We start from the raw sequence: 72,089 nt of genomic DNA on the forward strand, positions 1-72,089 counted from the left end.
AAAGTAAACCATAACACAAAATTTTTGATGACATCTGAAGACATGGTCGAAGATCCGTTGATGAGTGTACAATTTTACATAAAGAGCATGGTTTTTTTTTTCATTTCGTGTGACAGTCCATCTACTGTTTTCGTTTTTACTGCAGAAGAAGCTTAAATCTGTATTTCTACCACGCTATGAATCTTTAAAAATAAACCATGACGCAAAATATTTGATGAAATCTGAAGACACGGTTGAAGATCCGTTGTTGAGTGGTTAATTTAATACAAAGAGCAAGAGTTTTTTCAATTCGTGTTACAGTTCATCTACTGTTTTTGTTTTTATTGCAAAAGACGCTTAAATCTGTATTTCTACCACGCTATGAATCTTTAAAACTAAACCATGGCACAAATTAGTTGATAACATCTGAAGACACGGTTGAAGATCCGTTGATGGGTGTTCAATTTTTTACAAAGAGCAAGAGTTTTTTCAATTCGTGTTACAGTTCATCTACTGTTTTTGTTTTCATTGCAAAAGACGCTTAAATCTGTATTTCTACCACGCTATGAATCTTTAAAACTAAACCATGACGGAAACTATTTGATGACATCTGAAGACACGGTCGAAGATCCGTTGATGATTCTTCAGTTTTACAAAAAGAGCATGAGTTTTTTTCGTTACGTGTTACAGTCCATCTACTGTTTTCATTTTTATTGCAAAAGATGCTTACATCTTTTTTTTCTACCACGCTATGAATCTTCAAAACTAAACCATGACACAAACAATTCGATGACATCTGAAGACACGGTTGAAGATCCGTTGACGAGTGTACAATTTTATACAAAGAGCAAGGTTTTTTCATTTCGTGTAACAGTCTTTCTACTGTTTTAGTTTTTATTGCAAAAGAAGCTTAAATATGTATTTCTACCAACCTAAGACTCCTTAAAAGTAAACCATAACACAAAATTTTTGATGAAATCTGAAGACATGGTCGAAGATCCGTTGATGAGTGTACAATTTTATATAAAGAGCATGGTTATTTTTTCATTTCGTGTGACAGTCCATCTACTGTTTTCGTTTTTACTGCAGAAGAAGCTTAAATCTGTATTTCTACCACGCTATGAATCTTTAAAAGTAAACCATGACGCAAACTATTTGATGACATCTGAAGACACGGTTGAAGATCCGTTGATGAGTGGTTAATTTTACAAAAAGAGCAAGAGTTTTTTCGTTAATTGTTACAGTCTTTCTACAGTTTTCATTTTTATTGCAAAGACGCTTACATCTGTATTTCTACCACGCTATGAATCTTTAAAGCAAAACCATGACACGAACTATTTGATGACATCTGAAGACACGGTTGAAGATCCGTTGATGAGTGTACAATTTTATATAAAGATCATGGTTTTTTCATTTCGTGTGACAGTCCATCTACTGTTTTTGTTTTTATTGCAAAAGACGCTTAAATCTGTATTTCTACCACGCTAAGAATCTTTAAAAGTAAACCATGATGCAAACTATTTGATGATATCTGAAGACACGGTTGAAGATCCGTTGATGAGTGTTCAATTTTACAAAAAGAGCAAGAGTTTTTTCGTTAATTGTTACAGTCTTTCTACTGTTTTCATTTTTATTGCAAAGACGCTTACATCTGTATTTCTACCACGCTATGAATCTTTAAAACAAAACCATGACACGAACTATTTGATGACATCTGAAGACACGGTTGAAGATCCGTTGATGAGTGTACAATTTTACAAAAAGAGCAAGAGTTTTTTCGTTACGTGTTACAGCCCCTCTACTGTTTTCATACATCTGTATTTCTACCACAGTAGCAATCTTTAAAACTAAATCAAGACACAAACTATTTGATGAACTCTGAGACACGGTTGAAGATCCGTTGATGCGTATAAAATTTTATTTAAAGAGCAAGAGTTTTTTCATTTCGTGTTATAGTCCATCTACTGTTATCGTTTTTATTGCAAAAGACGCTTAAATATGTATTTGTTCAACGCTTTGAGTTTTAAAATCTAAATCATGACAGAAACCATTTGATGACATCTGAAGACACGGTTGAAGATTTGTTGATGAGTGTTCATTTTTATATAAAGAGCAAGAGTTTTCTCATTTCGTGTTACAGTCCATCTACTGTTATCTTTTTATTGCAAAAGACGCTTAAATCTGTATTTATACCACGCTATGATTCTTTGAAACTAAACCCTGACACAAACTGTTTGATGACATCTGAAGACACGGTTGAAGATCCATTGATGATTGTTCAATTTTACAAAAAGAGCAAGAGTTTTTTCGTTACGTGTTACAGCCCCTCTACTGTTTTCATACATCTGTATTTCTACCACAGTAGCAATCTTTAAAACTAAATCAAGACACAAACTATTTGATGACATCTGAAGACGCGTTTGAGGATCCGTTCATGAGTGTTCAATTTTATATAAGGAGCAAGAGTTTTTTCATTTCGTGTTACAGTCCATCTACTGTTTTCATTTTTATTGCAAAAGACGCTTAAATCCGTTTTTCTACCACGCTATGAATCTTTAAAACTAAACCATGACACAAACTATTTGATGACATCTGAAGACGCGGTTGAGGATCCGTTGATGAGTGTAAAATTTTATATAAAGAGCAAGAGTTTTTTCTTTTAGTGTTACAGTCCATCTACTGTTTTCTTTTTTATTGCAAAAGACGCTTAAATCTGTTTTTCTACCACGCTAGGAATCTTTAAAACTAAACCATGACACAAACTATTTGATAACATCTGAAGACGCGGTTGAGGATCCGTTGATGAGTGTTCAATTTTATATGAAGAGCAAGAGTTTTTTCTTTTAGTGTTACAGTCCATCTACTGTTTTCTTTTTTATTGCAAAAGACGCTTAAATCTGTTTTTCTACCACGCTAGGAATCTTTAAAACGAAACCATGACACAAACTCTTTGATGACATCTGAAGACGCGGTGGAGGATCCGTTGATGAGTCTACAGTTTTATATAAAGAGCAAGGTTTTTTTATTTCGTGTTACAGTCCATCTACTGTTTTCATTTTTATTGCAAAAGACGCTTAAATCTGTTTTTCTACCACGCTAGGAATCTTTAAAACGAAACCATGACACAAACTCTTTGATGACATCTGAAGACGCGGTTGAGGATCCGTTGATGAGTCTACAGTTTTATATAAAGAGCAAGGTTTTTTTATTTCGTGTTACAGTCCATCTACTGTTTTCATTTTTATTGCAAAAGACGCTTAAATCTGTTTTTCTACCACGCTAGCAATCTTTAAAACTAAACCATCACACAAACTATTTGATGACATCTGAAGAAGCGGTTGAGGATCCGTTGATGAGTGTTCAATTTTATATAAGGAGCAACAGTTTTTTCATTTCGTGTTACAGTCCCTCTACTGTTTTCAATTTTATTGCAAACGACGCTGAAATCCGTTTTTCTACCACGCTATGAATCTTTAAAACTAAACCATGACACAAACTATTTGATGACATCTGAAGACGCGGTTGAGGATTCGTTGATGATTGTACAATTTTATATAAAGAGCATTGTTTTTTCATTTCGTGTGACAGTCCATCTACTGTTTTCATTTTTATTGCAAAAGAAGCCTACATCTGTATTTCTACCACGCTATGAGTCTTTAAAACTAAACCATGAAACAAATTGTTTGATGACATCTGAAGACGCGGTTGAGGATCCGTTGATGAGTGTTCAATTTTATATAAGGAGCAAGAGTTTTTTCATTTCGTGTTACAGTCCCTCTACTGTTTTCAATTTTATTGCAAAAGACGCTGAAATCCGTTTTTCTACCACGCTATGAATCTTTAAAACTAAACCATGACACAAACTATTTGATGACATCTGAAGACGCGGTTGAGGATTCGTTAATGAGTGTACAATTTTATATAAAGAGCATTGTTTTTTCATTTCGTGTGACAGTCCATCTACTGTTTTCATTTTTATTGCAAAAGAAGCCTACATCTGTATTTCTACCACGCTATGAGTCTTTAAAACTAAACCATGAAACAAACTGTTTGATGACATCTGAAGACACGGTTGAAGATCCGTTGATGAGTGTACAATTTTATATAAAGAGCAAGGTGTTTTCATTTCGTGTGACTGTCCACCTACTGTTTTCGTTTTTACTGCAAAAGACGCCTAAATCTGTATTCCTAACACCCTAAGACTCCTACAACTTAACCATGACACAAACTAATTGATGACATCTGAAGACACGGTTGAAGATCCGTTGATGAGTGTTCAATTTTATATAAGGAGCAAGAGTTTTTTCATTTCGTGTTACAGTCCCTCTACTGTTTTCAATTTTATTGCAAAAGACGCTTAAATCTGTTTTTCTACCACGCTAGCAATCTTTAAAACTAAACCATCACACAAACTATTTGATGACATCTGAAGACGCGGTTGAGGATCCGTTGATGAGTGTTCAATTTTATATAAGGAGCAAGAGTTTTTTCATTTCGTGTTACAGTCCCTCTACTGTTTTCAATTTTATTGCAAAAGACGCTGAAATCCGTTTTTCTACCACGCTATGAATCTTTAAAACTAAACCATGACACAAACTATTTGATGACATCTGAAGACGCGGTTGAGGATTCGTTGATGAGTGTACAATTTTATATAAAGAGCATTGTTTTTTCATTTCGTGTGACAGTCCATCTACTGTTTTCATTTTTATTGCAAAAGACGCCTACATCTGTATTTCTACCACGCTATGAGTCTTTAAAACTAAACCATGAAACAAACTGTTTGATGACATCTGAAGACACGGTTGAAGATCCGTTGATGAGTGTACAATTTTATATAAAGAGCAAGGTGTTTTCATTTCGTGTGACTGTCCACCTACTGTTTTCGTTTTTACTGCAAAAGACGCCTAAATCTGTATTTCTAACACCCTAAGACTCCTACAACTTAACCATGACACAAACTAATTGATGACATCTGAAGACACGGTTGAAGATCCGTTGATGAGTGTACAATTTTATATAAAGAGCACGGTTTTTTCATTTCGTGTGACAGTCCATCTACTGCTTTCTTTTTTATTGCCAAAGATGCTGAAATCTGTATTTCTACCACCCTATGCCTCCTTAAAAATAAACCAAGACACAAACCATTTGATGACATCTGAAGACACGGTTGAAGATCCGTTGATGAGTGTTCAATTTTATATATAGAGCAAGAGTTTTTTCATTTCGTGTTACAGTCCATCTACTGTTTTCATTTTTGTTGCAAACGACGCTCAAATCTGTATTTCTACCACGGTATGAATCTTTATATCTAAACCATGACACAAATTGTTTGATGACATCTGAAGACACGGTTGAAGATCCGTTAATGAGCGTCCAATTTTACAAAAAGAGCAAGAGCTTTTTCGTTGTGTTACAGTCCATCTACTGTTTTCATTTGTATTGCAAAAAACGCCTACATCTATATTTCTACCACGCTATGAATGTTTAAAACTAAACCATGACACAAACTATTTGATGACATCTGAAGACACGGTTGAAGATCCGTTGATGAGTGTACAATTTTATATAAAGAGCAAGAGTTTTTTCATTTCGTGTTACAGCCCATCTACTGTTTTCGTTTTTATTTCAAAAGAAGCTTTAATCTGTATTTCTAACACCCTATGACTCCTTACAACTTAACCATGACACAAACTATTTGATGACATCTGAAGACACGGTTGAAGATCCGTTAATGATGTTCAATTTTAGAAAAAGAGCAAGAGTTTTTTCGTTACGTGTTAGAGTCCATCTACTGTTTTCATTTGTATTGCAAAAAACGCCTCCATCTATATTTCTACCACGCTATGAATCTTTAAAACTAAACAATGAGACAAACTATTTGATTACATCTGAAGACACGGTTGAAGATCCGTTGATGAGTGTACAATTTTATATAAAGAGCAAGGTGTTTTCATTTCGTGTGACAGTCCATCTACTGTTTTCGTTTTTATTGCAAAAGACGCTTAAATCTGTATTTCGAACACCCTATGACTCCTCAAAACTAAACCATGACAGAAACTATTTGATGACATCTGAAGACACGGTTGAAGAGCCGTTGATGAGTGTACAATTTTCTATAAAGAGCAAGGTTTTTTCATTTCGTGTGACAGTCCACCTACTGTTTTCGTTTTTATTGCAAAAGATGCTTAAATCTGTATTTCTACCACCCTATGACTCCTTAACACTAAACCATGACACAACCTATTTAATGTCATCTGAAGACACGGTTGAAGTTCCGTTGATTAGTGTACAATTTTATATAAAGAGCAAGTGTTTTCATTTCGTGTGAGAGTCAATCTACTGTTTTCATTTTTGTTGCAAACGACGCTTAAATCTGTATTTCTACCACGCTATGAATCTTTAAATCTAAACCATGAGACAAATTATTTGATGACATCTGAAGACACGGTTGAAGATCCGTTAATGAGCGTCCAATTTTACAAAAAGAGCAAGAGCATTTTCTTTATGTGTTACAGTCCATCTACTGTTTTCATTTGTATTGCAAAAAACGCCTACATCTATATTTCTACCACGCTATGAATCTTTAAAACTAAACCATGACACAAACTATTTGATGACATTTGAAGACACGGTTGAAGATCCGTTGATGAGTGTACAAATTTATATAAAGAGCAAGGCGTTTTCATTTCGTGTGACAGTCCATCTACTGTTTTCGTTTTTATTGCAAAAGAAGCTTCAATCTGTATTTCTAACACCCTATGACTCCTTACAACTTAACCATGACACAAACTATTTGATGACATCTGAAGACACGGTTGAAGATCCGTTAATGATATTCAATTTTAGAAAAAGAGCAAGAGTTTTTTCGTTACGTGTTAGAGTCCATCTACTGTTATCATTTGTATTGCAAAAAACACCTCCATCTATATTTCTACCACAATATGAATCTTTAAAACTAAACACTGACACAAACTATTTGATGACATCTGAAGACACGGTTGAAGATCCGTTGATGAGTGTACAATTTTATATAAAGAGCAAGTTGTTTTCACTTCGTGTGACAGTCCATCTACTGTTTTCGTTTTTATTGCAAAAGACGCTTAAATCTGTATTTCGAACACCCTATGACTCCTCAAAACTAAACCATGACAGAAACTATTTGATGACATCTGAAGACACGGTTGAAGAGCCGTTGATGAGTGTACAATTTTCTATAAAGAGCAAGGTTTTTTCATTTCGTGTGACAGTCCACCTACTGTTTTCGTTTTTATTGCAAAAGATGCTTAAGTCTGTATTTCTACCACCCCATGACTCCTTAACACTAAACCATGACACATCCTATTTGATGTCATCTGAAGACACGGTTGAAGTTCCGTTGATTAGTGTACAATTTTATATAAAGAGCAAGGTGTTTTCATTTCGTGTGAGAGTCAATCTACTGTTTTCATTTTTTTTGCAAAAGACGCTTAAATCTGTATTTCTAACACCCTATGACTCCTTACAACTTAAGCATGACACAAAACTATTTGATGACACCTGAAGACACGGTTGAAGATCCGTTGATGAGTGTACAATTTTATATAAAAGCAAGGTTTTTTTCTTTTCGTGTTACAGTCCATCTACTGTTTTCATTTTTGTTGCAAACGACGCTTAAATCTGTATTTCTACCACGCTATGAATCTTTAAATCTAAACCATGACACAAATTGTTTGATGACATCTGAAGACACGGTTGAAGATCCGTTAATGAGCGTCCAATTTTACAAAAAGAGCAGGAGCTTTTTCGTTATGTGTTACAGTCCATCTACAGTTTTCATTTGTATTGCAAAAAACGCCTACATCTATATTTCTACCACGCTATGAATCTTTAAAACTAAACCATGACACAAACTATTTGAGGACATCTGAAGACACGGTTGAAGATCCGTTGATGAGTGTACAATTTTATATAAAGAGCAAGGTGTTTTCATTTCGTGTGACAGTCAATCTACTGTTTTCATTTTTATTGCAAAAGACGCTTAAATCTGTATTTCTAACACCCTATGACTCCTTACAACTTAAGCATGACACAAAACTATTTGATGACACCTGAAGACACGGTTGAAGAGCCGTTGATGCGTGTATAATTTTATATAAAAGCAATGTTTTTTCTTTTCGTGTTACAGTCCATCTAATGTTTTCATTTGTATTGCAAAAAACGCCTACATCTATATTTCTACCACGCTATGAATCTTTAAAACTAAACCATGACACAAACTATTTGAGGACATCTGAAGACACGGTTGAAGATCCGTTGATGAGTGTACAATTTTATATAAAGAGCAAGGTGTTTTCATTTCGTGTGACAGTCCATCTACTGTTTTCGTTTTTATTGCAAAAGACGCTTAAATCTGTATTTCGAACACCCTATGACTCCTCAAAACTAAACCATGACAGAAACTATTTGATGACATCTGAAGACACGGTTGAAGAGCCGTTGATGAGTGTACAATTTTCTATAAAGAGCAAGGTTTTTTCATTTCGTGTGACAGTCCACCTACTGTTTTCGTTTTTATTGCAAAAGATGCTTAAATCTGTATTTCTAGCACCCTATGACTCCTTAACACTAAACCATGACACAACCCATTTGAAGTCATCTGAAGACACGGTTGAAGTTCTGTTGATTAGTGTACAATTTTATATAAAGAGCAAGGTGTTTTCATTTCGTGTGAGAGTCAATCTACTGTTTTTATTTTTATTGCAAAAGACGCTTAAATCTGTATTTCTAACACCCTATGACTCCTTACAACTTAAGCATGACACAAAACTATTTGATGACACCTGAAGACACGGTTGAAGAGCCGTTGATGAGTGTATAATTTTATATAAAAGCAATGTTTTTTCTTTTCGTGTTACAGTCCATCTAATGTTTTCATTTGTATTGCAAAAAACGCCTACATCTATATTTCTACCACGCTATGAATCTTTAAAACTAAACCATGACACAAACTATTTGAGGACATCTGAAGACACGGTTGAAGATCCGTTGATGAGTGTACAATTTTATATAAAGAGCAAGGTGTTTTCATTTCGTGTGACAGTCCATCTACTGTTTTCGTTTTTATTGCAAAAGACGCTTAAATCTGTATTTCGAACACCCTATGACTCCTCAAAACTAAACCATGACAGAAACTATTTGATGACATCTGAAGACACGGTTGAAGAGCCGTTGATGAGTGTACAATTTTCTATAAAGAGCAAGGTTTTTTCATTTCGTGTGACAGTCCACCTACTGTTTTCGTTTTTATTGCAAAAGATGCTTAAATCTGTATTTCTAGCACCCTATGACTCCTTAACACTAAACCATGACACAACCCATTTGAAGTCATCTGAAGACACGGTTGAAGTTCTGTTGATTAGTGTACAATTTTATATAAAGAGCAAGGTGTTTTCATTTCGTGTGAGAGTCAATCTACTGTTTTTATTTTTATTGCAAAAGACGCTTAAATCTGTATTTCTAACACCCTATGACTCCTTACAACTTAAGCATGACACAAAACTATTTGATGACACCTGAAAACACGGTTGAAGATCCGTTGATGAGTGTACAATTTTATATAAAAGCAAGGCTTTTTTCTTTTCGTGTGACAGTCCATCTACTGTTTTCATTTTTATTGCAAAAGGTGCTTAAATCTGTATTTCTACCACCCTATGACTCCTTAAAACTAAACCATGACACAAACTATTTGAAGACATCTGAAGACACGGATGAAGAACCGTTGATGAGTGTTGAATTTTATATAAAGAGCGAGAGTTTTTTCGTTTCGTGTTACAGTCCATCTACTGTTTTCATTTTTGTTGCAAAAGACGCTTAAATCTGTATTCCTAACACCCTATGTGTTCTTACAACTTAACCATGACACAAACTATTTGATGACATCTGAAGACACGGTTGAAGATCCGTTGATGAGTGTACAATTTTCTATAAAGAGCAAGTTTTTTTCATTTCGTGTGAGAGTCCACCTACTGTTTTCGTATTTATTGCAAAAGATGCTTAAATATGTATTTCTACCCGCCTATGACTCCTTAACACTGAACCATGACACAAACTATTTGATGTCATCTGAAGACACGGTTGAAGTTCCGTTGATTAGTGTACAATTCTATATAAAGAGCAAGGTGTTTTCATTTCGTGTGAGAGTCAATCTACTGTTTTCATTTCTATTGCAAAAGACGCTTAAATCTGTATTTCTAACACCCTATGACTCCTTAAAACTAAACCATGACACAAACTATTTGATGACATCTGAAGACACGGTTGAAGATCCGTTGATGAGTGTTCAATTTTATATAAGGAGCAAGAGTTTTTTCATTACATGTTACAGTCAATCTTCTGTTTTCATTTTTATTGCAAAAGACGCTTAAATCTGTATTCCTAACACCCTATGACTCCTTGCAACTTAACCGTGACACAAATAATTTGATGACATCTGAAGGCCCCGTTTTAAGATCCGTTGATGAGTGTACAATTTTCTATAAAGAGCAAGGTTTTTTCATTTCGTGTGACAGTCCACCTACTGTTTTCATTTTTATTGTAAAAGGTGCTTAAATCTGTATTTCTACCACCTTATGACTCCTTAAAACTAAACCATGACACAAACTATTTGATGACATCTGAAGACACGGTTGAAGAACCGTTGATGAGTGTTGAATTTTATATAAAGAGCGAGAGTTTTTTCGTTTCGTGTTACAGTCCATCTACTGTTTTCATTTTTGTTGCAAAAGGTGCTTAAATCTGTATTCCCAACACCCTATGACTCCTTACAACTTAACCATGACACAAACTATTTGATGACATCTGACGACAAGGTTGAAGATCCGTTGATGAGTGTATAATTTTCTATAAAGAGCAAGGTTTTTTCATTTCGTGTGACAGTCCACCTACTGTTTTCGTTTTTATTGCAAAAATGCTTAAATATGTATTTCTACCAGCCTATGACTCCTTAACACTGAACCATGACACAAACTATTTGATGTCATCTGAAGACACGGTTGAAGTTCCGTTGATTAGTGTACAATTTTATATAAAGAGCAAGTTCTTTTCATTTCGCGTGAGAGTCAATCTACTGTTTTCATTTTTCTTGCAAAAGACGCTTAAATCTGTATTTCTAACACCCTATGACTCCTTACAACTTAAGCGTGACACAAACTATTTGATGACACCTGAAGACACGGTTGAAGATCCGTTGATGAGTGTACAATTTTATATAAAAGCAAGGTTTTTTTCTTTTCGTGTGACCATCCATCTACTGTTTTCATTTTTATTGCAAAAGATGCCTAAATCTGTATTTCTACCACCCTATGACTCCTTAAAACCAAACCATGACACAAACTATTTGATGACATCTGAAGACACGGTTGAAGATCCGTTGATGAGTTTCCAATTTTATATAAAGAGCAAAAGCTTTTTCGTTTCGTGTTACAGTCCATCTACTGTTTTCATTTTTGTTGCAAAAGACGCTTAAATCTGTATTTCTACTACGCTATGAATGTTTAACACTAAATCATGACACAAACTGTTTGATGACATCTGAAGACACGGTTGAAGATCCGTTGATGAGTGTTCAATTTTATAAAAGGAGCAAGAGTTTTTTCGTTACATGTTACAGTCAATCTACTGTTTTCATTTTCTTTGCAAAAGACGCTTAAATCTATATTCCTAACACCCTATGACTCCTTACAACTTAACCATGACACAAACTATTTGATGACACCTGCAGACACGGTTGAAGATCCGTTGATGAGTGTACAATTTTATATAAAAGCAAGGTTTTTTTTTCTTTTCTTGTGACAGTCCATCTACTGTTTTCATTTTTATTGCAAAAGATGCTTAAATCTGTATTTCTACCAACCTATGACTCCTTAAAACTAAACCATGACACAAACTATTTGATGACACCTGCAGACACGGTTGAAGATCCGCTGATGAGTGTAAAATTTTATATAAAAGCAAGGTATTTTTTTCGTGTGACAGTCCATCTACTGTTTTCATTTTTATTGCAAAAGATGCTTAAATCTGTACTTCTACCACCCTATGACTCCTTAAAACTAAACCATGACACAAACTATTTGATGACATCTGAAGACACGGTTGAAGATCCGTTGATGAGTTTTCAATTTTATATAAAGAGCAAGGTGTTTTCATTTCGTGTGAGAGTCAATCTACTGTTTTCATTTTTATTGCAAAAGACGCTTAGATCTGTATTTCTAACACCCTATGACTCCTTACAACTTAAGCATGACACAAACTATTTGATGACACCTGCAGACACGGTTGAAGATCCGTTGATGAGTGTACAATTTTATATAAAAGCAAGGTTTTTTTCTTTTCTTGTGACAGTCCATCTACTGTTTTCATTTTTATTGCAAAAGATGCTTAAATCTGTATTTCTACCACCCTATGACTCCTTAAAACTAAACCAAGACACAAAATATTTGATGACACCTGCGACCACGGCTGAAGATCCGTTGATGAGTGTACAATTTTATATAAAAGCAAGGTTTTTTTCATTTCGTGTGACAGTCCATCTACTGTTTTCGTTTTTATTGCAAAAGATGCATAAATATGTATTTCTACCAGCCTATGACTCCTTAACACTGAACCATGACACAAACTATTTGATGTCATCTGAAGACACGGTTGAAGTTCCGTTATTTAGTGTACAATTTTATATAAAGAGCAAGGTGTTTTCATTTCGTGTGTGAGTCAATCTACTGTTTTCATTTTTATTGCAAAAGACGCTTAAATCTGTATTCCTAACACCCTATGACTCCTTACAACTTAAGCATGACCCAAACTATTTGATGACACCTGCAGACACGGTTGAAGGTCCGTTGATGAGTGTACAATTTTATATAAAAGCAAGGTTTTTTCTTTTCGTGTGACAGTCCATCTACTGTTTTCATTTTTATTGCAAAAGATGCTTAAATCTGTATTTCTACCACCCTATGACTCCTTAACACTGAACCATGACACAAACTATTTGATGACATCTGAAGACACGGTTGAAGATCCGTTGATGAGTTTTCAATTTTATATAAAGGGCAAAAGTTTTTTCATTTCGTGTTGCAGTCCATCTACTGTTTTCATTTTTATTGCAAAATACGCTTAAATCTGTATTTCTAACACCCTATGACTCCTTATAACTTAAGCATGACACAAACTATTTGATGACACCTGAAGACACGGTTGAAGATCCGTTGATGAGTGTACAATTTTATATAAAAGCAAAGTTTTTTTCTTTTCGTGTGACAGTCCATCTACTGTTTTTATTTTTATTGCAAAAGACGCTTAAATCTGTATTTCTACCACCCTATGACTCCTTAAAACTAAACCATGACACAAACTATTTGATGACAACTGAAGACACGGTTGAAGATCCGTTGATGAGTTTTCAATTTTATATAAAGAGCGAGAGTTTTTTCGTTTCGTGTTACAGTCCATCTACTGTTTTCATATTTGTTGCAAAAGACGCTTAAATCTGTATTTCTACCACGCTATGAATCTTTAAAACTAAACCATGACACAAACTATTTGATGACATCTGAAGACAGGGTTGAAGATCCGTTGACGAATGTTCGAATTTATTTAATGAGCAAGGTTTTTTCTTATTTTGTGTCATATTCTATCTACTGTTTTCATTTTTATTGCAAGGGAGGCTTAAATCTGATTTCTACCACCCTATGAATCTTTAAAACTAAACCATGACACAAAAACTATTTGATGACATCTGAAGACACGGTTGAAGATCCGTTGATGAGTGTTCAGTTTTATATAAAGAGCTTGGTTTATTCATTCCTTGTTACCGTCCATCAACTGTTTTCATTTTTATTGCAAAAGACGTTTAAATCTCTATTTCTTCCACGCTATGAATCTTTAAAACTAAATCATGACACAAATTATTTGATGTCATCTGAAGACATGGTTAAAGATCGGTCGATGTGTGTTCAGTTTTATATAACGAGCAAGAGTTTGTTCATTTCGTGTTTCAGTCCATCTATTGTTTTCATTTTTTTTTGCAAAAGACGCTTAAATCTGTATTTCTTCCGCGCTATAAATCTTTAAAAATAAACCATGACGCGAACTATTTGATAACATCTGAAGACACGGTTGAAGATCCGTTGATAAGTGTTCAATTTTATATAAGGAGCAAGAGTTTTTTCGTTACATGTTACAGTCAATCTACTGTTTTCATTTTTATTGCAAAAGACGCCTATGTCTGTATTTCTACCACGCTATGAATCTTTATATCTAAACCATGACACAAACTATTTGATGAACTCTGAGACACGGTTGAAGATCCGTTGATGCGTATAAAATTTTATTTAAAGAGCAAAAATTTTTTCATTTCGTGTTGCAGTCCATCTACTGTTTTCATTTTTATTGCAAAAGTCGAATGAATCTGTATTTTTATCACGCTATGATTCTTTAAAACTAAACCATGACACAAAAACTATTTGATGACATCTGAAGACACGGTTGAAGATCCGTTGATGAGTGTTCAGTTTTATATAAAGAGCTAGGTTTATTCATTCCGTGTTACCGTCCATCAACTGTTTTCATTTTTATTGCAAAAGACGTTTAAATCTCTATTTCTTCCACGCTATGAATCTTTAAAACTAAATCATGACACAAACCATTTGATGACATCTGAAGATAGGGTTGAAGATCCGTTGACGAATGTTCAAATTTATTTAATGAGCAAGGTTTTTTCTTATTTTGTGTCATATTCTATCTACTGTTTTCATTTTTATTGCAAGGGAGGCTTAAATCTGATTTCTACCACCCTATGATTCTTTAAACTAAACGATGATACAAAATTATTTGATGTCATCTGAAGACATGGTTAAAGATCGGTCGATGTGTGTTCAGTTTTATATAACGAGCAAGAGTTTGTTCATTTCGTGTTTCAGTCCATCTATTGTTTTCATTTTTTTTTGCAAAAGACGCCTAAATCTGTATTTCGTCCTTGCTATAAATCTTTAAAAATAAACCATGACGCGAACTATTTGATAACATCTGAAGACACGGTTGAAGATCCGTTGATGAGTGTTCAATTTTATATAAGGAGCAAGAGTTTTTTTGTTACATGTTACAGTCAATCTACTGTTTTCATTTTTATTGCAAAAGACGCCTATGTCTGTATTTCTACCACGCTATGAATCTTTAAAACTAAACCATGACAAAAACTGTTTGATGACATCTGAAGACACGGTTGAAGATCCGTTGATGAGTGTTCAATTTTATATAAGGAGCTAGGTTTATTCATTCCGTGTTACCGTCCATCAACTGTTTTCATTTTTATTGCAAAAGACGTTTAAATCTCTATTTCTTCCACGCTATGAATCTTTAAAACTAAATCATGACACAAACCATTTGATGACATCTGAAGAAACGGTTGAAGATCCGTTGATGAGTGTTCAATTTTATATAAAGAGCAAGAGCTTTTCCATTTCGTGTTACAGTCCATCTACTGTTTTATTTTATTGCAAAAGACGCTTAAATCTCTATTTCTTCCACGCTATGAATCTTTAAAACTAAACCATGACACAAACCATTTGTTGACATCTGAAGACACGGTTGAAGATCCGTTGATGAGTCTTCAATTTTATATAAAGAGCAAGAGTTTTTTCATTTCGTGTTACAGTCCATCTACTGTTTTCATTTTTGTTGCAAAAGACGCTCAAATCTGAATTTCTACCACGCTATGAATCTTTAAAACTAAACCATGACCCAAACTGTTTGATGACATCTGAAGACACGGCTGAAGATCAGTTGATGAGTGTTCAATTTTATAAAAAGAGCCAGAGTTTTTTTGTTACGTGTTACAGTCAATCTACTGTTTTCATTTTTATTGCAAAAGACGCCTAAGTCTGTATTTCTACCACGCTATGAATCTTTAAAACTGAACCATGACAAAAACTGTTTGATGACATCTGAAGACACGGTTGAAGATCCGTTGATGAGTGTTCAATTTTATATAAAGAGCAAGATTTTTTTTGTTACGTGTTACAATCAATCTACTCTTTTCATTTTTATTGCAAAAGACGTTTAAATATGTATTTGTTCAACGCTTGAGTTTTTAAAACTAAACTATGACAGAAACCATTTGATGACATATGAAGACACGGTTGAAGATCCGTTGATGAGTGTAAAGTTTTATTTAAAGAGCAAAAGTTTTTTCCTTTCGTGTTGCAGTCCATCTACTGTTTTCATTTTTATTGCAAAAGACGCCTAAGTCTGTATTTCTACCACGCTATGAATCTTTAAAACTAAACCATGACAAAAACTGTTTGATGACACCTGAAGACACGGTTGAAGATCCGTTGATGAGTGTTCAATTTTATATAAAGAGCAAGAGTTTTTTTGTTACGTGTTACAATCAACCTACTGTTTTCATTTTTATTGCAAAAGAAGTTAAAAATATGTATTTGTTCAACGCTTGAATTTTTAAAACTAAACCATGACACAAAAACTATTTGACGACATCTGAAGACACGGTTGAAGATCCGTTGATGAATGTTCAGTTTTATATAAAGAGCAAGTTTTTTTCATTCCGTGTTACCGTCCATCTACTTTTTTTCATTTTTATTGCAAGGGACGCTTAAATCTGTTTTTCTACCACATTATGGCTACTTGAAACTAAAAAATGACACAAACTATTTAATGACATTTGAAGACACCGTTGAAGATCCGTTAATGAGTGTTCAGTTTCTATAACGAGCAAGAGTTTGTTCATTTCGTGTTACAGTCAATATACTGTTTTCATTTTTATTGCAAAAGAAGCTTAAAACTGTACTTCTACCGCCCTATGACTCCTTAAAACTAAACCATGACACAAAATTTTTGATGACAACTGAAGACACGGTCGAAGATCCGTCGATGAGTATACAATTTTATATAAATAGCAAGAGTTTTTTCATTTCGTGTTACAGTCCACCTACTGTTTTCTTCATTATAGCAAAAGAAGCTTAATTTTGTATTTCTACCACGCTATGAATCTTTAAAACTAAACCATGACAAAAACTGTTTGATGACACCTGAAGACACGGTTGAAGATCCGTTGATGAGTGTTCAATTTTATATAAAGAGCAAGAGTTTTTTTGTTACGTGTTACAATCAACCTACTGTTTTCATTTTTATTGCAAAAGAAGTTAAAAATATGTATTTGTTCAACGCTTGAATTTTTAAAACTAAACCATGACACAAAAACTATTTGACGACATCTGAAGACACGGTTGAAGATCCGTTGATGAATGTTCAGTTTTATATAAAGAGCAAGTTTTTTTCATTCCGTGTTACCGTCCATCTACTTTTTTTCATTTTTATTGCAAGGGACGCTTAAATCTGTTTTTCTACCACATTATGGCTACTTGAAACTAAAAAATGACACAAACTATTTAATGACATTTGAAGACACCGTTGAAGATCCGTTAATGAGTGTTCAGTTTCTATAACGAGCAAGAGTTTGTTCATTTCGTGTTACAGTCAATATACTGTTTTCATTTTTATTGCAAAAGAAGCTTAAAACTGTACTTCTACCGCCCTATGACTCCTTAAAACTAAACCATGACACAAGTTTTTTGATGATATCTGAAGACACGGTTGAAGATTCGTTGATTAGTGTTCAATTTTATATAAAGAGCAAAAGTTTTTCCATTTCGTGTTACAGTCCATCTACTGTTTTCATTTTTATTGCAAAAGACGGTTAAATATCTATTTCTTCCACGCTATGAATCTTTGAAACTAAACCATGACACAAACTGTTTCATGACATCTGAAGACACGGTTGAAGATCCGTTGATGAGTAATCAATTTTATAAAAAGAGCAAGAGTTTTTTCGTTACGTGTTACAGTCAATCTACTGTTTTCATTTTTATTGAAAAAGACGCCTAAGTCTGTATTTCTACCACGCTATGAATCTTTAAAACTAAACCATGACAAAAACTGTTTGATGACATCTGAAGACACGGTTGAAGATCCGTTGATGAGTGTTCAATTTTATATAAGGAGCAAGAGTTTTTTCATTACGTGTTAAAATCAATCTACTGCTTTCATTTTTATTGCAAAAGACGCTTAAGTCTGTATTTCTACCACGCTATGAATCTTTAAATCTAAACCATGACACAAACTATTTGATGACATCTGAGACACGGTTGAAGATCCGTTGATGAACTTAAAATTTTTTCAAAGAGAAAAAATTTTTTTATTTTGTGTTGCAGTCCATCTACTGTTTTCATTTCTATCGCAAAAGACGCTTGAATCTGTATTTTTATCACGCTATGAATCTTTAAAACTAAACCATGACACAAAAACTATTTGATGATATCTAATGACACGGTTGAAGATCCGTTGATTAGTGTTCACTTTTATAGAAAGAGCAAGGTTTTTTCTTTCCGTGTTACCGTCCATCTACTTTTTCATTTTTATTGCAAGGGACGCTTGAATCTGTTTTTCTACCACACTATGGCTACTTGAAACTAAAAAATGACACAAACAATTTGATGACATCTGAAGACACCGTTGAAGATCCGTTGATGAGTGTTCAGTTTTTTTAACGAGCCAGAGTTTGTTCATTTCGTGTTACAGTCCATCTACTGTTTTCATTTTTATTGCAAAAGACGCTTAAATTTGTATTTTTTCCGCGTTATAAATCTTTAAAACTAAACCATGACACGAACTATTGTTAACATCTGAAGACACGGTTGAAGATCCGTTGATGAGTGTTCAATTTTATATCAAGAGCAAGAGTTTTTTCGTTACGTGTTACAGTCCGTCTACTGTTTTCAACTTGATTGCAAAACAAGTTTAAATCTGTATTTCTACCAAGCTATGAATCTTTAAATCTAAACCATGACACAAACTATTTGATGACATCTGAAGACAGGGTTGAAGATCCGTTGACGAATGTTCAAATTTATTTAATGAGCAAGGTTTTTTCTTATTTTGTGTCATATTCTATCTACTGTTTTCATTTTTATTGCAAGGGAGGCTTAAATCTGATTTCTACCACCCTATGATTCTTTAAACTAAACGATGATACAAAATTATTTGATGTCATCTGAAGACATGGTTAAAGATCGGTCGATGTGTGTTCAGTTTTATATAACGAGCAAGAGTTTGTTCATTTCGTGTTTCAGTCCATCTATTGTTTTCATTTTATTTGCAAAAGACGTTTAAATCTGTATTTCTTCCGCGCTATAAATCTTTAAAAATAAACCATGACGCGAACTATTTGATAACATCTGAAGACACGGTTGAAGATCCGTTGATGAGTGTTCAATTTTATAGCAAGAGCAAGAGTTTTTTCGTTACGTGTTACAGTCCAACTACTGTTTCGCACTTGATTGCATAAGAAGTTTAAATCTGTATTTCTACCATGCTATGAATCTTTGAAACTAAACCATGACACAAACTATTTGATGACATCTGAAGACAGGGTTGGAAATCCGTTGATGAATGTTCATATTTTTTTATAGAGCAAGGTTTTTTCTTATTTTGTGTCATATTCTATCTACTGTTTTCATTTTTATTGCAGGGGAGGCTTAAATCTGATTTCTACCACCCTATGATTCTTTAAACTAAACCATGATACAAAATTGTTTGATGTCATCTGAAGACATGATTAAAGATCCGTTGATGTGTGTTCAGTTTTATATAAAGAGCAAGTTTTTTCATTCCGTGTTACCGTCCATCTACTGTTTTCATTTTTATTGCAAGGGACGCTTAAACCTGTTTTTCTACCACACTATGGCTACTTGAAACTAAAAAATGACACAAACTATTTGATGACATCTGAAGACACCGTTGAAGATCCGTTGATGAATGATCAAATTTTTTTAAAGAGCAAGGTTTTTTTTATTTCGTGTGACATTCCATCTACTGTTTTCTTTTTTATTGCAAGAGAGGCTTAAATCTGATTTCTACCACCCTCTGATTCTTTAAACTAAACCATGATTAAAAACTATTTGATGTCATCTGAAGACATGGTTGAAAATCTGTTGATTTGTGTTCAACTAAACCATGATACAAACCATTTGATGACATCTGAAGACACGGTTGAAGATCCGTTGATGAGTGTTCAATTTTATATAAGGAGCAAGAGTTTTTTCATTTCGTGTTACAGCCCATCTACTGTTTTCATTTTTATTTCAAAAGACGCTTAAATCTGTATTTCTACTACCCTATGAACCTTTAAAACTAAACCATGCCACAAATCATTTGATGACATCTGAAGACCCGGTTGGAGATCGGTTAAAGTATGTTCAACTTTATATAAACAGCAGGAGTTTTTTTTCATTTCGTGTTACATTCCATCTACTGTTTTCATTTTTATTGCAAAAGACGCTTCAATCTGTATTTCTACTTCGCTATGAATCTTTAAAACTAAACCATAACACAAATTATTTGATGAAATCTGAAGACACGGTTGAAGATCCGTTGATGAGTGTTCAAATTTATATGAACTGCAAGAGTTGTTTCATTTTGTGTTACAGTCCATCTACTGTTTTCATTTTTATTGCAAAAGACACTTAAATCTGTATTTCTACCACCCTATGAACCTTTAATACTAAACCATGCCACAAACCATTTGATGACATCTGAAGACCCGGTTGGAGATCGGTTAAAGTATGTTCAACTTTATATAAACAGCAGGAGTTTTTTTCATTTCGTGTTACAGTCCATCTACTGTTTTCATTTTTTTTGCAAAAGACGCTTCAATCTGTATTTCTACTTCGCTATGAATCTTTAAAACTAAACCATAACACAAACTATTTGATGACATCTGAAAACACGGTTGAAGATCCGTTGATTAGTGTTCACTTTTATATAAAGAGCAAGAGTTTTTTCATTTCGTGTTACAGTCCATCTACTGTTTTCATTTTTATTACAAAAGACGCTTCAATCTGTATTTCTACTTCGCTATGAATCATTAAAGCTAAACCATACCACAAACTATTTGATGAAATCTGAAGACACGGTTGAAGATCCGTTGATGAGTGTTCAAATTTATATGAACTGCAAGAGTTTTTCCATTTCGTGTTACAGTCCATCTACTGTTTTCATTTTTATTGCAAAAGACACTTAAATCTGTATTTCTACCACCCTATGTAGCTTTAATACTAAATCACGCCACAAACCATTTGATAACATCTGAAGACACTGTTGAAGATCCGTTGATGAGTGTTCACTTTTATATATAGAGCAAGAGTTTTTTCATTTCGTGTTACAGTCCATCTACTGTTTTCATTCTTATTGCAAAAGACGCTTAAATCTGAATTTCTACCACGCTATGAACCTTTAAAACTATTCTATGACACAAACTGTTTCATGATATCTGAAGACGCGGTTGAAGATCCGTTGATGAGTGTTCAATTTTTTATAAAGAGCAAGAGTTTTTTCATTTCGTGTTACAGCCCATCTACTGTTTTCATTTTTATTTCAAAAGACGCTTAAATCTGTATTTCTACTACCCTATGAACCTTTAAAACTAAACCATGCCACAAATCATTTGATGACATCTGAAGACCCGGTTGGAGATCGGTTAAAGTATATTCAACTTTATTTAAACAGCAGGAGTTTTTTTCATTTCGTGTTACAGTCCATCTACTGTTTTCATTTTTATTGCAAAAGTCGCTTCAATCTGTATTTCTACTTCGCTATGAATCTTTAAAACTAAACAATAACACAAACTATTTGATGAAATCTGAAGACACGGTTGAAGATCCGTTGATGAGTGTTCAAATTTATATGAACTGCAAGAGTTTTTTCATTTTGTGTTACAGTCCATCTACTGTTTTCATTTTTATTGCAAAAGACACTTAAATCTGTATTTCTACCACCCTATGAACCTTTAATACTAAACCATGCCACAAACCATTTGATGACATCTGAAGACCCGGTTGGAGATCGGTTAAAGTATGTTCAACTTTATATAAACAGCAGGAGTTTTTTTCATTTCGTGTTACAGTCCATCTACTGTTTTCATTTTTATTGCAAAAGACGCTTCAATCTGTATTTCTACTTCGCTATGAATCTTTAAAACTAAACCATAACACAAATTATTTGATGACATCTGAAAACACGGTTGAAGATCCGTTGATTAGTGTTCACTTTTATATAAAGAGCAAGAGTTTTTTCATTTCGTGTTACAGTCCATCTACTGTTTTCATTTTTATTACAAAAGACGCTTCAATCTGTATTTCTACTTCGCTATGAATCAATAAAACTAAACCATAACACAAACTATTTGATGAAATCTGAAGACACGGTTGAAGATCCGTTGATGAGTGTTCAAATTTATATGAACTGCAAGAGTTTTTCCATTTCGTGTTACAGTCCATCTACTGTTTTCATTTTTATTGCAAAAGACGCTTAAATCTGTATTTCTACCACCCTATGAACCTTTATTACTAAATCATGCCACAAACCATTTGATAACATCTGAAGACACTGTTGAAGATCCGTTGATGAGTGTTCACTTTTATATATAGAGCAAGAGTTTTTTCATTTCGTGTTACAGTCCATCTACTCTTTTCATTTTTATTGCAAAAGACTTTTGAATCTGTATTTCTACCACGCTATGAATCTTTAAAACTAAACCATAACACAATCTATGTGAATCTGAAGACACGGTTGAGGATCCGTTGATGAGTGTTCACTTTTATATAACGAGTGAGAGTTTTTACATTTCGTGTTACAGTCCATCTACTCTTTTCATTTTTATTGCAAAAGACTTTTGAATCTGTTTTTCTACCAGGATATGAATCGTTAAAACTAAACCATGACACAAAATATTTGATGACATTTGAAGACACGGTTGAAGATCCGTTGATGAGTGTTCACTTTTATATAAAGAGCAAGAGTTTTTTCATTTAGTGTTACAGTCCATCTACTGTTTTCCTTTTTTTTGCAAAAGACGCTTGAATCTGTATTTCTACCACGCTATGAATCTTTAAAACTAAACCATAAAACAAACTATTTGATGACATCTGAAGACACGGTTGAAGATCTGTTGATGAGTGTTCAATTTTATATAAACAGCAGGAGTTTTTTTATTTCGTGTTACAGTCCATCTACTGTTTTCATTTTTATTGCAAAAGACGCTTCAATCTGTATTTCTACTTCGCTATGAATCTTTAAAACTAAACCATAGCACAAACTATTTGATGACATCTGAAAACACGGTTGAAGTTCCGTTGACGAGTGTTCAAATTTATATAAACTGCAAGAGTTTTTTTATTTAGTGTTACAGTCCATCTACTGTTTTCATTTTTATTGCAAAAAACACTTAAATCTGTATTTCTACCACCCTATGAACCTTTAATACTAAACAATGCCACAAACCATTTGATGACATCTGAAAACACGGTTGAAGATCCGTTGATGAGTGTTCACTTTTATATATAGAGCAAGAGTTTTTTCATTTCGTGTTACAGTCCATCTAATGATTTCATTTTTATTGCAAAAGACACTTGAATCTGTATTTCTACCACGCTATGAATCTTTAAAACTAAACCATAACACAAACTATGTGAATTTGAAGACACGGTTGAGGATCCGTTGATGAGTGTTCACTTTTATATAACGAGCGAGAGTATTTACATTTCGTGTTACAGTCCATCTACTCTTTTCATTTTTTTTGCAAAAGACTTTTGAATTTGTTTTTCTACCACGATATGAATCGTTAAAACTAAACCATGACACAAAATATTTGATGACATTTGAAGACACGGTTGAAGATCCGTTGATGAGTGTTCACTTTTATATAAAGACCAAGAATTTTTTCATTTAGTGTTACAGTCCATCTACTGTTTTCCTTTTTATTGCAAAAGACGCTTGAATCTGTATTTCTACCACGCTATGAATCTTTAAAACTAAACCATAACACAAACTATTTGATGACATCTGAAGACACGGTTGAAGATCTGTTGATGAGTGTTCAATTTTATATAAATAGCAAGAGTTTTTTCATTTCGTTTTACAGTCCACCTACTGTTTTCATTTTTATTGCAAAAGACGCTTGAATCTGTGATTTTACCGCGCTATGAATCTTTAAAACTAAACCATGACACAAACTATTTGATGACATCTGAAGACACGGTTGAAGATCCGTTGATGAGTGTTCAATTTTATATAAAGAGTAAGAGTTTTTCATTTCGTGTTACAGTTCATCTACTGTTTTTGTTCTTATTGCAGAAAACGCCTAAATCTGTATTTCTACCAGCCTATGAATCTTTAACACTAAACCATGACACAAATTATTTGATGAGATCTGAAAACATTGTTGAAGATCTGTTGATGAGTGTTCAATTCTATATAAAGAGCATGAGTTTTTTCATTTCTTGTTACAGTCCATCTACTGTTTTCATTTTATTGCAAAAGACGCTTGAATCTGTGTTTTTACCGCGCTATGAATCTTTCAACTAAACCATGACACAAACTATTTGATGACATCTGAAGACACGGTTGAAGATCCGTTGATGAGTGTTCATTTTTAAATAAAGAGAAAGAGTTTTTCATTTCGTGTTACAGTTCATCTACTGTTTTTTGTTCTTATTGCAAAAGACGCATAAATCTGTATTTCTACCAGCCTATGAATCTTTAACTCTAAACCATGACACAAATTTTTTGATGACATCTGAAAACATTGTTGAAGATCCGTTGATGAGTGTTCAATTTTATATAAAGAGCAAGAGTTTTTTCATTGCTTGTTACAGTCCATCTACTGTTTTTATTTTATTGCAAAAGATTCTTGAATCTGTGTTTTTACCGCGCTATGAATCTTTAAAACTAAACCATGACACAAACTTTTTGATGATATCTGAAGACACGGTTGAAGATCCGTTGATGAGTGTTCAATTTTATGTAAAGAGCAAGAGTTTTTTCATTTCGTGTTACAGTCCATCTACTATTTTCATTTTTATTGCAAAAAATACTTAAATCTGTTTTTCTACAACGCTTTGAATCTTTAAAACTAAACAATGACACAAACTATTTGATGACATCTGAAGACACGGTTGAAGATCCGTTGATGAGTGTTCAATTTTATATAAAGAGTAAGAGTTTTTCATTTCGTGTCACAGTTCATCTACTGTTTTTGTTCTTATTGCAAAAGACGCCTAAATCTGTATTTCTACCAGCCTATGAATCTTTAACACTAAACCATGACACAAATTAATTGATGACATCTGAAAACATTGTTGAAGATCTGTTGATGAGTGTTCAATTTTATATAAATAGCAAGAGTTTTTTCATTTCGTGTTACAGTCCACCTGCTGTTTTTATTTTTATTGCAAAAGACGCTTGAACTTGTGTTTTTACCGCTCTATAATTCTTTAAAACTAAACCATGACACAAACTATTTGATGACATCTGAAGACACGGTTGAAGATCCGTTGATAAGTGTTCAATTTTATATAAAGAGTAAGAGTTTTTCGTTTCGTGTTACAGTTCATCTACTATTTTTGTTCTTATTGCAGAAGACGCCTAAATCTGTATTTCTACCAGCCTATGAATCTCTAAAACTAAACCATGACACAAATTATTTGATGACATCTGAAAATATTGTTGAAGATCCGTTGATGAGTGTTCAATTTTATATAAAGAGCAAGAGTTTTTTCATTTCTTGTTACAGTCTATCTACTGTTTTCATTTTATTGCAAAAGACTCTTGAATCTGTGTTTTTACCGCGCTATGAATCTTTAAAACTACACCATGACACAAACTTTTTGATGATATCTGAAGACACGGTTGAAGATCCGTTGATGAGTGTTCAATTTTATGTAAAGAGTAAGAGTTTTTCATTTCGTGTTACAGTTCATCTAGTGTTTTTGTTCTTATTGCAAAAGACGCCTGAATCTGTATTTCTACCAGCCTATGAATCTCTAACACTAAACCATGACACAAATTTTTTGATGACATCTGAAAACATTGTTGAAGATCCGTTGATGAGTGTTCAATTTTATATAAAGAGCAAGAGTTTTTTCATTTCTTTTTACAGTCCATCTACTGTTTTTATTTTATTGCAAAAGACTCTTGAATCTGTGTTTCTACCGCGCTATGAATCTTTAAAACTAAACCATGACACAAACTTTTGGATGATATCTGAAGACACGGTTGAAGATCCGTTGATGAGTGTTCAATTTTATGTAAAGAGCAAGAGTTTTTTCATTTCGTGTTACAGTCCATCTACTATTTTCATTTTTATTGCAAAAAATACTTAAATCTGTTTTTCTACAACGCTTTGAATCTTTAAAACTAAAACATGACACAAACTATTTGATGACATCTGAAGACACGGTTGAAGATCCGTTGATGAGTGTTCAATTTTATATAAAGAGTAAGAGTTTTTCATTTCGTGTCACAGTTCATCTACTGTTTTTGTTCTTATTGCAAAAGACGCCTAAATCTGTATTTCTACCAGCCTATGAATCTTTAACACTAAACCATGACACAAATTATTTGATGACATCTGAAAACATTGTTGAAGATCTGTTGATAAGTGTTCAATTTTATATAAAGAGTAAGAGTTTTTCGTTTCGTGTTACAGTCCATCTACTGTTTTTGTTCTTATTGCAGAAGACGCCTAAATCTGTATTTCTACCAGCCTATGAATCTCTAAAACTAAACCATGACACAAATTATTTGATGACATCTGAAAATATTGTTGAAGATCCGTTGATGAGTGTTCAATTTTATATAAAGAGCAAGAGTTTTTTCATTTCTTGTTACAGTCTATCTACTGTTTTCATTTTATTGCAAAAGACTCTTGAGTCTGTGTTTTTACCGCGCTATGAATCTTTAAAACTAAACCATGACACAAACTTTTTGATGATATCTGAAGACACGGTTGAAGATCCGTTGATGAGTGTTCAATTTTATGTAAAGAGTAAGAGTTTTTCATTTCGTGTTACAGTTCATCTAGTGTTTTTGTTCTTATTGCAAAAGACGCCTGAATCTGTATTTCTACCAGCCTATGAATCTCTAACACTAAACCATGACACAAATTTTTTGATGACATCTGAAAACATTGTTGAAGATCCGTTGATGAGTGTTCAATTTTATATAAAGAGCAAGAGTTTTTTCATTTCTTTTTACAGTCCATCTACTGTTTTTTTTTATTGCAAAAGACTCTTGAATCTGTGTTTTTACCGCGCTATGAATCTTTAAAACTAAACCATGACACAAACTTTTTGATGATATCTGAAGACACGGTTGAAGATCCGTTGATGAGTGTTCAATTTTATGTAAAGAGCAAGAGTTTTTTCATTTCGTGTTACAGTCCATCTACTATTTTCATTCTTGTTGCAAAAAATACTTAAATCTGTTTTTCTACAACGCTTTGAATCTTTAAAACTAAACCATGACACAAAATATTTGATGACATCTGAAGACACGGTTGAAGATCCGTTGATGAGTGTTCAATTTTATAAAAAGAGTAAGAGTTTTTCATTTCGTGTCACAGTTCATCTACTGTTTTTGTTCTTATTGCAAAAGACGCCTAAATCTGTATTTCTACCAGCCTATGAATCTTTAACGCTAAACCATGACACAATTTATTTGATGACATCTGAAAACATTGTTGAAGATCTGTTGATGAGTGTTCAATTTTATATAAATAGCAAGAGTTTTTTCATTTCGTGTTACAGTCCACCTGCTGTTTTTATATTTATTGCAAAAGACGCTTGAATTTGTGTTTTTACTGCGCTATAAATCTTTAAAACTAAACCATGACACAAACTATTTGATGACATCTGAAGACACGGTTGAAGATCCGTTGATAAGTGTTCAATTTTATATAAAGAGTAAGAGTTTTTCGTTTCGTGTTACAGTTCATCTACTGTTTTTGTTCTTATTGCAGAAGACGCCTAAATCTGTATTTCTACCAGCCTATGAATCTCTAACACTAAACCATGACACAAATTATTTGATGACATCTGAAAACATTGTTGAAGATCCGTTGATGAGTGTTCATTTATATATAAAGAGCAAGAGTTTTTTCATTTCTTGTTACAGTCTATCTACTGTTTTCATTTTATTGCAAAAGACTCTTGAATCTGTGTTTTTACCGCGCTATGAATCTTTAAAACTAAACCATGACACAAACTTTTTGATGATATCTGATGACACGGTTGAAGATCCGTTGATGAGTGTTCAATTTTATGTAGAGAGCAAGAGTTTTTTCATTTCGTGTTACAGTCCATCTACTATTTTCATTTTTATTGCAAAAAATACTTAAATCTGTTTTTCTACAACGTTTTGAATCTTTAAAACTAAACCATGACACAAACTAATTGATGACATCTGAAGACACGGTTGAAGATCCGTTGATGAGTGTTCAATTTTATATAAAGAGTAAGAGTTTTTTCATTTGGTGTTACAGTCCACCTACTGTTTTTATTTTTGTTGCAAAAGACGCTTGAATCGGAGCTTTTACCGCGCTATGAATCTGTAAAACTAAACCATTACACAAACTATTTGATGAAATTTGAAGACACGGTTGAAGATCCGTTGATGAGTGTTCAATTTTATATAAAGAGTAAGAGTTTTTCATTTCGTGTTACAGTTCATCTGCTTTTTTTGTTCTTATTGCAAAAGACGCCTAAATCTCTATTTCTACCACGCTAGGACGATATGAATCTTTAACACTAAACCATGACACAAATTATTTGATGAGATCTGAAAACATTGTTGAAGATCTGTTGATGAGTGTTCAATTTTATATAAATAGCAAGAGTTTTTTCTTTTCGTGTTACAGTCCACCTACTGTTTTTATTTTTATTGCAAAAGACGCTTGAATCGGAGCTTTTACCGCGCTATGAATCTGTAAAACTAAACCATTACACAAACTATTTGATGACGTTTGAAGACACGGTTGAAGATCCGTTGATGAGTGTTCAATTTTATATAAAGAGTAAGAGTTTTTCATTTCGTGTTACAGTTCATCTGCTTTTTTTGATCTTATTGCAAAAGACGCCTAAATCTTTATTTCTACCAGCCTATGAATCTCTAACACTAAACCATGACACAAATTATTTGATGACATCTGAAAACATTGTTGAAGATCTGTTGATGAGTGTTCAATTTTACATAAACAGCAAGAGTTTTTTCATTTCGTGTTACAGTCCACCTACTGTTTTTATTTTTTTTTTTGGAAAAGACGCTTGAATCTCTGTTTTTACCGCGCTATGGATCTTTAAAACTAAACCATGACACAAATTATTTGATGACATCTGAAAACATTGTTGAAGATCTGTTGATGAGTGTTCAATGTTATATAAATAGCAAGAGTTTTTTCATTTCGTGTTACAGTCCACCTACTGTTTTTATTTTTTTTGCAAAAGACGCTTGAATCTGTGTTTTCACCGCGCTATGAATCTTTAAAACTAAACCATGACTTGAACTATTTGATGAAATCTGAAGACACGGTTGAAGATCCGTTGATGCGTGTTCAATTTTATATAAAGAGTAAGAGCTTTTCATTTCGTGTTACTGTTCATCTACTGTTTTCATTTTTATTGAAAAAGAGGCTTAAATCTGTTTTTCTACCACCCTATGAATCTTTAAAACTAAACCATGACACAAACTATTTGAGGACATCGGAAGACAGGTTGAAGATTCGTTGATGAGTTTTGAATTTTATATAAAGAGCAAGAGCTTTCTCATTTCCTGTTACAGTCCATCTTTTTTTTTATTTTATTGCAAAAGACGCTTAAATCTGTATTTCTACCACGCTATAAATCTTTAAAACTAAACCATGACACAAACTATTTGATGACATCTGAAAACACGGTTGAAGAACCGCTGAAGATTGTTCAATTTTATATACAGAGCAAGAGTTTTTCCATTTCGTGCTACAGTCCATCTACTGTTTTCATTTTTATTGCAAAAGACGCTTAAATCTCTATTTCTTCCACGCTATGAATCTTTAAAACTAAACCATGACACAAACCAATTGATGACATCTGAAGACACGGTTGAAGATCTGTTGATGAGTGTTCAATTTTATATAAATAGCCAGAGTTTTTTCTTTTCGTGTTACAGTCCACCTACTGTTTTTATTTTTATTGCAAAAGACGCTTGAATCGGAGCTTTTACCGCGCTATGAATCTGTAAAACTAAACCATTACACAAACTATTTGATGACATTTGAAGACACGGTTGAAGATCCGTTGACGAGTGTTCAATTTTATATAAAGAGTAAGAGTTTTTCATTTCGTGTTACAGTTCATCTGCTTTTTTTGTTCTTATTGCAAAAGACGCCTAAATTTTTATTTCTACCAGCCTATGAATCTCTAACACTAAAACATGACACAAATTATTTGATGACATCTGAAAACATTGTTGAAGATCTGTTGAAGAGTGTTCAATTTTACATAAACAGCAAGAGTTTTTTCATTTCGTGTTACAGTCCACCTACTGTTTTTATTTTTATTCTAAAAGACGCTTGAATCTCTGTTTTTACCGCGCTATGAATCTTTAAAACTAAACCATGACACAAATTATTTGATGACATCTGAAAACATTGTTGAAGATCTGTTGATGAGTGTTCAATGTTATATAAATAGCAAGAGTTTTTTCATTTCGTGTTACAGTCCACCTACTGTTTTTATTTTTATTCTAAAAGACGCTTGAATCTCTGTTTTTACCGCGCTATGAATCTTTAAAACTAAACCATGACACAAATTATTTGATGACATCTGAAAACATTGTTGAAGATCTGTTGATGAGTGTTCAATGTTATATAAATAGCAAGAGTTTTTTCATTTCGTGTTACAGTCCACCTAATCTTTTTATTTTTATTGCAAAAGACGCTTGAATCTGTGTTTTCACCGCGCTATGAATCTTTAAAACTAAACCATGACTTGAACTATTTGATGAAATCTGAAGACACGGTTGAAGATACGTTGATGAGTGTTCAATTTTCTATAAAGAGCAAGAGTTTTTTCATTTCGTGTTACAGTTCATCTACTGTTTTTGTTCTTATTGCAATAGACGCTTGAATCTGTATTTCTACCACGATATGAATCGTTAAAACTAAACCATGACACAAAATTTTTGATGACATCTGAAGACACGGTTGAAGATCCGTTGATGAGTGTTCAATTTCATATAAAGAGTAAGAGTTTTCCATTTCGTGTTACAGTTCATCTACTGTTTTTGTTCTTATTGCGAAAGACGCTTAAATTTGTATTTCTACCACGCTATGACGATATGAATCTTTAACACTAAACCATGACACAAATTATTTGATGACATCTGAAAACATTGTTGAAGATCTGTTGATGAGTGTTCAATTCTATATAAAGAGCAAGAGTTTTTTCATTTCTTGTTACAGTCCATCTACTGTTTTCATTTTATTGCAAAAGACGCTTGAATCTGTGTTTTTACCGCGCTATGAATCTTTAAAACTAAACCATGATACAAACTATTTGATGACATCTGAAGACACGGTTGAAGATCCGTTGATGCGTGTTCAATTTTATATAAAGAGTAAGAGCTTTTCATTTCGTGTTACTGTTCATCTACTGTTTTCATTTTTATTGAAAAAGAGGCTTAAATCTGTTTTTCTACCAGCCTATGAATCTTTAAAACTAAACCATGACACAAACTATTTGAGGACATCGGAAGACAGGTTGAAGATCCGTTGATGAGTTTTGAATTTTATATAAAGAGCAAGAGTTTTTTCATTTCTTGTTACAGTCCATCTTTTTTTCTATTTTATTGCAAAAGACGCTTAAATCTGTATTTCTACCACGCTATAAATCTTTAAAACTAAACCATGACAAAAACTATTTGATGACATCTGAAGACACGGTTGAAGAACCACTGAAGATTGTTCAATGTTATATACAGAGCAAGAGTTTTTCCATTTCGTGTTACAGTCCATCTACTGTTTTCATTTTTATTGCAATAGACGCTTAAATCTCTATTTCTTCCACGCTATGAATCTTTAAAACTACACCATGACACAAACCAATTGATGACATCTGAAGACACGGTTGAAGATCCGTTGATGAGTGTTCAATTTTATATAAAGAGTAAGAGCTTTTCATTTCGTGTTACTGTCCATCTACTGTTTTCATTTTTATTGAAAAAGAGGCTTAAATCTGTATTTCTACCACGCTATAAATCTTTAAAACTAAACCATGACACAAACTATTTGATGACATCTGAAAACACGGTTGAAGAACCGCTGAAGATTGTTCAATTTTATATACAGAGCAAGAGTTTTTCCATTTCGTGCTACAGTCCATCTACTGTTTTCATTTTTATTGCAAAGACGCTTAAATCTCTATTTCTTCCACGCTATGAATCTTTAAAACTATACCAAGACACAAACCAATTGATGACATCTGAAGACACGGTTGAAGATCCGTTGATGAGTGTTCAATTTTATAAAAAGAGCAAGAGTTTTTTCATTTCGTGTTACAGTCAATCTACTATTTTCATTTTTATTGCAAAAGACGCCTAAGTCTGTATTTCTACCACGCTATGAATCTTTAAAACTAAACCTTGACAAAAACTGCTTGATGACATCTGAAGACACGGTTGAGACCCGTTGATGAGTGTTCAATTTTATATAAAGAGCAAGAGTTTTTTCGTTAAGTGTTACAATCAATCTACTGTTTTCATTTTTATTGCAAATGACGCTTAAGTTTGTATTTCTACCACGCTATGAATCTTTAAAACTAAACCATGACACAAACTATTTGATGACATCTGAGACACGGTTGAAGATCCGTTGATGAGTGTAAAATTTTTTTTTTATTTAAAGAGCAGAGGTATTTTCATTTCGTGTTGCAGTCCATCTACTGTTTTCAGTTTTATTGCAAAAGACCCCCTGAATCTGTATTTTTATCACGCTATGAATCTTTAAAACAAAACCATGACACAAAAACTATTTGATGATATCTGATGACACGGTTGAAGATCCGTTGATGAATGTTCAGTTTTATATAAAGAGCAAGGTTTTTTCATTCCGTGTTACCGTCCATCTACTTTTTTCATTTTTATTGCAAGGGACGCTTAAATCTGATTTTCTACCACACTATGGCTACTTGAAACTAAATAATGACACAAATTATTTGATGACATCTGAAGACACCGTTGAAGATCCGTTGATGAGTGTTCAGTTTTTATAACGAGCAAGAGTTTGTTCATTTCGTGTTACAGTCCATCTACTGTTTTCATTTTTATTGCAAAAGACGCTTAAATCTGTATTTCTTCCGCGCTATGAATCTTTAAAACTAAACCATGACACGAACTATTTGATAACATCTGACGACACGGTTGAAGATCCGTTGATGATTGTTCAATTTTATATCAAGATCAGGAGTTTTTTCGTTACGTGTTATAGTGCATCTACTGTTTTCAACTTGATTGCAAAAGACGTTTAAATCTGTATTTCTACCATGCTATGAATCTTTAAAACTAAACCATATCACAAACCATTTGATGACATCTGAAGACACTGTTGAAGATCTGTTGATGAGTGTTCAATTTTATATAAATAGCAAGAGTTTTTTCATTTCGTGTGACAGTCCATCTACTGTTTTCATTTTTATTGCAAAAGACGCTTAAATCTGTATTTCTACCACGCTATAAATCTTTAAAACCAAACAATGACATAAACTATTTGATGACATCTGAAGACAGGGTTGAAGATCCGTTGATGAATGTTCAAATTTATTTAAAGAGCAAGGTGTTTTCTTATTTTGTGTCATATTCCATCTACTTTTTTCATTTTTATTGCAAGGGACGCTTAAATCTGTATTTCTACCACGCTATGACTCTTCAAAAATACACCATGACACAAGCTATTTGATGACATCTGAAGACACGGTTGAAGATCCGTTGATGAATGATCAAATTTATTTAAAGAGCAAGGTTTTTTTCTATTTCGTGTCACATTCCATCTACTGTTTTCTTTTTATTGCAAGAGAGGCTTAAATCTGATTTCTACCACCCTCTGATTCTTTAAACTAAACCATGATAAAAAACTATTTGATGTCATCTGAAGACATGGTTAAAGATTCGTTGATATGTGTTCAACTAAACCATGATACAAACCATTTGATGACATCTGAAGACACCGTTGAAGATCCGTTGATGAATGATCAAATTTAATTAGAGAGCAATTTTTTTTTATTTCGTCTCACATTCCATCTACTGTTTTCTTTTTTATTGCAAGAGAGGCTTAAATCTGATTCCTACCACCCTCTGATTCTTTAAACTAAACCATGATAAAAAACTATTTGATGTCATCTGAAGACATGGTTAAAGATTCGTTGATGTGTGTCCAACTAAACCATGATACAAACCATTTGATGACCTCTGAAGACACGGTTGAAGATCCGTTGATGAGTATTCAAATTTATATAAAGAGTAAGAGCTTTTCATTTCGTGTTACTGTTCATCTACTGTTTTCATTTTTATTGAAAAAGAGGCTTAAATCTGTTTTTCTACCACCCTATGAATCTTTAAAACTAAACCATGCCACAAACCATTTGATGACATCTGAAGACACGGTTGAAGATCCGTTGATGAGTGTTCACTTTTATATAAAGGGCAAGAGTTTTTCATTTCGTGTTACAGTCCATCTACTGTTTTCACTTTCATTGCAAAAGACGCTTGAATCTGTATTTCTACCACGCTATGAATCTTTAAAACTAAACCATAACACAAACTATGTGAATCTGAAGACACGGTTGAGGATCCGTTGATGAGTGTTCACTTTTGTATAAAGAGCGAGAGTTTTTACATTTCGTGTTACAGTCCATCTACTGTTTTCATTTTTATTGCAAAAGACGCTTGAATCTGTATTTCTACCACGATATGAATCGTTAAAACTAAACCATGACACAAAATATTTGATGACATTTGAAGACACGGTTGAAGATGCGTTGATGAGTGTTCACTTTTATATAAAGAGCAAGAGTTTTTTCATTTCGTGTTACAGTCCATCTACTGTTTTCGTTTTTATTGCAAAAGACGCTTGAATCTGTATTTCTACCACGCTATGAAACTTTAAAACTAAACCATAACACAAACTATTTGATGACATCTGAAGACACGGTTGAAGATCCGTTGATGAGTGTTCACTTTTATATAAAGGGCAAGAGTTTTTTCATTTCGTGTTACAGTCCATCAACTGTTTTCATTTTTATTGCCAAAGACGCTTGAATCTGTATTTCTACCACGATATGAATCGTTAAAACTAAACCATGACACAAAATATTTGATGACATTTGAAGACACGGTTGAAGATCCGTTGATGAGTGTTCACTTTTATATAAAGGGCAAGAGTTTTTTCATTTCGTGTTACAGTCCATCTACTGTTTTCATTTTTATCGCAAAAGGCGCTTGAATCTGTATTTCTACCACGCTATGAATCGTTAAATCTAAACCATGACACAAAATATTTAATGACACTTGAAGACACGGTTGAAGATCCGTTGATGAGTGTTCACTTTTATATAAAGAGCAAGAGTTTTTTCATTTCGTGTTACAGTCCATCTACTGTTTTCTTTTTCATTGCAAAAGACGCTTGAATCTGTATTTCCACCACGCTATGAATCTTTAAAACTAAACCATAACACAAACTATTTGATGACATCTGAAGAAACTGTTGAAGATCTGTTGATGAGTGTTCAATTTTATATAAATAGCAAGAGTTTTTTCATTTCGTGTTACAGTCCAACTACTGTTTTCATTTTTATTGCAAAAGACGCTTAATTTTGTATTTCTACCACGCTATAAATCTTTAAAACTAAACCATGACTTGAACTATTTGATGAAATCTGAAGACACGGTTGAAGATACGTTGATGAGTGTTCAATTTTATATAAAGATCAAGAGTTTTTTCATTTCGTGTTACAGTTCATCTACTGTTTTTGTTCTTATTGCAATAGACGCTTGAATCTGTATTTCTACCACGATATGAACCTTTAATACTAAACCATGCCACAAACCATTTGATGACCTCTGAAGACACGGTTGAAGATCCGTTGATGAGTGTTCACTTTTATATAAAGGGCAAGAGTTTTTTCATTTCGTGTTACAGTTCATCTACTGTTTTTGTTCTTATTGCAATAGACGCTTGAATCTGTATTTCTACCACGATATGAACCTTTAATACTATACCATGCCACAAACCATTTGATGACCTCTGAAGACACGGTTGAAGATCCGTTGATGAGTGTTCACTTTTATATAAAGGGCAAGAGTTTTTCATTTGGTGTTACAGTTCATCTACTGTTTTCATGTTTATTGCAAAAGACGCTTGAATCTGTATTTCTACCACGATATGAATCGTTAAAACTAAACCATGACACAAAATATTTGATGACATTTGAAGACACGGTTGAAGATCCGTTGATGAGTGTTCACTTTTATATAAAGGGCAAGAGTTTTTTTCATTTCGTGTTACAGTCCATCTACTGTTTTCATTTTTATCGCAAAAGACGCTTGAATCTGTATTTCTACCACGCTATGAATCGTTAAAACTAAACCATGACACAAAATATTTAATGACACTTGAAGACACGGTTGAAGATCCGTTGATGAGTGTTCACTTTTATATAAAGAGCAAGAGTTTTTTCTTTTCGTGTTACAGTCTATCTACTGTTTTCGTTTTTATTGCAAAAGACGCTTGTATCTGTATTTCCACCACGCTATGAATCTTTAAAACTAAACCATAACACAAACTATTTGATGACATCTGAAGAAACTGTTGAAGATCTGTTGATGAGTGTTCAATTTTATATAAATAGCAAGAGTTTTTTCATTTCGTGTTACAGTCCAACTATTGTTTTCATTTTTATTGCGAAAGACGCTTAATTTTGTATTTCTACCACGCTATAAATCTTTAAAACTAAACCATGACTTGAACTATTTGAGGACATCTGAAGACACGGTTGAAGATACGTTGATGAGTGTTCAATTTTTATAAAGAGCAAGAGTTTTTTCATTTCGTGTTACAGTTCATCTACTGTTTTTGTTCTTATTGCAATAGACGCTTGAATCTGTATTTCTACCACGATATGAACCTTTAATACTAAACCATGCCACAAACCATTTGATGACCTCTGAAGACACGGTTGAAGATCCGTTGATGAGTGTTCACTTTTATATAAAGGGCAAGAGTTTTTTCATTTCGTGTTACAGTTCATCTACTGTTTTTGTTCTTATTGCAATAGACGCTTGAATCTGTATTTCTACCACGATATGAACCTTTAATACTATACCATGCCACAAACCATTTGATGACCTCTGAAGACACGGTTGAAGATCCGTTGATGAGTGTTCACTTTTATATAAAGGGCAAGAGTTTTTCATTTCGTGTTACAGTTCATCTACTGTTTTCATGTTTATTGCAAAAGACGCTTGAATCTGTTTTTCTACCACGATATGAATCGTTAAAACTAAACCATGACACAAAATATTTGATGACATTTGAAGACACGGTTGAAGATCCGTTGATGAGTGTTCACTTTTATATAAAGGGCAAGAGTTTTTTCATTTCGTGTTACAGTCCATCTACTGTTTTCATTTTTATCGCAAAAGACGCTTGAATCTGTATTTCTACCACGCTATGAATCGTTAAAACTAAACCATGACACAAAATATTTAATGACACTTGAAGACACGGTTGAAGATCCGTTGATGAGTGTTCACTTTTATATAAAGAGCAAGAGTTTTTTCATTTCGTGTTACAGTCCATCTACTGTTCTCGTTTTTATTGCAAAAGACGCTTGAATCTGTATTTCCACCGCGCTATGAATCTTTAAAACTAAACCATAACACAAACTATTTGATGACATCTGAAGAAACTGTTGAAGATCTGTTGATGAGTGTTCAATTTTATATAAATAGCAAGAGTTTTTTCATTTCGTGTTACAGTCCAACTACTGTTTTCATTTTTATTGCAAAAGACGCTTAATTTTGTGTTTCTACCACGCTATAAATCTTTAAAACTAAACCATGACTTGAACTATTTGAGGACATCTGAAGACACGGTTGAAGATACGTTGATGAGTGTTCAATTTTATATAAAGAGCAAGAGTTTTTTCATTTCGTGTTACAGTTCATCTACTGTTTTTGTTCTTATTGCAATAGACGCTTGAATCTGTATTTCTACCACGATATGAACCTTTAATACTAAACCATGCCACAAACCATTTGATGACTTCTGAAGACACGGTTGAAGATCCGTTGATGAGTGTTCACTTTTATATAAAGGGCAAGAGTTTTTTCATTTCGTGTTACAGTTCATCTACTGTTTTTGTTCTTATTGCAATAGACGCTTGAATCTGTATTTCTACCACGATATGAACCTTTAATACTATACCATGCCACAAACCATTTGATGACCTCTGAAGACACGGTTGAAGATCCGTTGATGAGTGTTCACTTTTATATAAAGGGCAAGAGTTTTTCATTTCGTGTTACAGTTCATCTACTGTTTTCATGTTTATTGCAAAAGACGCTTAATTTTGTATTGCTACCACGCTATAAATCTTTAAAACTAAACCATGACTTGAACTATTTGATGACATCTGAAGACACGGTTGAAGATACGTTGATGAGTGTTCAATTTTATATAAAGAGCAAGAGTTTTTTCATTTCGTGTTACAGTTCATCTACTGTTTTTGTTCTTATTGCAAAAGACGCGTGAATCTGTATTTCTAACACGCTATGAATCTTTAAAACTAAACCATAACACAAACTATTTGATGACATCTGAAGACACGGTTGAAGATCCGTTGATGAGTGTTCACTTTTATATAAAGGGCAAGAGTTTTTCATTTCGTGTTACAGTCCATCTACTGTTTTCATTTTTATTGCAAAAGACGCTTGAATCTGTATTTCTACCACGATATGAATCGTTAAAACTAAACCATGACACAAAATATTTGATGACATTTGAAGACACGGTTGAAGATCCGTTGATGAGTGTTCACTTTTATATAAAGGGCAAGAGTTTTTTCATTTCGTGTTACAGTCCATCTACTGTTTTCATTTTTATCGCAAAAGACGCTTGAATCTGTATTTCTACCACGCTATGAATCGTTAAAACTAAACCATGACACAAAATATTTAATGACATTTGAAGACACGGTTGAAGATCCGTTGATGAGTGTTCACTTTTATATAAATAGCGAGAGTTTTTTCATTTCGTGTTACAGTCCATCTACTGTTTTCGTTTTTATTGCAAAAGACGCTTGAATCTGTGTTTCCACCACGCTATGAATCTTTAAAACTAAACCATCACACAAACTATTGGATGACATCTGAAGAAACTGTCGAAGATCTGTTGATGAGTGTTCAATTTTATATAAATAGCAAGAGTTTTTTCATTTCGTGTTACAGTCCACCTACTGTTTTCATTTTTATTGCAAAAGACGCTTAATTTTGTATTTCTACCACGCTATAAAACTTTAAAACTAAACCATGACTTGAACTATTTGAGGACATCTGAAGACACGGTTGAAGATACGTTGATGAGTGTTCAATTTTATCTAAAGAGCAAGAGTTTTTTCATTTCGTGTTACAGTTCATCTACTGTTTTTGTTCTTGTTGCAATAGACGCTTGAATCTGTATTTTTACCACGATATGAACCTTTAATACTAAACCATGCCACAAACCATTTGATGACATCTGAAGACACGGTTGAAGATCCGTTGATGAGTGTTCACTTTTATATAAAGGGCAAGAGTTTTTCATTTCGTGATACAGTCCATCTACTGTTATTATTTTTATTGCAAAAGACGCTTGAATCTGTATTTCTACCACGCTATGAATCTTTAAAACTAAACCATAACACAAACTATGTGAATCTGAAGACACGGTTGAGGATCCGTTGATGAGTGTTCACTTTTAAATAAAGAGCGAGAGTTTTTACATTTCGTGTTACAGTCCATCTACTGTTTTCATTTTTGTTGCAAGAGACGCTTGAATCTGTATTTCTACCACGATATGAATCGTTAAAACTATTCCATGATACGAAATATTTGATGACATTTGAAGACACGGTTGAAGATCCGTTGATGAGTGTTCACTTTTATATAAAGAGCAAGAGTTTTTTCATTTCGTGTTACAGTCCATCTACTGTTTTCGTTTTTATTGCAAAAGACGCTTGAATCTGTATTTCTACCACTCTATGAATCTTTAAAACTATACCATAACACAAACTATTTGATGACATCTGAAGACACGGTTGAGGATCCGTTAATGAGTGTTCACTTTTATATAAAGAGCGAGAGTTTTTACATTTCGTGTTACAGTCCATCTACTGTTTTCATTTTTATTGCAAAAGACGCTTGAATCTGTATTTCTACTACGATATGAATCGTTAAAACTATACCATGACACAAAATATTCAATGACATTTGAAGACATGGTTGAAGATCCGTTGATGTGTGTTCACTTTTATATAAAGAGCAAGAGTTTTTTCTTTTCGTGTTAAAGTCCATCTACTGTTTTCGTTTTTGTTGCAAAAGACGCTTGAATCTGTATTTCTACCACGCTATGAATCTTTAAAACTAAACCATAACACAAACTATTTGATGACATCTGAAGACACGGTTGAAGATCTGTTGATGAGTGTTCAATTTTATATAAATAGCAAGAGTTTTTTCATTTCGTGTTACAGTCCGCCTACTGTTTTCATTTTTATTGCAAAAGATGCTTAATTTTGTTTTTCTACCACGCTATGAATCTTTAACACTAAACCATAACACAAACTAAGTGAATCTGAAGACACGGTTGAGGATCCGTTGATGAGTGTTCACTTTTAAATAAAGAGCGAGAGTTTTTACATTTCGTGTTACAGTCCATCTACTGTTTTCGTTTTTATTGCAAAAGACGCTTGAATCGGTATTTCTACCACGATATAAATCGTTAAAACTATACCATGACACAAAATATTTGATGACATTTGAAGACACGGTTGAAGATCCGTTGATGAGTGTTCACTTTTAAATAAAGAGCGAGAGTTTTTACATTTCGTGTTACAGTCCATCTACTGTTTTCGTTTTTATTGCAAAAGACGCTTGAATCTGTATTTCTACCACGCTATGAATTTTTAAAACTAAACCATAACACAAACTATTTGATGACATCTGAAGACACGGTTGAAGATCTGTTGATGAGTGTTCAATTTTATATAAATAGCAAGAGTTTTTTCATTTCGTGTTACAGTCCACCTACTGTTTTCATTTTTATTGCAAAAGACGCTTAATTTTGTTTTTCTACCACGCTATGAATCTTTAACACTAAACCATAACACAAACTATGTGAATCTGAAGACACGGTTGAGGATCCGTTGATGAGTGTTCACTTTTAAATAAAGAGCGAGAGTTTTTACATTTCGTGTTACAGTCCATCTACTGTTTTCATTTTTATTGCAAAAGACGCTTGAATCGTTATTTCTACCACGATATAAATCGTTAAAACTATACCATGACACAAAATATTTGATGACATTTGAAGACACGGTTGAAGATCCGTTGATGAGTGTTCACTTTTATATAAAGGGCAAGAGTTTTTTTCATTTCGTGTTACAGTCCATCTACTGTTTTCATTTTTATTGCAAAAGACGCTTGAATCTGTATTTCTACCACGCTATGAATCTTTAAAACTAAACCATAACACAAACTAACTGATGACATCTGAAGACACGGTTGAGGATCCGTTAATGAGTGTTCACTTTTATATAAAGGGCAAGAGTTTTTTTCATTTCGTGTTACAGTCCATCTACTGTTTTCATTTTTATTGCAAAAGACGCTTGAATCTGTATTTCTACCACGCTATGAATCTTTAACACTAAACCATAACACAAACTATGTGAATCTGAAGACACGGTTGAGGATCCGTTGATGAATGTTCACTTTTATATAAAGAGCGAGAGTTTTTACATTTCGTGTTACAGTCCATCTAAAGTTTTCATTTTTATTGCAAAAGACGCTTGAATCTGTATTTCTACCACGCTATAAATCTTTAAAACTGAACCATGACTTGAACTATTTGATGACATCTGAAGACACGGTTGAAGATACGTTGATGAGTGTTCAATTTTATATAAAGAGCAAGAGTTTTTTCATTTCGTGTTACAGTGCATCTAATGTTTTCATTTTTATTGCAAAAGACGCTTGAATCTGTATTTCTACCATGCTATGAATCTTTAAAGCTAAACCATAACACAAACTATTTAATGACATCTGAAGACACGTTTGAAGATTCGTTGATGATTGTCGAATTTTATATAAAGAGCAAGAGGTTTTTCATTTCTTGTTACAGTCCATCTTTTTTTTTGATTTTATTGCAAAATACGCTTAAATCTGTATTACTACCACGCTATTAATCTTTAAAACTAAACCATGACACAAACTATTTGATGACATCTGAAGACATGGTTGAAGAAACGCTGAAGATTGTTCAATTTTATATAAAGAGCCAGAGCTTTTTCATCTCTTGTTACAGTCCATCTTTTTTTTATTCTATTGCAAAAGACGCCTAAATCTGTATTTCTACCACGCTATACAAAACACGGTTGAAGATCCGTTGATTAGTGTTCACTTTTATATAAAGAGCAAGAGTTTTTTCATTTCGTGTTACAGTCCTTCTACTGTTTTCATTTTTATTGCAAAAGACGCTTGAATCTGTATTTCTACCACGCTATAAATCTTTAAAACTAAACCATAACACAAACTATTTGATGACATCTGAAGACACGGTTGAAGATCTGTTGATGAGTGTTCAATTTTTTATAAAGAGCCAGAGCTTTTCATTTCTTGTTACAGTTCATATTTTTTTTGTTTTATTGCAAAAGACGCCTAAATCTGTATTTCTACCACGCTATACAAAACACGGATGAAGATCCGTGTTCACTTTTATATAAAGAGCAAGAGTTTTTTCGTTTCGTGTTACAGTCCACCTACTGTTTTTATTTTTATTGCAAAAGACGCTTAATTTTGTATTTCTACCACGCTATAAATCTTTAAAACTAAACCACAACTTGAACTATTTGATGACATCTGAAGACACGGTTGAAGATACGTTGATGAGTGTTCAATATTATATAAAGAGCAAGAGTTTTTTCATTTCGTGTCACAGTTCATCTACAGTTTTTGTTCTTATTGCAAAAGACGCTCAAATCTGTATTTCTACCAGCCTATGAATCTTTTAAACTAAAGCATGACACAGACTATTTGATGACATCAGAAGACACGGTTGAATATCCGTTGATTAGTGTTCACTTTTATATAAAGAGCAAGAGTTTTTTCGTTTCGTGTTACAGTCCACCTACTGTTTTTATTTTTATTGAAAAAGACGCTTAATTTTGTATTTCTACCACGCTATAAATCTTTAAAACTAAACCACAACTTGAACTATTTGATGACATCTGAAAACATTGTTGAAGATCTGTTGATGAGTGTTCAATTTTATATAAAGAGCAAGAGTTTTTCAATTCTTGTTACAGTCCATATACTATCTTCATTTTATTGGAAAAGACGCTTGAATCTGTCTTCCTACCACGCTATAAATCTTTTAAACTAAACCATGACACAAATTATTTGATGACATCTGGAAACATTGTTGAAGTTCCGTTGATGAGTGTTCAATTATATATAAAGAGTAAGAGTAATTCATTTCGTGTTACAGTCCATCTACTGTTTTCATTTTATTGCAAAAGACGCTTAAATCTGTATTTCTACCCACCCTATGAATCTTTAAAACTAAACCATGACACAAACTACTTGATGACATCGGAAAACACGGTTGAAGATCCGTTGATGAGTGTTGAATTTTATATAAAGATCAAGAGCTTTTTCATTTCTTGTTACAGTCCACTTTTTTTTTATTTTATTGCAAAAGACGCTTAAACCTGTATTTCTACCACGCTATAAATCCTTAAAACTAAACCATGACAAAAACTATTTGATGACATCTGAAGACACGGTTGAAGATCCGCTGAAGATTGTTTAATTTTATATAAAGAGCAAGAGCTTTTTCATTTCTTGTTACAGTCCATCTTTTTTTTATTTTATTGCAAAAGACGCTTATATCTGTATTTCTACCACGCTATAAATCTTTAAAACTAAACCATGACACAACCTATTTGATGACATCTGAAGACACGGTTGAAGATCCGTTGATGAGTGTTCAATTTTATATAAAGAGCAATAGTTTTTCAGTTCTTGTTACAGTCCATCTACTGTTTTCATTTTATTGCAAAAGACGCTTGAATCTGTGTTTTTACCACACTATGAATCTTTAAAACTAAACCATGACACAAACTATTTGATGATATCTGAAGACACGGTTGAAGATCCGCTGAAGTGTGTTCATTTTTATATAAAGAGCAAGAGCTTTTTCATTTTTCGTTACAGTCCATCTTTTTTTATTTTGTTGCAAAAGACGCTAAAATCTGTATTTCTACCAGGCTATAAGTCTTTAGAATTAAACCATGACAAAAACTATTTGATGACATCTGAACACACGTTTGAAGATCCGTTGATGAGTATTGAATTTTATATAAAGAGCAAGAGTTTTTTCATTTTTTGTTACCGCCCATCTACTGTTTTCATTTTATTGCAAAAGACTCTTGGATCTGTATTTTTATTCCACGCTATGAATCTTTAAATAAAAAACATGACACAAACTATTTGATGACATCTGAGGACACGGTTGAAGATCCGTTGATGAGTGTTCAATTTTGTTTAAACAGCAAGAGTTTTATCGTTTCGTGTTACAGTCCGTTTACTGTTTTCATTTTTATTGCAAAAGACGCTTAAACTGTATTTCTATCACACTATGGGTCTTGAAAACTAAACCATGACACAAACTATTTGATGACATATGACGACACGGTCAACAATCCGTTGATGAGTGTTCAATTTTATATAAACAGCAAGAGTTTTATCATTTCGTGTTACAGTTCGTTCACTGTTTTCATTTTTATTGCAAAAGACGCTTAAACTGTATTTCTATCACCCTATGAATCTTTAAAACTAAACTATGACACACACTATTTGATGACATCTGACGACACAATTGAAGATCCGTTGAATTGTGTTCAATTTCATATAAAGTGCAAGAGTTTTTTCATTTCGTGTTACAGTCCATCTACTGTTTTCGTTTTTTTTTGCAAAACACACTTAAATCTGTATTTCTACCACGCTATAAATCTCTAAAACTAGACCATGAGGGAAACTGTTTGATGACATCTGAAGGCACGGTTGAAGATCCACTGAAGAGTGTTCATTTTTAAATAAGAGCAAGAGCTTTTTCATTTCTCGTTACAGTCCATCTTTTTTTTTATTTTATTGCAAAAGACGCCTAAATCTGTATTTCTACCAGGCTATAAATATTTAAAACTAAACAATGACACAAACTATTTGATGACATCTGAAGACACGTTTGAAGATCCGTTGATGAGTTTTCAATTTTATAAAAAGAGCAAGAGTTTTTTCATTTTTTGTTACCGCCCATCTACTGTTTTCATTTTATTGCAAAAGTCTCTTGGATCTGTATTTTTATTCCACGCTATGAATCTTTAAAACTAAAACATTACACAAACTATTTGATGACATCTGAAGACACGGTTGAAGATCCGTTGATGAGTGTTCAATTTAGTTTAAACAGCAAGAGTTTCATCGTTTCGTGTTACAGTCCGTTTACTGTTTTCATTTTTTTTGCAAAACACGCTTAAATCTGTCTTTCTACCACGCTATAAATCTCTAAATCTAGACCATGACACAAACTGTTTGATGACATCTGAAGACACGGTTGAAGATCCGTTGATGAGTGTTCAATTTTATATAAAGAGCAAGAGTTTTTTCATTTCGTGTTACAGTCCATCTACTCTTTTCATTTTTATTGCAAAAGACGCTTAAACTGTTTTTCTATCAGACTATGAATCTTTAAAACTAAACCATGACACAAACTATTTGATGACATATGACGACACGGTCGAAGATCCGTTGATGATTGTTCAATTTTATATAAACAGCAAGAGTTTCATCATTTCGTGTTACAGTTCGTTTACTGTTTTCATTTTTTTTGCAAAACACGCTTAAATCTGTCTTTCTACCACGCTATAAATCTCTAAATCTAGACCATGACACAAACTGTTTGATGACATCTGAAGACACGGTTGAAGATCCGTTGATGAGTGCTCAATTTTATATAAAGAGCAAGAGTTTTTTCATTTCGTGTTACAGTCCATCTACTCTTTTCATTTTTATTGCAAAAGACGCTTAAATTTGTATCTCTACCGCGCTATAAATCTTTAAAAATTAACCATGAACTAAACTATTTGATGACATCTGAAGACACTGTTGAGGATCCGTTGATGAGTGTTCAATTTTATATAAAGAGCAAGAGTTTTTTCATTTTTTGTTACCGTCCATCTACTGTTTTCATTTTATTGCAAAAGGCTCTTGGATCTGCATTTTTATTCCACGCTATGAATCTTTAAAACTAAAACATTACACAAACTATTTGATGACATCTGAAGACACGGTTGAAGATCCGTTGATGAGTGTTCAATTTTGATTAAACAGCAAGAGTTTCATCGTTTCGTGTTACAGTCCGTTTACTGTTTTCATTTTTATTGCAAAAGACGCTTAATTTGTTTTTCTATCACACTATGAATCTTTAAAACTAAACCATGACACAAATTATTTGATGACATATGACGACACGGTCGAAGATCCGTTGATGAGTGTTCAATTTTATATAAACAGCAAGAGTTTCATCATTTCGTGTTACAGTCCATCTACTGATTTTCATTTTTTGCAAAACACGCTTAAATCTGTATTTCTACCACGCTATAAATCTCTAAAACTAGACCCTGACACAAACTGTTTGATGACATCTGAAGACACGGTTGAAGATCTGTTGATGAGTGTTCAATTTTATATAAAGAGCAAGATTTTTTTCATTTCGTGTTACAGTCCATCTACTCTTTTCATTTTTATTGCAAATAACGCTTAAATTTGTATCTCTACCGCGCTATAAATCTTTAAAAATTAACCATGAACTAAACTATTTGATGATATCTGAAGACACTGTTGAAGATCCGTTGATGAGTGTTCAATTTTATATAAAGTGCAAAAATTTTTTCACTTCGTGTTACAGTTCATCTACTGTTGTCTTTTTTATTGCAAAAGGCGCTTAAATCTGTATTTCTACCTACCCTATGTATCTTTAAAAGTAAACCTTGACACAAACTATTTGATGACATCTGAAAACATTGTTGAAGATCTGTTGATGAGTGTTCAATTTTATATAAAGAGCAAGAGTTTTTTTTATTTCTTGTTACAGTCCATCTACTGTTTTCATTTTATTGCATTTCTTGTTACAGTACATCTACTGTTTTCATTTTATTGCAAAAGACGCTTGAATCTGTAATTTTACCGCGCTATGAATCTTTAAAACTAAACCATGTCAAAAAACTATTTGATTACATCTGAAGACACGGTTGAAGATCTAGTGATGAGTGTTCAATTTTATATGAAGAGCAAGAGCTTTTTCATTTCTTGTTACTGTCCATCTACTGTTTTCATTTTATTGCAAAAGACGCTTTAATCTGTATTTCTTCAACGCTATGAATCTTTAAAACTAAACCATGACACAAACTATCTGATGACATCTGAAAACATGGTTGAAGATCCGTTGATGAGTGTTCAATTTTATTGAAGAGTAAGAGTTTTTTATTTCGTGTTACAGTCCATCTACTGTTTTCATTTTATTGCAAACGACGTTTGAAACTGTATTTTTACCGCGCTATGAATCTTTAAAACTAAACCATGACACAAACTATTTGACGAGATCTGAAGATCCGTTGGTGAGTGTTCAATTTTATATAAAGGGAAAGAGTTTTTCATTTCGTGTTACAGTCCATGTACTGTTTTCATTTTTATTGAAAAAGACGCTTAGATCTGTATTTCTACCACCCTATGAATCTTTAAAACAAAACCATGTCACAAACTATTTAATTGAATCTGAAGACACGGTTGAAGATTCGTTGAAGTGTGTTCAATTTTATATAAAGAGCAAGAGCTTTTTCATTTCTTGTTACAGTCCATCTACTGTTTTCATTTTATTTCAAAAGACGCTTAAATCTGTATTTCTACAACGCTATAAACCTTTAAAACTAAACCATGTCACAAACTATTTGATGACATCTGTAGACATTGTTGAAGATCCGTTGATGAGTGTTCAATTTTAATTAAAGAGCAAGATTTTTTCTTTTCTTGTTACAGTCCGTTTACTGTTTTCTTTTTGATTGCAAAAGACGCTTAAACTGTGTTTCTCCCACCCTTTGAATCCTTAAAACTAAACCATGACACAAACTATTTGATGACATCTGAAGACACAGATAAAGATCTGTTAATGAGTGTTCAATTTTATATAAAGAGCAACAGCTTCTTCATTTCTTGTTACAGCCCATCTACTGTTTTCATTTTATTGCAAAAGACGCTTAGATCTGTATTTCTACAACGCTATGAATCTTTAAAACTAAACCATGACACAAACTATATGATGACATCTGTAAACATTGTTGAAGATCCGTTGATGAGTGTTCAATTTTAATTAAAGAGCAAGATTTTTTTCTTTTATTGTTACAGTCCGTTTACTGTTTTCATTTTTATTGCAAAAGACGCTTAAACTGTATTTCTCCCACCCTATGAAACTTTAAAACTAAACCATGACACAAACTATTTGATGACATCTGAAGACACAGTTGAAGATCTGTTAATGAGTGTTCAATTTTATATAAAGAGCAACAGCTTTTTCATTTCTTGTTACCGTCCATCTACTGTTTTCATTTTATTGCAAAAGACGCTTGAATCTGTATTTCTACCACGCTATGAATCTCTAACACTAAACCATAAAACAAATTATGTGATGACATCTGGAGACAAGGTTGAAGTTCTGTTGATGGGTGTTCAATTTTATATAAACAGCAAGAGTTTTTTCATTTCTTGTTACAGTCCGTTTACTGTTTTCATTTTTTATTGCAAAAGACGCTTAAACTGTGTTTCACCCACCCTATGAATCCTTAAAACTAAACCATGACACAAAATATTTGATGACATCTGAAGACACGGTTGAAGATCCGTTGAATAGTGTTCAGTTTCATATAAAGTGCAAGAGTTTTTTCATTTCGTGTTACAGTCCTTCTTGTGTTTTCATTTTTATTGCAAAACACGCTTAAATTTGTATTTCTACCACGCTATAAATCTTTAAAACTAAACCATGACATTAACTGTTTGATGACATCTGACAATACGGTTGAAGAACCGTTGATGAGTGTTGAAATTTATATAAAGAGCAAGATTTTTTTTTTCATTTTGTGTTACAGTCCATTTACTGTTTTAGTTTTTATTGCAAAAGACGCTTAAACTGTGTTTCTCCCACCCTATGAATCCTTAAAACTAAACCATGACACAAAATATTTGATGACATCTGAAGACACGGTTGAAGATCCGTTGAATAGTGTTCAATTTTATGTAAAGAGCAAGAGTTTTTTTATTTCGTGTTACAGTTCATCTACTGTTTTCATTTTTATTGCAAAACACGCTTAAATCTGTATTTCTACCACGCTATAAATCTTTAAAATAAACCATGGCAGAAACTGTTTGATGACATCTGAAGACACTGTCGAAGATCCGTTGATGAGTGTTCAATTTCATATAAACAGCAAGAGTTTTTCATTTCGTGTTACAGTCCATCTACTCTATTCATTATTATTGCAAAAGACGCTTAAATTTGTATTTCTACCACCCTATGAATCTTTAAAACTAAACCATGAATCGAACTATTTGATGACATCTGAAGACACTGTTGAAGATCCGTTGATGAGTGTTCAATTTCATATAAAGAGCAAGAGTTTTTCATTTCGTGTTACGGTTCATCTACTGTTTTCATTTTTATTGCAAAACAAGCTTAAATCTGTATTTCTACCATGCTATAAATCTTTAAAACTAAACCATGACACAAACTTTTTGATGACATCTGAAGACACGATTGAAGATCCGTTGATGAGTGTTCATTTTTATGTAAAGAGCAAGAGTTTTTCATTTCTTGTTACAGTCCATCTACTGTTTTCATTTTATTGAAAAAGACGCTTAAATCTGTATTTGTACCACCCTACGAATCTTTAAAACTAAACCATGACACAAAGTATTTGACGACATCTGAAGACACGGCTGAAGATCCGTTGATGAGTGTTCAATTTTATATAAAGAGTAAGAGTTTTTCATTTCGTGTTACAGTCCATCTACTGTTTTCATTTTTATTGAAAAAGACGCTTAAATCTGTATTTGTACCACCCTTTGAATCTTAAAAACTAAACCATGACACAAACTATTTGACGACATCTGAAGACACGGCTGAAGATCCGTTGATGAGTGTTCAATTTTATATAAAGAGTAAGAGTTTTTCATTTCGTGTTACAGTCCATCTACTGTTTTCATTTTTATTGAAAAAGACGCTTAAATCTGTATTTGTACCATCCTATGAATCTTTAAAACTAATTCATGACATAGATTATTTGATGACATCTGAAGACACGGCTGAAGATCCGTTGATGAGTGTTCAATTTTATATAAAGAGTAAGAGTTTTTCATTTCGTGTTACAGTCCATCTACTGTTTTCATTTTTTTTTGAAAAAGACGCTTAAATCTGTATTTTTACCGGGCTATGAACCTTTAAAACTAAACCATGACACAAACTATTTGATGACATCTGAAGACACGGCTGAAGATCCGTTGATGAGTGTTCAATTTTATATAAAGAGTAAAAGTTTTTCATTTCGTGTTACAGTCCATCTACTGTTTTCATTTTTATTGAAAAAGACGCCTAAATCTGTATTTGTACCATCCTTTGAATCTTTAAAACTAAACCATGACACAAACTATTTGACGACATCTGAAGACACGGCTGAAGATCCGTTGATGAGTGTTCAATTTTATATAAAGAGTAAGAGTTTTTCATTTCATGTTACAGTCCATCTACTGTTTTCATTTTTATTGAAAAAGACGCTTAAATCTGTATTTGTACCATCCTATGAATCTTTAAAACTAAACCATGACATAGATTATTTGATGACATCTGAAGACACGGCTGAAGATCCGTTGATGAGTGTTCAATTTTATATAAAGAGTAAGAGTTTTTCATTTCGTGTTACAGTCCATCTACTGTTTTCATTTTTATTGAAAAAGACGCCTAAATCTGTATTTGTACCATCCTTTGAATCTTTAAAACTAAACCATGACACAAACTATTTGACGACATCTGAAGACACGGCTGAAGATCCGTTGATGAGTGTTCAATTTTATATAAAGAGTAAGAGTTTTTCATTTCATGTTACAGTCCTATCTACTGTTTTCATTTTTATTGAAAAAGACGCTTAAATCTGTATTTGTACCATCCTATGAATCTTTAAAACTAAACCATGACATAGATTACTTGATGACATCTGAAGACACGGCTGAAGATCCGTTGATGAGTGTTCAATTTTTTATAAAGAGTAAGAGTTTTTCATTTCGTGTTACAGTCCATCTACTGTTTTCATTTTTTTTGAAAAAGACGCTTAAATCTGTATTTTTACCGGGCTATGAACCTTTAAAACTAAACCATGACACAAACTATTTGATGACATCTGAAGACACGGCTGAAGATCCGTTGATGAGTGTTCAATTTTATATAAAGAGTAAGAGTTTTTCATTTCGTGTTACAGTCCATCTACTGTTTTCATTTTTTTTGAAAAGACGCTTAAATCTGTATTTGTACCACCCTATGAATCTTTAAAACTAAACCATGACACAAACTATTTGACGACATCTGAAGGCATGGTTGAAGATCCGTTGATGAGTGTTCCATTTTATATAAAGAGCAAGATTTTTCTCATTTCGTGGTACAGTCCATCTACTCTTTTCATTTTTATTGCCAAAGACGCTTAAATCTGTATTTGTACCATCCTATGAATCTTTAAAACTAAACCATGACATAGATTATTTGATGACATCTGAAGACACGGCTGAAGATCCATTGATGAGTGTTCAATTTTATATAAAGAGTAAGAGTTTTTCATTTCGTTTTACAGTCCATCTACTGTTTTCATTTTTTTGAAAAAGACGCTTAAATCTGTATTTTTACCGGGCTATGATCCTTTAAAACTAAACCATGACACAAACTATTTGATGACATCTGAAGACACGGCTGAAGATCCGTTGATGAGTGTTCAATTTTATATAAAGAGTAAAAGTTTTTCATTTCGTGTTACAGTCCATCTACTGTTTTCATTTTTATTGAAAAAGACGCCTAAATCTGTATTTGTACCACCCTTCGAATCTTTAAAACTAAACCATGACACAAACTATTTGACGACATCTGAAGACACGGCTGAAGATCCGTTGATGAGTGTTCAATTTTATATAAAGAGTAAGAGTTTTTCATTTCATGTTACAGTCCATCTACTGTTTTCATTTTTATTGAAAAAGACGCTTAAATCTGTATTTGTACCATCCTATGAATCTTTAAAACTAAACCATGACATAGATTATTTGATGACATCTGAAGGCACGGCTGAAGATCCGTTGATGAGTGTTCAATTTTATATAAAGAGTAAGAGTTTTTCATTTCGTGTTACAGTCCATCTACTGTTTTCATTTTTTTTTGAAAAAGACGCTTAAATCTGTGTTTTTACCGGGCTATGAACCTTTAAAACTAAACCATGACACAAACTATTTGATGACATCTGAAGACACGGCTGAAGATCCGTTGATGAGTGTTCATTTTTATATAAAGAGTAAGAGTTTTTCATTTCGTGTTACAGTCCATCTACTGTTTTCATTTTTATTGAAAAGACGCTTAAATCTGTATTTGTACCACCCTATGAATCTTTAAAACTAAACCATGACACAAACTATTTGACGACATCTGAAGGCATGGTTGAAGATCCGTTGATGAGTGTTCCATTTTATATAAAGAGCAAGAGTTTTCTCATTTCGTGGTACAGTACATCTACTCTTTTCATTTTTATTGCCAAAGACGCTTAAATCTGTATTTCTACCACGCTATGAATCTGTAAAACTAAACCACGACATAGATTATTTGATGACATCTGAAGACACGGTTGAGGATCCGTTGATGAGTGTTCCATTTTATATAAAGAGCAAGAGTTTTCTCATTTCGTGGTACAGTCCATCTACTCTTTTTATTTTTATTGCAAAAGACGCTTAAATCTGTATTTCGAGCACGCTATGAATCTTTAAAACTAAACCATGACACAAACTATTTGACGACATCTGAAGACACAGTTGAAGATCCGTTGATCAGTGTTCCGTTTTATATAAAGAGCAAGAGTTTTCTCATTTCGTGGTACAGTCCATCTACTCTTTTCATTTTTATTGCAAAAGACGCTTAAATCTCTATTTCTACAACAATATGAATCTGTAAAACTAAACCATGACATAAACTATTTGATGACATCTGAAGACACGGTTGAAGATCCGTTGATGAGTGTTCATTTTTATGTAAAGAGCAAGGGTTTTTTCGTTTCTTGTTACAGTCCATCTACTGTTTTCATTTTATTGCAAAAAGACGCTTGAATCTGTATTTTTACCGGGCTATGAAACTTTAAAACTAAACCATGACACAAATTTTTCGATGACAATTGATGACACGAATGAAGATCCGTTGATGTGTTCAATTTTATATAAACAGCAAGAGTTTTTTCATTTCTTGTTACAGTCCGTTTACTGTTTTCATTTTTATTGCAAAAGACGCTTAAACTGTGTTTCTCCCACCCTATGAATCATTAAAACTAAACCATGACACAAACTGTTTGATGACATCTGAAGACACTGTTGAAGATCCGTTGATGAGTGTTCAATTTCATATAAACAGCAAGAGTTTTTCATTTCGTGGTACGGTTCATCTACTGTTTTCATTTTTATTGCGAAACAAGTTTAAATCTGTATTTCTACCACGCTATAAAACTTTAAAATTAAACCATGACATAAACTATTTGATGACATCTGAAGACACGGTTGAAGATCCGTTGATGAGTGTTCATTTTTATGTAAAGAGCAAGGGTTTTTTCGTTTCTTGTTACAGTCCATCTACTGTTTTCATTTTATTGCAAAAAGACGCTTGAATATGTATTTTTACCGGGCTATGAACCTTTAAAACTAAACCATGATACAAACTATTTGATGACATCTGAAGACACGGTTGAAGATCCGTTGATGAGTATTCAATTTTATATAAAGAGTAAGGGTTTTTCGTTTCGTGTTACAGTCCATCTACTGTTTTCATTTTTATTGAAAAAGACGCTTAAATCTGTATTTGTACCACCCTATGAATCTGTAAAACTAAACCATGACACAAACTATTTGATGACATCTGAAGACACGGTTGAAGATCCGTTGATGAGTGTTCATTTTTATGTAAAGAGCAAGAGTTTTTTCATTTCTTGTTACAGTCCATCTACTGTTTTCATTTTATTGCAAAAAGACGCTTGAATCTGTATTTTTACCGGGCTATGAACCTTTAAAACTAAACCATGACACAAACTTTTTGATGACATCTGAAGACACGGTTGAAGATCCGTTGATGAGTGTTCAATTTTATATAAAGAGTAAGAGTTTTTCATTTCGTGTTACAGTCCATCTACTGTTTTCATTTTTTTTGCAAAAGACGTTTAAATCTGTATTTCTAACACCCTATGAATCTCTGAAACTAAACCATGACGCAAACTATTTGATGACATCTGAAGACACGGTTGAAGATCCGTTGAAGAGTGTTGAGTTTTATATAAACAGCAACAGCTTTTTCATTTCTTGTTACAGTCCATCTACTGTTTTCATTTTATTGCAGACAACGCTTAAATCTGTATTTCTACAACGCTATGAATCTTTAAAACTAAACCATGACACAAACTATCTGATGACATTTGTAAACATTGATGAAGATCCGTTGATGAGTGTTCAATTTTATATAAAGAGCAAGATTCTTTCATTTCTTGTTACCGCGCATCTACTGTTTTCATTTTATTGCAAAAGACGCTCGAATCTCAATTTCTACAACGCTGTGAATCTTTAAAACTAAACCATGACACAAACTATGTGATGACATCTGGAAACAAGGTTGAAGATCTCTTGATGAGTGTTCAATTTTATTTAAACAGCAAGAGTTTTTCCATTTCGTGTTACAGTCCGTTTACTGTTTTCATGTTTATTGCAAAAGACGTTTAAACTGTATTTCTCCCACCCTATGAAACCTTAAAACTAAACCATGACACAAAATATTTGATGACATCTGCTGACACGGTTGAAGGTCCGTTGAATAGTGTTCAATTTCATATAAAGAGCAACAGTTTTTTTCGTTTCATGTTACAGTCCAACTACTCTTTTCATTATTATTGCAAAAGACGCTTCAATTTGTATTTCTAACACGCTATAAATCTTTAAAACTAAACCATGACCTAAACTGTTTGATGACATCTGAAGACACGGTTGAAGAACCGTTGACGAGTGTTAAATTTTATGTAAAGAGCAAGAGTTTTTTCATTTCGTGTTACCATTCATCTACTGTTTTCATTTTTATTGCAAAACACGCTTATATATGTATTTCTACCACGCTATAAATTTTTAAAACTAAACCATCACACAAACTCTTTGATGACATGTGAAGACACTGTTGAAGATCCGTTGATGAGTGTTCAATTTCATATAAAGAGCAAGAGTTTTTCGTTTCGTGTTAGAGTCCATCTACTCTTTTCATTATTATTGCAAAAGACGCTTCAATTTGTATTTCTAACACGCTATAAATCTTTAAAACTAAACCATGACCTAAACTGTTTGATGACATCTGAAGACACGGTTGAAGAACCGTTGACGAGTGTTAAATTTTATGTAAAGAGCAAGAGTTTTTTCATTTCGTGTTACCATTCATCTACTGTTTTCATTTTTATTGCAAAACACGCTAATATATGTATTTCTACCACGCTATAAATTTTTAAAACTAAACCATCACACAAACTCTTTGATGACATCTGAAGACACTGTTGAAGATCCGTTGATGAGTGTTCAATTTCATATAAAGAGCAAGAGTTTTTCATTTCGTGTTAGAGTCCGTCTACTCTTTTCATTATTATTGCAAAAGACGCTTAAATTTGTATTTCTATCACGCTATAAATCTTTAAAACTAAACCATGACAGAAACTATTTGATGATATCTGAAGACACGGTTGAAGATCCGTTGATGAGTGTTCATTTTTATATAAGAAGCAAGAGTTTTTTCTTTTCTTGTTACAGTCCATCTACTTTTTTTCGTTTTTATCGCAAAAGACGCTTAAATCTGTATTTCTACCACCCTATGAATCTTTCAAAACTAAAAAATTACAAAAAATATTTGATGACATCTGAAAACATTGTTGAAGATCCGTTGATGAGTAATCAGTTTTATATAAAGAGCAAGAGTTTTTTTCATTTCTTGTTAAGTCCATCTACCGTTTTCATTTTATTGCAAAAGACGCTTGAATCTGTATTTTTACCGGGCTATGAACCTTTAAAACTAAACCATGACACAAACTATTTGATGACACCTGAAGACACGGCTGAAGATCCGTTGATGAGTGTTCAATTTTGTATAAAGAGTAAGAGTTTTTCATTTCGTGTTACAGTCCATCTACTGTTTTCATTTTTATTGAAAAAGACGCTTAAATCTGTTCTTCTACCCCCCGATGAATCTTTAAAACAAAACCATGACACAAACTATTCGATGACATCTGACGACACGGTTGAAGATCCGTTGATGAGTAATCAATTTTGTATAAAGAGCGAGAGTTTTTTCATTTCTTGTTAAAGTCCATCTACTGTTTTTATTTTATTGCAAAAGACGCTTGAATCTGTATTTTTACCACGCGATGAACATTTAAAACTAAACCATGACACAAATTTTTTGATGACATTCTGAAGACGCGGTTGAAGATCCGTTGATGAGTGCTCAATTTTATATAAAGAGTAAGAGTTTTTCATTTTGTGTTACAGTCCATCCACTGTTTTCATTTTTATTGAAAAAGACGCTTAAATCTGTATTTCTACCACCCTATGAATCTTTAAAACTAAACCATGACACAAACTATTTGATAACATTCTGAAGACACGGTTGAAGATCTGTTGATGAGTGTTGAATTTTTCTAAACAGCAAGAGTTTTATCATTTCGTGTTACAGTCCATCTACTGTTTTCATTTTTATTGAAAAAGACGCTTAAATCTGTATTTCTACCACCCTATGAATCTCTAAAACTAAACCATGACACAAACTATTTGATGACATCTGAAGACACGGTTGAAGATCTGTTGATGAGTGTTGAATTTTATATAAACAGCAAGAGTTTTATCATTTCGTGTTACAGTCCATCTACTGTTTTCATTTTTATTGCAAAAGACGCTTAAATCTGTATTTCTACCACCCTATGAATCTTTAAAACTAAACCATGACACAAACTATTTGATGATATCTGAAGACACGGTTGAAGATCCGTTGATGAGTGTTGAATTTTATATAAACAGCTAGAGTTTTGTCATTTCGTGTTAAAGTCCATCTACTGTTTTCATTTTTATTGCAAAAGACGCTTAAATCTGTATTTCTACCACCCTATGAATCTATTAAAATAAACCATGACACAAACTATTTGATTACATCTGAAGAAACGGTTGAAGATCCGTTGATGAGTGTTGAGTTTTATATAAACAGCAAGAGTTTTATCATTTCGTGTTACAGTCCATCTACTGTTTTCATTTTTATTGCAAAAGACGCTTAAATCTGTATTTCTACAACCCTATGAATTCTTTAAACTCAATCATGACACAAACTATTTGATGACACCTGAAGACACGGTTGAAGATCCGTTGATGAGTGTTCAATTTTATGTAAAGAGCAAGAATTTTTCCATTTCGGGTGTTACACTTCATCTAAAGTTTTTGTTTTTATTGCAAAAGACGCTTAATTCTGTATTTCTACCACACTATGAATCTTTAAAACTAGACCATGACACAAACTATTTGATGACATCTGAAAACATTGTTGAAGATCCGTTGATGAGTAATCAATTTTATATAAAGAGCAAGAAATTTTTCATTTCTTGTTACAGTCCATCTACTGTTTTCATTTTATTGCAAAAGACGCTTGAATCTATATTTTTACCGCGCTATGAACATTTAAAACTAAACCATGACACAAACTATTTGATGAAATCTGAAGACAAGGTTGAAGATCCGTTGATGTGTGTTCAATTTTATATAAAGAGTAAGAGTTTTTCATTTTGTGTTACAGTCTGTCTACTGTTTTCATTTTTATTCAAAAAGACGCTTAAATCTGTATTTCGACCACCCTATGAATCTTTAAAAATAAACCATGACACAAACTATTTGATTACATATGAAGACACGGTAGAAGATCCGTTGAAGAGTGTTCAATTTTATATAAAGAGCAAGAGCTTTTTCATTTCTTGTTACAGTCCGTCTACTGTTTTCATTTTATTGCAAAAGACGCTTAAATCTGTATTTCTACCACCCTATTAATCTCTAAAACTTAAACATGACACAAACTATTTGATGACATCTGAAGACACGGTTGAAGATCCGTTGATGAGTGTTGAATTTTTTATAAACAGCAAGAGTTTTATCATTTCGTGTTACAATTCATCTACTGTTTTCATTTCTATTGCAAAAGACGCTTAAATCTGTATTTCTACCACGCCATAAATCTTTAAAACTAAACCATGACACAAACTATTTGTTCACATCTGAAGACACAGTTGAAGATCCGTTGATGAGTGTTCAATTTTATATAAAGAGTAAGAGTTTTCTTTTTGTGTTACAGTCCATCTACTGTTTTCATTTTTATTGAATAAGACGCTTAAATCTGTATTTCTACAACCCTATGAATTCTTTAAACTCAATCATGACACAAACTATTTGATGACACCTGAAGACACGGTTGAAGATCCGTTGATGAGTGTTCAATTTTATGTAAAGAGCAAGAATTTTTCCATTTCGGGTGTTACACTTCATCTAAAGTTTTTGTTTTTATTGCAAAAGACGCTTAATTCTGTATTTCTACCACACTATGAATCTTTAAAACTAGACCATGACACAAACTATTTGATGACATCTGAAAACATTGTTGAAGATCCGTTGATGAGTAATCAATTTTATATAAAGAGCAAGAAATTTTTCATTTCTTGTTACAGTCCATCTACTGTTTTCATTTTATTGCAAAAGACGCTTGAATCTATATTTTTACCGCGCTATGAACATTTAAAACTAAACCATGACACAAACTATTTGATGAAATCTGAAGACAAGGTTGAAGATCCGTTGATGTGTGTTCAATTTTATATAAAGAGTAAGAGTTTTTCATTTTGTGTTACAGTCTGTCTACTGTTTTCATTTTTATTCAAAAAGACGCTTAAATCTGTATTTCGACCACCCTATGAATCTTTAAAACTAAACCATGACACAAACTATTTGATGAAATCTGAAGACACGGTTGAAGATCCGTTGATGAGTGTTCAATTTTATATAAAGAGTAAGAGTTTTCATTTTGTGTTACAGTCCATCTACTGTTTTCATTTTTATTGAAAAAGACGCTTAAATCTGTATTTCTACCACCCTATTAATCTCTAAAACTTAAACATGACACAAACTATTTGATGACATCTGAAGACACGGTTGAAGATCCGTTGATGAGTGTTGAATTTTTTATAAACAGCAAGAGTTTTATCATTTCGTGTTACAATTCATCTACTGTTTTCATTTCTATTGCAAAAGACGCTTAAATCTGTATTTCTACCACCCTATGAATCTTTAAAAATAAACCATGACACAAACTATTTGATTACATATGAAGACACGGTAGAAGATCCGTTGAAGAGTGTTCAATTTTATATAAAGAGCAAGAGCTTTTTCATTTCTTGTTACAGTCCGTCTACTGTTTTCATTTTATTGCAAAAGACGCTTAAATCTGTATTTCTACCACGCCATAAATCTTTAAAACTAAACCATGACACAAACTATTTGTTCACATCTGAAGACACAGTTGAAGATCCGTTGATGAGTGTTCAATTTTATATAAAGAGTAAGAGTTTTCTTTTTGTGTTACAGTCCATCTACTGTTTTCATTTTTATTGAATAAGACGCTTAAATCTATATTTCTACCACCCTATGAATCTTCAAAACTAAACCATGACACAAACTATTTGATGACATCTGAAGACACGGTTGAAGATCTGTTGATGAGTGTTGAATTTTATATAAACAGCAAGAGTTTTATCAATTCGTGTTACAGTCCATCTACTGTATTCATTTTTATTGCAAAAGACGCTTGAATCTGTATTTCTATCACCCTATGAATCTTTAAAAATAAACCATGACACAAACTATTTGATTACATATGAAGACACGGTTGAAGATCCGTTGAAGAGTGTTCAATTTTATATAAAGAGCAAGAGCTTTTTCATTTCTTGTTACAGTCCGTCTACTGTTTTCATTTTATTGCAAAAGACGCTTAAACCTGTATTTCTACCACGCCATAAATCTTTAATACTAAACCATGACACAAACTATTTGATGACATCTGAAGACACGGTCGAAGATCCGTTGATGAGTGTTCAGTTTTATATAACGAGCAAGAGCTTTTTCATTCCTTGTTGCCGTCCATCTACTGTTTTCATTTTATTGCAAAAGACGCTTGACTCTGCATTTCTTCCACGCTATGAATCTTTAAAACTGAACAATGACACAAACTATTTGATAAAATCTGAAGACAAAGTTGAACATCCGTTGATGAGTGTTCAATTTTTTTTAAACAGCAAGTTTTTTCATTTCGTGCTACAGTTCAACTATTGTTTTCATTTTAATTGCAAAAGACGCTTAAACTGTATTTCTACCACCCTATGAATCCTTAAAACTAAACCATGACACAAACTATCTGATGACATCTGAAGACACGATTGAAGATCCGTTGAAAAGTGTTCACTTTCATATAAAGAGCAAGAGTTTTATCATTTCGTGTTACAGTCCGTTTACTGTTTTCATTTTTATTGCAAAACACGCCTAAATCTGTATTTCTACCACGCTATAAATCTTTAAAACTGAACCATGACATAAACTGTTCGATGAAATCTGATGAAAAGGTTGAAGGTCCCTTGATGATTGTTCAATTTTTTATAAACAGCAAGAGTTCTTTCATTTCTTGTTACAAATCCATCTACTGTTTTCATTTTTATTGCAAAAGACGCTTAAAACTGTTTTTCAACCACGCTATGAATCTTTAAAACTAAACGATGACACAAACTATTTGATGACCTCTGAAGACACGGTTGAAGATCCGTTGATGAGTGTTCAATTTTATATAAACAGCAAGAGTTTTATCATTTCGTGTTACAGTCCGTTTACTGTTTTCATTTTTATTGCAAAACACGCCTAAATCTGTATTTCTACCACGCTATAAATCTTTAAAACTAAACCATGACATAAACTGTTCGGTGACATCTGATGGCATGGTTGAAGGTCCGTTGATGATTGTTCAAATTTTTATAAACAGCAAGAGTTCTTTCATTTCGTGTTACAAATCCATCTACTGTTTTCGTTTTTTTTTGCAAAAGACTCTTAAACCTGTATTTCAACCACGCTATGAATCTTTAAAACTAAACGATGACACAAACTATTTGATGACATCTGAAGACACGGTTGAAGATCCGTTGATGAGTGTTCAATTTTATTTAAACAGCAAGTGTTGTTTCATTTCGTGTTACAGTCCAGATACAGTTTTCTTTTTTATTGCAAAAGACGCCTAAATCTGTCTTTCTTAAACCCCATGAATCTTTAAAACTAAACCATGACACAAACTATCTAATGACATCTGAAGACACGATTGAAGATCCGTTGAAAAGTGTTCAATTTCATACAAAGAGCAAGAGTTTTATCATTTCGTGTTACAGTCCGTTTACTGTTTTCATTTTTATTGCAAAACACGCCTAAATCTGTATTTCTACCACGCTATAAATCTTTAAAACTAAACCATGACACAAACTGTTCGATGACATCTGATGGCATGGTTGAAGGTCCGTTGATGATTGTTCAATTTTTTATAAACAGCAAGAGTTCTTTCATTTCGTGTTACAAATCCATCTACTGTTTTCATTTTTTTGCAAAAGACTCTTAAACCTGTATTTCAAACACGCTATGAATCTTTAAAACTAAACGATGACACAAACTATTTGATGACATCTGAAGACACGGTTGAAGATCCGTTGATGAGTGTTCAATTTTATATAAACAGCAAGAGTTTTTTCATTTCGTGTTACAGTCCAGCTACAGTTTTCATTTTTATTGCAAAAGACGCCTAAATCTGTCTTTCTACAACCCCATGAATCATTAAAACTAAACCACGACACAAACTATTTGATGAAATCTGAAGACACGGTTGAAGATCCGTTGATGAGTGTTCAACTTTATATAAAGAGCAAGGGCTTTTTTTCATTTCGTGTTACAGTCCATCTACTGTTTTCCATTTTATTGCAAAGAACGCTTAAATCTGTATTTCTAAAACTCTATCAATCTTTAAAACCAAACCATGACACAAACTATTTGATGACATCTGAAGACACATTTGAAGATCCGTTGATGAGTGTACAATTTTTTGTGAAGAGCAAGAGCTTTTTTCATTTCGTGTTACAGTCCATCTTGTGCTTTCATTTTTATTGCAAAACACGCCTAAATCTGTATTTCTACCACGCTATGGATCTTCAAAAACTGAACCATGACACAGACCATTTGATGACATCTGAAGACACGGTTGAAGATCCGTTGATTAGTGTTCAATTTTATATAAAGAGAAAAACTTTTTTCATTCTGAGTTACAGTCCATCTACTGTTATCGTTTTTAATGGAAAAGACGCTTAAATCGGTATTTCTAAAACGCTATCAATCTTTAAAACTAAACCATGACACAAACCATTTGATTACATCTGAAGACACATTTGAAGATCCGTTGATGAGTGTACAATTTTTTGTGAAGAGCAAGAGTTTTTTCATTTCGTGTTACAGTCCATCTTGTGTTTTGATTTTTATTGCAAAACACGCCTAAATCTGTATTTCTACCACGCTATGGATCTTCAGAACTAAACCATGACACAGACCATTTGATAACAACTGAAGACACGGTTGAAGATCCGTTGATGAGTGTTCAATTTTATATAAAGAGCCGGAGTTTTTTCATTTCGTGTGACACTCCATCTACTGTTTTCATTTTTATTGAAAAAGACGCTTAAATTTGTATTTCTACCACGCTATGACGCTATGAATCTTTAAAACTAAACCATGACACAAATTATTTGATGACATCTGAAGACACGGTTGAAGATCCGTTGATGAGTGTTCAATTTTATGTAAAGAGCAAGAGTTTTTTTCATTTCGTGTTACAGTTCATCTACTGTTTTCATTTTTATTGCAAAACTCGCTCAAATCTGTATTTATACCACGCTATAAATCTATAAAAACTGAACCATGACACAAACTGTTTGATGACATCTGAATACACGGTTGAACATCCGTTGATGAGTATTCAATTTTATATAAAGAGCGGAGTTTTTTCATTTCGTGTGACACTCCATCTACTGTTTTCATTTTTATTGAAAAAGACGCTTAAATTTGTATTTCTACCACGCTATGACGCTATGAATCTTTAAAACTAAACCAAGACACAAATTATTTGATAACATCTGAAGACACGGTTGAAGATCCGTTGATGAGTGTTCAATTTTATGTAAAGAGCAAGAGTTTTTTTTCATTTCGTGTTACAGTTCATCTACTGTTTTCCTTTTTATTGCAAAACTCGCCTAAATCTGTATTTATACCGCGCGATGGATCTTCAGAACTAAACCATGACACAGACCATTTGATGACATCTGAAGACACAGTTGAAGATCCGTTGATGAGTGTTCAACTTTATATAAAGAGACGGAGTTTTTTCATTTCGTGTGACACTCCATCTACCGTTTTCTTTTTTATTGAAAAAGACGCTTAAATTTGTATTTCTACCACGCTATGACGCTATGAATCTTTAAAACTAAACCATGACACAAATTATTTGATAACATCTGAAGACACGGTTGAAGATCCGTTGATGAGTGTTCAATTTTATATAAAGAGCAAGAGTTTTTTCATTTCGTGTTACAGTTCATCTATTGTTTTCATTTTTATTGCAAAACTCGCTTAAATCTGTATTTATACCACGCTATAAATCTATAAAAACTGAACCATTACACAAACTGTTTGATGACATCTGAAGACACGGTTGAAGATCCGTTGATGAGTGTTCAGTTTTTTATAAAGAGTTTTTTTTCATTACGTGTTACAGTCCATCTGCTGTTTTCGTTTTTATTGCAAAACACGCCTAAATCTGTATTTCTACCGCGCTATGGATCTTCAGAACTAAACCATGACACAGACCATTTGATAACATCTGAAGACACGGTTGAAGATCCGTTGATGAGTGTTCAATTTTATATAAAGAGCAAGAGTTTTTTTCATTACGTGTTACAGTCCATCTGCTGTTTTCGTTTTTATTGCAAAACACGCCTAAATCTGTATTTCTACCGCGCTATGGATCTTCAGAACTAAACCATGACACAAACTATTTGATGACATCTGAAGACACATTTGAAGATCCGTTGATGAGTGTACAATTTTTTGTGAAGAGCAAGAGTTTTTTCATTTCGTGTTACAGTCCATCTTGTGCTTTCATTTTTATTGCAAAACACGCCTAAATTTGTATTTCTACCACGCTATGGATCTTCAAAAACTGAACCATGACACAGACCATTTGATGACACCTGAAGACACGGTTGAAGATCCGTTGACGAGTGATTAATTTTATGTAAAGAGCCGGAGTTTTTTCATTTCGTGTGACACTCCATCTACTGTTTTCATTTTTATTTAAAAAGACGCTTAAATTTGTATTTCTACCACGCTATGACGCTATGAATCTTTAAAACTAAACCATGACACAAATTATTTGATGACATCTGAAGACACGGTTGAAGATCCGTTGATTAGTGTTCAATTTTATATAAAGAGAAAAACTTTTTTCATTCGGAGTCACAGTCCATCTACTGTTATCGTTTTTAATGGAGAAGACGCTTAAATCGGTATTTCTAAAACGCTATCAATCTTTAAAACTAAACCATGACACAAAGCATTTGATTACATCTGAAGACACATTTGAAGATCCGTTGATGAGTGTACAATTTTTTGTGAAGAGCAAGAGTTTTTTCATTTCGTGTTACAGTCCATCTTGTGTTTTGATTTTTATTGCAAAACACGCCTAAATCTGTATTTCTACCACGCTATGGATCTTCACAACTAAACCCTGACACAGACCATTTGATGACATCTGAAGACACGGTTGAAGATCCGTTGACGAGTGATTAATTTTATGTAAAGAGCAAGAGTTTTTTTCATTTCGTGTTACAGTTCATCTGCTGTTTTCATTTTTATTGCAAAACTTGCTTAAATCTGTATTTATACCATGCTATAAGTCTATAAAAACTGAACCATGACACAAACTGTTTGATGACATCTGAATACACGGTTGAACATCCGTTGATGAGTATTCAATTTTATATAAAGAGCCGGAGTTTTTTCATTTCGTGTGACACTCCATCTACTGTTTTCATTTTTATTGAAAAAGACGCTTAAATTTGTATTTCTACCACGCTATGACGCTATGAATCTTTAAAACTAAACCATGACACAAATTATTTGATAACATCTGAAGACACGGTTGAAGATCCGTTGATGAGTGTTCAATTTTATGTGAAGAGCAAGAGTTTTTTTCATTTCGTGTTACAGTTCATCTACTGTTTTCATTTTTATTGCAAAACTTGCTTAATTCTATATTTATACCACGCTATAAATCTATAAAAACTGAACCAAGACACAAACTGTTTGATGACATCTGAATACACGGTTGAACATCCGTTGATGAGTATTCAATTTTATATAAAGAGCCGGAGTTTTTTCATTTCGTGTGACACTCCATCTACTGTTTTCATTTTTATTGAAAAAGACGCTTAAATTTGTATTTCTACCACGCTATGACGCTATGAATCTTTAAAACTAAACCATGACACAAATTATTTGATAACATCTGAAGACACGGTTGAAGATCCGTTGATGAGTGTTCAATTTTATGTAAAGAGCAAGAGTTTCTTTTATTTCGTGTTACAGTTCATCTACTGTTTTCCTTTTTATAGCAAAACTCGCCTAAATCTGTATTTAAACCACGCTATAAATCTATAAAAACTGAACCATGACACAAATTATTTGATAACATCTGAAGACACGGTTGAAGATCCGTTGATGAGTGTTCAATTTTATGTAAAGAGCAAGAGTTTTTTTTCAGTACGTGTTACAGTCCATCTGCTGTTTTCGTTTTTATTGCAAAACACGCCAAAATCTGCGTTTCTACCGCGCTATGGATCTTCAGAACTAAACCATGACACAGACCAATTGATGACATCTGAAGACACAGTTGAAGATCCGTTGATGAGTGTTCAATTTTATATAAAGAGCCGGAGTTTTTTCATTTCGTGTGACAATCCATCTACTGTTTTCGTTTTTATTGAAAAAGACGCTTAAATTTGTAATTCTACCACGCTATGACGCTATGACTCTTTAAAACTAAACCATGACACAAATTATTTGATAACATCTGAAGACACGGTTGAAGATCCGTTGATGAGTGTTCAATTTTATATAAAGAGCAAGAGTTTTTTCATTTCGTGTTACAGTTCATCTACTGTTTTCATTTTTATTGCAAAACTTGCTTAAATCTGTATTTATACCACGTTATAAATCTAAAAGAACTGAACCATTACACAAACTGTTTGATGACATCTGAAGACACGGTTGAAGATCCGTTGATGAGTGTTCAGTTATTTATAAAGAGCAAGAGTTTTTTTATTACGTGTTACAGTCCATCTGCTGTTTTCGTTTTTTTTTTGCAAAACACGCCTAAATCTGTATTTCTACCGCGCTATGGATCTTCAGAACTAAATCATGACACAGACCATTTGATGACATCTGAAGACACGGTTGAAGATCCGTTGATGAGTGTTCAATTTTATATGAAGAGCCGGAGTTTTTTCATTTCGTGTGACACTCCATCTACTGTTTTCATTTTTATTGAAAAAGACGCTTCAATTTGTATTTCTACCACGCTATGACGCTATGAATCTTTAAAACTAAACCATGACACAAATTATTTGATAACATCTGAAGACACGGTTGAAAATCCGTTGATGAGTGTTAAATTTTATATAAAGAGCAAGAGTTTTTTCATTTCTTGTTACAGTTCATCTACTGTTTTCATTTTTATTGCAAAACCCGCTTAAATCTGTATTTATACCACGCCATAAATCTATAAATACTGAACCATGACACAAACTGTTTGATGACATCTGAAGACACGGTTGAAGATCCTTTGATGAGTGTTCAATTTTATATAAAGAGCAAGAGTTTTTTCATTTCGTGTTACAGTTCATCTATTGTTTTCATTTTTATTGCAAAAGACGCTTAAATTTGTATTTCTACCACGCTATGACGCTATGAATCTTTAAAACTAAACCATGACACAAATTGTTTGATGACATCTGAAGACACGGTTGAAGATCCGTTGATGAGTGTTCAATTTTATATAAAGAGCAAGAGTTTTTTCATTTCGTGTTACAGTTCATCTTCTGTTTTCATATTTATTGCAAAACTCGCTTAAATCTGTATTTATACCACGTTAAAAATCTAAAAAACTGAACCATTACACAAACTCTTTGATGACATCTGAAGACACGGTTGAAGATCCGTTGATGAGTGTTCAGTTTTTTATAAAGAGCAAGAGTTTTTTTTATTACGTGTTACAGTCCATCTGCTGTTTTCGTTTTTTTTCTTGCAAAACACGCCTAAATCTGTGTTTCTACCGCGCTATGGATCTTCAGAACTAAACCATGACATAGACCATTTGATGACATCTGAAGACACGGTTGAAGATCCGTTGATGAGTGTTCAATTTTATATGAAGAGCCGGAGTTTTTTCATTTCGTGTGACACTCCATCTACTGTTTTCAATTTTATTGAAAAAAACGCTTAAATTTGTATTTCTACCACGCTATGACGCTATGAATCTTTAAAACTAAACCATGACACAAATTATTTGATAACATCTGAAGACACGGTTGAAGATCCGTTGATGAGTGTTAAATTTTATATAAAGAGCAAGAGTTTTTTCATTTCGTGTTACCGTTCATCTACTGTTTTCATTTTTATTGCAAAACTCGCTTAAATCTGTATTTATACCACGCTATAAATCTATAAATACTGAACCATGACACAAACTGTTTGATGACATCTGAAGACACGGTTGAAGATCCTTTGATGAGTGTTCAATTTTATATAAAGAGCAAGAGTTTTTTCATTTCGTGTTACAGTTCATCTACTGTTTTCATTTTTATTGCAAAACTCGCTTAAATCTGTATTTCTACCACGCTATGGATCTTCAGAACTAAACCATGACACAGACCATTTGATGACATCTGAAGACACGATTGAAGATCCGTTGATGAGTGTTCAATTTTATATAAAGAGCCGGAGTTTTTCATTTCGTGTGACACTCCATCTACTTTTTTCATTTTTATTGAAAAAGACGCCTAAATTTGTATTTCTACCACGCTATGACGCTATGAATCTTTAAAACTAAACCATGACACAAATTATTTGATAATATCTGAAGACACGGTTGAAGATCCGTTGATGGGTGTTCAATTTTATGTAAAGAGCAAGAGTTTTTTTTTTCATTTCGTGTTACAGTTCATCTACTGTTTTCATTTTTATTGCAAAACTCGCTTAAATCTGTATATATACCACGCTATAAATCTATAATAACTGAATCATGACACAAACTGTTTGATGACATCTGAATACACGGTTGAAGATCCGTTGATGAGTGTTCAATTTTATATAAAGAGCAAGAGTTTTTTCGTTTCGTGTTACATTTCATCTACTGTTTTCATTTTTATTGCAAAACTTGCTTAAATCTGTATTTATACCACGCTATAAATCTATAAAAACTGAACCATGACACAAATTATTTGATGACATCTGAAGACACGGTTGAAGATCCGTTGATGAGTGTTCAATTTTATATAAACAGCAAGAGTTTTTTCATTTCGTGTTACAGTTCATCTACTGTTTTCACTTTTATTGCAAAACTCGCTTAAATCTGTATTTCTACCACTCTATGGATCTTCAGAACTAAACCATGACACAGACCATTTGATGACATCTGAAGACACGGTTGAAGATCCGTTGATGAGTGTTCAATTTTATATAAAGAGCCGGAGTTTTTTCATTTCGTGTGACACTCCATCTACCGTATTCATTTTTATTGAAAAAGACGCTTAAATTTGTATTTCTACCACGCTATGACGCTATGAATCTTTAAAACTAAACCATGACACAAATTATGTGATAACATCCGAAGACACGGTTGAAGATCCGTTGATGAGTGTTCAATTTTATGTAAAGAGCAAGAGTTTTTTCATTTCGTGTTACAGTTCATCTACTGTTTTTATTTTTATTGCAAAACTCGCTTAAATCTGTATTTATACCACGCTATAAATCTATAAAAAATGAACCATGACACAAACTGTTTGATGAAATCTGAATACACGGTTGAACATCCGTTGATGAGTTTTCAGTTTTTTATAAAGAGCAAGAGTTTTTTTCATTACGTGTTACAGTCCATCTGCTGTTTTCGTTTTTATTGCAAAACACGCCTAAATCTGTATTTCTACCGCGCTATGGATCTTCAGAACTAAACCATGACACAGGCCATTAGATAACATCTGAAGGCACGGTTGAAGATCCGTTGATGAGTGTTCAATTTTATACAAAGAGCCGGAGTTTTTTCATTTCGTGTGACACTCCATCTACTGTTTTCATTTTTATTGCAAAAGACGCTTATATTTGTATTTCTACCACGCTATGACGCTATGAATCTTTAAAACTAAACCATGACACAAATTATTTGATGACATCTGAAGACACGGTTGAAGATCTGTTGATGAGTGTTCAATTTTATGTAAAGAGCAAGAGTTTTTTCATTTCGTGTTACAGTTCATCTACTGTTTTCTTTTTTATTGAAAAACTCGCTTAACTCTGTATTGATACCACGCTATAAATCTATAAAAACTGAACCATGACACAAAATGTTTGATGACATCTGAACAAACGGTTGAACATCCGTTGATGAGTTTTCAGTTTTTTATAAAGAGCAAGAGTTTTTTTCATTACGTGTTACGGTCCATCTACTGTTTTCGTTTTTATTGCAAAAGACGCTTAAATCTGTATTTCTAAAACGCTATCAATCTTTAAAACTAAACCATGACACAAACTATTTGATGACATCTGAAGACACGGTTGAAGATCCGTTGATGAGTGTACAATTTTATGTAAAGAGCAAGAGTTTTTTCATTTCTTGTTACAGTTCATCTTGTGTTTTCATTTTTATGGCAAAACACGCGTAAATCTGTATTTCCACCACGCTATGAATTTTTAAATTTAAACCATGTCGCAAACTATTTGATGACATCTGAAGACACGGTTGAACATCCAGTGATGAGTTTTCAGTTTTTTAAAAAAGCAAGAGTTTTTTCCATTACGTCATACAGTCCATTTACTGTTTTCGTTTTTACTGCAAAAGACGCTTAAAACTGTATTTCTAAAACGCTATCAACCTTTAAAACTAAACCATGACACAAACTATTTGATGATGACATCTGGAGACACGGTTGAAGATCCGTTGATGAGTGTACAATTTTAAGTAAAGAGCAAGAATTTTTTCATTTTGTGTTACAGTCCATCTTGTGTTTTCATTTTTATTGCAAAAGACGCTTGAATATGTATTTCTACCACGCTGTTGATCTTTAGAACTAAACCATGACACAGACTATTTGATGACATCTGAAGACACGGTTGAAGATCCGTTGATGAGTGTTCAATTTTATATAAAGAGCCAGCGTTTTTTCATTTCGTGTGACACTCCATCTACTGTTTTGATTTTATTGCAAAAAACGCTTAAATTTGTATTTCTACCACGCTATGAATCTTTAAAACTAAACCATGACACAAACTAATTGATGACATCTGAAGACACGGTTGAAGATCCGTTGATGATTGTGCAATTTTATGTAAAGAGCAAGAGTTTTTTTCATTTCGTGTTACAGTCCATCTTTTGTTTTCATTTTTTTTTGCAAAACACGCTTAAATCTGTATTTCTACCACGCTATGGATCTTTAAAACTAAACGATGACACAGACTATTTGATGACATCTGAAGGCACCTTTGAAGATCCGTTGATGAGTGTTCAATTTTATATAAAGAGCCAGCGTTTTTTTTCCATTTCGTGTGACACTCGATCTACTGTTTTCATTTTTATTGCAAAAGACGCTTAAATTTGTATTTCTACCACGCTATGAATCTTTAAAACTAAACCATGACACCAATTGTTTGATGACATCAGAAGACATGGTTGAAGATCCGTTGATGAGTGTAGAATTTTATGTAAAGAGCAAGAGTTTTTTCATTTCGTGTTACAGTTCATCTACTGTTTTCATTTTTATTGCAAAACACGCTTAAATCTGTATTTCTACCACGCTATGAATCTTCAAAACTAAACCATGACACTAACTATTTGATGACATCTGAAGACACGGTTGAAGATCCGTTGATGAGTGTGCAATTTTATGTAAAGAGCAAGAGCTGTTTTCATTTCGTGTTACAGTCCAGCTTTTGTTTTGATTTTTATTGCAAAACACGCTTTAATCTGTATTTTTACCACGCTATGGGTCTTTAAAATTAAACGATGACACAAACTATTTGATGACATCTGAAGACACGGTTGAAATTCCGTTGATGAGTGT

This window comes from Convolutriloba macropyga, chromosome 13, assembly GCF_964194025.1.
Source record: "Convolutriloba macropyga chromosome 13, txConMacr16.3, whole genome shotgun sequence".
NCBI lineage: Eukaryota > Metazoa > Xenacoelomorpha > Acoela > Convolutidae > Convolutriloba > Convolutriloba macropyga.